Source organism: Garra rufa, chromosome 1 (genome assembly GCF_049309525.1).
Source record: "Garra rufa chromosome 1, GarRuf1.0, whole genome shotgun sequence".
In the NCBI taxonomy this organism is placed as follows: domain Eukaryota; kingdom Metazoa; phylum Chordata; class Actinopteri; order Cypriniformes; family Cyprinidae; genus Garra; species Garra rufa.
Genome location: NC_133361.1, coordinates 51145879 through 51208152, shown reverse-complemented (window position 1 = coordinate 51208152; position 62274 = coordinate 51145879). Strand labels below are relative to the sequence as shown.

The 62274-nt window shown below is 36.0% G+C and overlaps 2 protein-coding genes across 3 annotated transcripts; one reads left to right on the top strand and one right to left on the bottom strand.

Annotated features, from left to right (window-relative positions):
- The first annotated feature begins 7734 nt into the window (after positions 1-7734).
- nfe2l1a (nfe2 like bZIP transcription factor 1a) lies at positions 7735-27555 on the top strand. Its single transcript, XM_073842476.1, has 5 exons — positions 7735-8370; positions 15027-15218; positions 18521-18607; positions 18753-18896; positions 21230-27555. The coding sequence occupies exons 1-5, from the start codon at positions 7849-7851 to the stop codon at positions 22475-22477; spliced, it is 2193 nt and encodes a 730-aa protein (XP_073698577.1). The 5' UTR covers positions 7735-7848; the 3' UTR covers positions 22478-27555.
- A 96-nt stretch (positions 27556-27651) lies between these two features.
- On the bottom strand, positions 27652-42097 carry cbx1a (chromobox homolog 1a (HP1 beta homolog Drosophila)). 2 transcript variants are annotated; one of them, XM_073842458.1, is made up of 6 exons: positions 41908-42097; positions 37976-38084; positions 33223-33382; positions 32853-33021; positions 31074-31168; positions 27652-29332 (listed from the first exon to the last, which is right to left on the bottom strand). In XM_073842458.1, exons 2-6 carry the CDS (start codon positions 38022-38024, stop codon positions 29188-29190), a joined length of 618 nt encoding a protein of 205 aa, XP_073698559.1. In that variant the 5' UTR covers positions 38025-38084; positions 41908-42097; the 3' UTR covers positions 27652-29187. The 2 variants fall into 2 exon arrangements, with proteins under 2 accessions (XP_073698559.1, XP_073698566.1); XM_073842465.1 differs by lacking the exon at positions 37976-38084.
- Between the last annotated feature and the right edge of the window lie 20177 nt (positions 42098-62274).

Below are 62274 nucleotides of genomic sequence, written 5' to 3'. Positions count from 1 at the left end.
AACCATGGCAAAAGTTAAAACAAAAATGCACTAGTGTAAACTAAGCCTGAAATGCAACCTGGAGTTTGCAAATGAAAACAGGGTCTGCAGCGTTTTCAAAAGTCCAGGTGCGAAAGTCTGCCGAAGTGTAAAGGACAGGCGTAACCGTAGCAAATGCATTTTAAAATGAAAACACACTACTGTAAACGTAGCCTGAAGCACAACCTGGAGTTTTTAAACTAAAATGGGATCTGCAGCATTTGCGAAAGTCGAAAACGCTGGAGTAGTGTAAACGACAGGTGTAACCTTAGCAAAGGTTATGCATTTTAAAATGAAAACGCACTATTGTAAACAGCCTGAAATGCAACCCGGAGTTTTAACACTACGGAGTCTGCAGCATTTTTGAAATTCTCAGTTTTCGAGAGTCAAAAATGCTGGAGTAGTGTAAATGACAAGCGTAACCGTAGCAAAAGTTATGCATTTTAAAAATGAAAACGCACTAATAGCTAAAACCAGCCTAGGCTGGTTGGCTGGACTTAGCTGGTTTAAGCTGGAAGTAGCTAGTTTTAGCTGGTTTCCCAGCCTGGCCAGGCTGGTTAGGCTGGTTTTAGCTGGTGGTCTCCCAGCCTGAACAGCTAAGACCAGCTTGACCAGCCTGACCAGGCTGGGAAAGTGGCCCAAACCCCTCTAAAACCAGCCTGCTGACCAGCTAAAACCAGCAACCAGCCTAGGCTGGTTTTAGCTGGTTTTTTTTTAACAGGGTAAACAGCCTGAAAAGCAACCCAGAGTTTTCAAACTAAAATGGGGTCTGCAGCGTTTTTGAAAGTCTCCGTTTTTGATGGTTGAAAACGCTGGAGTAGTGTAAACAATTGGTGTAACCGTAGTAAAAGTTATGCCATTAAAATGAAAACGCACTAGCGTAAACATAGCCCTAACACAACTTGGAGTTTTCAAACAAAAACTGGGTCTACAGCATTTTCCAAAGTCTCTGTTTTTAAGAGTCGAAAACACTACACTGTAAAAAGTTTGCTGTAAATTTTACAGTAACTTACTGGCAGCTGGATGCCAGTAAGTTACTGTAAAAATGTTTACAGTATTATTACTGTAAGTGCATTTACAGTACTAAAAGGTATTTACTGTAATTTCATTTACAGTATTTTACTGTAATTTCATTTACAGTGTTTTTACTGTATCTTAAATTACAGTATTTTTACTGTATTTTCAATTACAGTATCAGTACTATAGAGTTTATTTTCATTTATTTTAAACATTTTTTACCTGTAAAAACAATCCAATTAACCTACAGCACTGTAATTCAAGATTTTTACCACCCCAACCCCATAAAAATCACAATAACTCATAAGCATTAGTTCTGATAATATTCTTTTTAATTGTTGAACATTTTCTTTTTAAAAGTACAGAGACGTTGTATCATGGCAAACATACACATACTGAAAAGCAAAAATAAGTAAGTACACTACCAGTCATAAGTTTTTGAACACTAAGATTTTTTTTAAAGAATTCTCTTCTGCTTACCAAGCCTGCATTAATTTGATCCAAATTTAATTTATTCCTTTGATCAAAGCTGAATTTTCAGCATCATTACTCGTCTTCAGTATCACATGATCCTTCAGAAATCATTCTAGTATGCTGATAAACATTTTATTTAATTTTTAGATTTTTCAGGATTCTTTGATGAATAGAAAGATATTATTTAGCAAGGATGATTTAAATTGATCAAAAGTGATAATAAAGACATTCATAATGTTACAAACTATTTCTGTTTCAGATAAATGCTGTTTATCTGAACTTTCTATTCATCAAAGAAACCTGAAAAAAAATGTACTCCACTGTTTTTAGCATTATAATAATTTCAGCAACATCATAATAATAGTTTTTGAGCAGAAAATCAAATTATTAGAATGATTTCTGAAGGATCATGTGACTGCAGTAATGATGCTAAAAATTAAGCTTTGATCACAGCAATAAATTACATTTTAAAATATATTCAAAAAGAAAACAGTTATTTTAAATAATAAAAATGGTTCAAAAGTGTATTGTTTTTGCTGTACTTTGGATCAAATGAATGCAGGCTTAGTGAGCAGAAGAGACCTTCTTTAAAAACATTTAAAATCTTACTGTTCAAAAGCTTTGTCTGGTAGTATAAATAAAATAAAATCATACAGTAAAAATGTGTTTGTGTTGTGTTAAATTTTAGTAGTTTTGAGTCAAAGTTGACAAGCTCTCTGATGAGAAACGGCAGAATGGGATTCAGGCTGATGCTAGCTGTTTGCACCCTCTTTCCAGAAGTCCATCTGATCTGTGACTGTCAATACATTTGCTGCCACAAAGGTTGACTGTCTGAACGAACCTGCAAGCACAAGAAAAACAGTGTTTAAAGAATTTGCCTCAACTGTCAAACTTGGTGCTGTATGCATTTAAAAAAAAATTATATACTACATACGCACGCAGTAGTAAGAAAAAAAACTGAAGAAACTTTTTCTTGAAATTTTTTATAAAGAATTTTATGAATGGGTCAGTAAGTCACTGATTCTAGGTGTTTAAAAAAGGTAAATTCATTCAGTTATGAAACACTGCTGTGTGCAGAGATGCACAACATGGCTTTGTTAAGAACCGTTTTTACTAAATGGAGCAAAAAGACAATATTTTCTTCTTGATTTAAATCACTGACACTTAGTAAAGTCTGCCACAGACCATGCTAAATGCTAACCAATCTGTTCATATAAACATTCTAAACAGGTGTGTGTTTCCTAGAAAGTCTGTGCATATAATAGGCCTACTATGATTAAAAATCTATATTTGTTGCTTTACAGTAACAATAATCTAAATTGACAGACAGTAAGATTGCTATTATGAATTTAAAGGTTACAGTAAGTTAAAGATACCTGAAGCAGCTGCATTTTGCTGTTTAAATGCTGGTTTAATAGAAATAATTTTAATGCGCATGCAAACTCAATCTTGATGGTAATAAAAAACATTCCCAGGAAATAAATACCTTACAAATGTGTACATTAAATACAATATAACTTGCTTAGGATAAAAGCATCTGAAAAATGCATGAATGTAAATGCAATGTAAAACAAAATATGTTTTAGGTTACCTTATTCTGCATGTCTGTAAAATGGACAGCTGGCTGTATGATGATTCTGCATCTGATGGTCAGCAGCATCCAGTTAGTGCTTGGAGAAATCTCCTGTAACAGACAGTGTCACAACACCCTTTTACTATAGTTTATGATCAGAAAAGACAACTACTGTACAGTAATAAAATTTACATTTTTAATAAAATAAACATTTATAATATTTATTAGCAAAACTTGCTATATTAATATATTGCTAGCTCGTTACTCTCTTTAAAAAGTTAACCTGTTCTGCAAGTCAGTGGAGAACAGCAGCCTGTGGCTAATTTGGCTAATTTAGTAACGTTAACATTAACTTAGTTAAATTGATGAAAGGGGAAGCTCACCTGTTGTTTGCACCGCGACGACGGCAATCACCAGAAAAGACTCTAATACACCTCCGATGCAGACGACATGACCACGAGACCACAAACTTGAAAATAAAACACAAAAGATGCAGTTAACCGCGGTGTTCAGTTTTACCTCAGTGTTTCATGTTAGCGCGCTGTCAGTTACATACGACATTCATACACACATTTCTTACTTAAACATCATTTGAAGAGAATTACCTTGCTAGCTATAAAGAGGCAGCGTTTAAAAGATATTATGCTGCTCTGTGACTAACGTTAAGTTTGTCAACTTCGGCTTACTGACATTATTAGCTTACCAGTTCATGTTATCGTCGATACTATGGCAGTCATTCACAGAAGAAGATCCAAAATACACCTCCGCGCTCCGACGTTACAGACGACATCCAGACCAGAAACTTGAAAATAACAAACAAAAGAAGGGCTTGAAAATACAGTTTAAAATCTCCACAGAAACAGTGGTGTTGCTTAACGCACTTTACCTCAGTATTTCACCTCAGTTTGCTGTTAAGCTTGAGTAAGGGCTCGTCAGACGAACTAACTTGCATTAAAGGGCAGCCGAATATACAAACGGGTTTCTCAGTTTAAATAAAGTTTATTTCGACTAATATAGGTCACCTTAATTTACTCACCAGTCCATGTTTTCACCGTTATGGCGGCGCCCCGGCCGTCAGTCAGAAAAAAAAAGGCTACCGACATGAAAAACACGATGAATATTGTTAGTTTGCTGTTAACAAGTGAAAACAAATTAAAATTGTTCAGTTTTTCATAAAACAGAAATAATATACTAACCTTTTTGTCGAGTTATTGATGCAACATTTCTCTTTTGTCCTTTTTACCGCCACTTCCTCTCAACAGGAGAAAAAAAAATCTCCCTTGCCATTGGTCAATTTTTCGCGGGCAAGTTCACTACTGTAAACGGATTTACAGTAGTGGAGAATTACAGTAGTGATCATATATTTTCCCATAATCCTTTGCAGTTTACAGTAAAATACTGTATATACATTTTACAGTATCTTACTGTAGATATTACAGTAAAATACTGTTCAAATTACAAAAATCGGTTACAGTGTAGCGTAAAACAGCAGATGTAACAGTAGCAAAAAATTTGTGTTTTAAAATGAAAACGCACTATTGTACACAGCCTGAAATGCAACCCAGAGTTGTAATACAAAAACAGAGCTAGAGGGGTTTTGGCCACTTTCCCGGCCTGGCCAGGCTGATCAAGCTGGTCTTAGCTAGTCAGGCTGGGAGACCACTAGCTAAAACCAGCCTGGCCAGACTGGGAAACCAGCTAAAACCAGCTACTTCCACCTTAAACCAGCTAAGAGCAGCCAAACAGCCTAGGCTGGTTTTAGAGGGGTTTTGGTTTCAGGCTGGGAGACCACCAGCTAAAACCAGCTACTTCCACCTTAAACCAGCTAAGAGCAGCCAAACAGCCTAGGCTGGTTTTAGCTGGTAGTGCGTTTTCATTTTAAAACGCATAACTTTCAACCATCGCTTGTCATTTACACTACTCCAGCATTTTTGACCCTCAAAACTGAGACTTTCAAAAATGCTGCAGCCTGCTGACCAGCTAAAACCAGCAACCAGCCTAGGCTGGTTTTAGCTGTTTTTTTTTATTTATTTATTTTTTAACAGAGTAAACATAGCCTAAAAAGAGTTTTCAAACTAAAACGGGGTCTGCAGCATTTTTGAAAGTCTCCATTTTTGATGGTTGAAAACGCTGGAGTAGTGTAAACACCTGGTGTAACCGTAGTGCGTTTTAAAATGAAAACACACTAGCGTAAACATAGTCCGAAATGCAGCTTAGATTTTTCAAACTAAAACTGGGCCTACAGCATTTTCAAAAGTCTCAGTTTTTTAGAGTCGAAAACATTAGAGTAGTGTAAACGACAGACGTAACTGTAGCAAAAGTCATGTGTTTTAAAACGAAAATGCACTGGTGTAAACATAGCCTGAAACATAACGAAATTTTTAAATGAAAATGGGGTCTTCAGTGTTTTCAAAAGTTTTTGCAGGGGTCGAAAATGCTGGAGTAGTGTAAATTACAAACTTAACCGTAACAAAAGTTAGGTGTCTTAAAACAAAAACGCTTTAGTGTAAAGGTAGCCTTATACAGGTTTGGAACAAGCAGAGGCTAAGTACATAATAACAGATTTTATTTTTATTTTTGGGTGAACTATCTCTTTAAATATTACCGCACATTGCACAATTTGTCATCATCCAATATATAGCTTCTTGCGGAGGAAATAAAATAGTTCCTATCATTTTATTCCTGCTCCATTTTATTCCTGCTCCAAAGATTTACACGAAAGCTCTAGAAAACATACTGATGTATTACTGGAGAAATCTGCTATCTCTTCTGAACACTGACAACTAGAGCGAGCACGCGCGCTCCTGCTGAAAGAAAACTGAAAGTCTCTGCTCGTCATGTGGGGGAGGAGACCAATACTTTCCACCGGTTACTTCTGCCATATAAATACACTCGCACACTGTTATAGAGCATGTGAAGTTGCGTGATTCAGTTCATCCAAGAGGAGTGTCCCGCTTTCAAGTCTCTCTAGTGACTGCGAGAACTCTCGCCTGTAAACAAGGTAGGTAGGTAGGTAGGTTTTGTTGACTAACTTATCCATAGCATTTATCTAAACATAAGATATTGTGAGCTGAGATATGCGAACTGTTATGAATCTAATTGCTCTCTATATACTGCTCTCTATAAATCTAAGTGGTAGTCTGTCAGTGTATCGACCTTTCTATTCTAACATCTTGTGCTGAGCGTATACTGTCAATTCGTTTTGCATCGCTATTAATCCTGATTAATCCGTCAGCTGTACGAGATATGAAATGAAAGAGCCATGTTTTGCAATATTTTATTACTTCAAATGTGTAACATTGTTTTTTCCCTGAACAAACCCCAACTCTAGCCGTCCTAAAACACTAGTGTTTATTTCCTGAGAAACGTTTTGATTACATCATGGGGTGACTCAGTCGCCTGTTGCCCAGTTATGAAGAAAGAAATAAGTGGGTCATCGGGAGTGTCAAGCGTTGATGATTGCTGTTTATGATCTTGACTGTTGTGTTCAAGATAACAGAACATTCTAGAAGTTGCGCGTGTCCACTGTAAACATTTTTAATTTATCCTTGAAATTGTGACAGCTGCCTGTGTTTGAACTAAAAAAAGAAAACAAACTGCATTCATAACACAGCACAACGTGTCTCATTGTATTTTATTTCCAAACCGTCGTTAAATTTTAAAGTAAAAGTACGGTTTTAAATTAGCCTACATTTTTATTCTGTAAATTATTTAGAGAATATGTGACATAACAAAACGTTATTTAATGCAGCACTGCACTCCTTCAAAGTAAACAGGTGTTGACTATTGACCAATCAGAAGACAGAGATAATACGTGGTATAATTATATATTCGGCTTTTACACTGTAAAAACCTGGTGTAGAAGGAATTTTCACTCGGATATTGATAGTAAACATCACAATTAATTACAAAATACTGCAGTAACACTGAATTAAACACAAAATTTTGAAGTAGAAAGACTATTTACTTCGAATAATTGGTATCATCTACCTTTTTTTAACGCGGATCGTGGAAGTAAGGCTGTGGGTGAGACTTCTAGTTCATTATCCGCTGTAGGGAAATAAGAAGAATAACAACATGCAGTAAACAGGTAAAACTGTTTGCACTACAAACTAGTGTGTTCATAATTAAGATAATACATTAAAACAACATGGTAAGACAGACCAATTTGCAATACCAAGCAGCAAAAAAAAGCTGTTTTGTACAGCTAAAAATAGCTGGAGACTGATGAGACTACACTCGTAAAAATAAAGGTGCTTCATGATGCTATAGAAGAACCTTTTTTGTTTAAATGGTTCTATAAAGAATCTTTAACATCTGCGGAACCTTTCTGTTTCTCAAAAGGTTCTTTGTGGCGAAAGAAGGTTCTTCAGATTCTAAAAAGGTAAGAGAGAGATGGTTCTTTAAAAGAACCTTTGACTGAATGGTTCTTTGTGGAACCCAAAAAAGTTCTTCTATGGCATCGCTGTGCTTTTACAGCACCTAAGAGTGTAGAAGCCTGACCCATAAAATTTACAAATGGCCATGCGTGGATAGTGTACAGTAAACCAAAGCATACATTAACTAAGAAAGTGCGAAACGTAAATTCTTATGTCTTTTTTTCTTCTGTTTCAGGATTTTGTGTGATTTTTTTTTTTCTGTGTACAAAAACATATCAAAACCCGAAGTTTTCTTAATGAAGAAAGTTTTGAAATTCTAAAGCTGGGTACACAAAGACGCTCATATCGCATATTGCTCGTTCTTTGCTGTTGGCACCAGTTTGGGCCATGCCGGATCTGAAGAAGTACCTCACTGAGGGCCTGATCCAAGTAGCTATTCTTCTCAGTCTTGCTGGGATGCGTGTGGACGTGGATCCCTACCTGCCCACATTCAGCGAAATCATTCTAGGCCAAAATTCAGCTCTAACTCAGACTCAGTTCCACAATCTTCGAAACATCCTGGATGGATATAACCTGCATCCTAAAAGCGCAGATCTAGATGGGTTCTTCACAGCTCGCAGGCTTCTGAATTGGGTTCGCTCCCTAGACCGCCTCCAGGTGCCAGCGGCGGAGTTAGAAGCCTGGTTGGTCCACAGGGAGCCTGACAATGGTGTCTCCATTCCAGCTCAAGTGGGACTCCTTGAGGAAAGTGGAGGTCTTGAAGATGTGGAGGAACCCTCAGAGCTAAGCATGAGGTTGGGGAATGGAGGAGAACTGAGTTATGAGGTAGCAGAGAATCAAACCCTTGGAGCTTTGGGGCACATGTCAAGAAGCCTCACCCATCCAGATGACGAAGAACTCCTTAAAGAGGTAAACAGTGAAGCCAGTGAGAACATCAAAAAAGTTTTCCTATTTCTGTCAATGACCTGTTTTGTGGTTGGTTACATAATAGTTGAAGTAAATATTTGAGGAAGGAATGCTGGTGCAAGCAACACCCTCCATGCAAGGCTGTTTGACTCAAACAGTTACAATACAATAAAACAACCTGATCTCATGACGTAACCATACCTGTCACAAAACACGAAATACATACCGCCATGTACATTTCGTGACATATCTGATGTGAAATGTCCACTAAGTGGCACTAAGAGAGCATTCGTTTTTTTTCCTGGAACAGATGAACGCACATATGGTACGTTTTATGTGATGTTGGTTTTTCACTTGTCACCACAGTTCTGATTTCAAATGTCCGCTGAGTGGCGCTTTAACTCTAATGCTCCGTCACTTTTTAAAATAACATACCATCTGCACTACACCCGATAGTATGAACAAGAGCGAACGTGACATAAAAACACGCAATCATGCTGTTTTAGCTTGTTTTTCCATCTCTCATCTTTCAGCTCTTTTTTTCAGCTTGTGAGTCATATTTTTTTATGGGATTCGTACCCAAGGATTCCACATCCTAAGTCCAGTTCTGTGCCAGCTAAGCTACTGAACAAGCTTGTTACGTCTGAAAAGCGTAACATATGGAGCTGTAATCATAACTGTGTACAAAAACGATTACAAGTTCTCGCTGTTTTACCTCCTCTAGTGGTCATTTTTGTCGGAAACTGCAATGATATGTACTTATTTGTATGTATTTTGCATCTTTCAAAAAAGTTCACAAAGGTACGTTTTCGTCATGAGATCAGGTAGTGTAAAAATTAGCTATGCAATGTATTTTTCATAGTGCACAGAAATGAGCTTGAACAGGTATAACAAGAGGAAAAAACATGCATACATCTGACTTTATTGATCTTTAAACTACAATAATATTCCCTCATGGCACAGGATTTCCAGTTAACCTGTGCCTTACAAAATAAGGAAGTGTTTTCACCTGTGAATTTTATTAGGTTATCAGCTGATATACTCAACAGTGAGATACAAGATTATCCAGAAATAATGACTTACACAAACACTTAACATCATTGTCAATAAATATGCATTTAAATATTGATAATACATAAGTAGCCAAACCATATCAAACAGACTAATTTTATTATTTGCAATTCCATAAACACACACCCAAAGGTCTGGTCCGGAAATGCAAACGGGTCTGTTATTTATTTGGACAAACACATGTGTCCCTGTCTTCACAGCTGAGTGTTAAGCAACTTCAAGCATCTGATCATTTAGCTTGGCTGGGTTTCCTCTCCATGCATTACTTGAGTGTTGCATGTTGTTTTTTTTGTTCTACTGACCGTGAGAGATTCATGAGACCTAGAGCATTCTGGGTAATGGGGCTAACATATGATCGCTGGCATGTGTACTAGCATGTTATATAAGTTTCAGTATTGTAAACACAACTGCAACTAATACTTTACAGACTCAAGAATAAGTAAAAACACTTCAAAATTAAAGTCCAATATATTATAAATCTTAGAAAAACGTAACTGGAAAAATATATAAGCCACTTAAAGGGAAAGTTCACCCATTGTGCTACTTTTGCAAAAGCTTGTCGAAGACTAACACGAAAGAGAAGAAATTAAATAAAGTTGTTGTTTTTGTTTTCTTTGCGCAAAAAATTATTCTTGTAGTTTCATAAAATTCACGTGTACTATTTTAACGATTTTCTTGCAACCTTTTTGGGCCTTGAACGTGGTAGTTGTGTTGCTGTCTATGCAGGGTCAGAAAGCTCTCGGATATCATCAAAAATATCTTAATTTGTGTTCATAAGATTGACAAAGGTCTTATGGGTTTGGAATGACATGAGGGTGAGTAATTTATGACAGAATTTTCATTGTTGGGTGAACTATCCTTTTAAGTGACAAAGTGAATAGTTAAACAAAATTGAAAGAATGAGAGTCCAAACAGCTGATAAAAACACAATAATCCATAACTCACACAACTCCAGTCCAACAACTGTCTTGTGAAGTAAAAAGCTGTGTGAGAGACAAATCCACCATTAGGCGTTTTAACTTTAAATCACTGCTTCAAGCTAAAATACCAGTCTATAATCAAAAATATTGGTTCCTCAAGTGAAAAAGTCATTACTGTATTGACCTCTCACATCAAAATCCACCAATATATGTGACCCTGGACCACAAAACTAGTCATAAGGGTCAATACTTTGAAATTGAGAATACATAATCTAAAAGCTGAATAAATAAGCTTTTCATTGATTTATGATTAGTTAGGATATTTGTTGAGGATATTTGACCGAGATACAACTATTCGAAAATTTGGGGGTGCTAAAAAATCTAAATATTGAGAAAAGTTCTTAGCTATGATTATTACTAATCAAAAATTAAGTTTTTTTTTTATATATTCATTGTAGGAAATGTACAAATTATCTTTATGGAACATGATCTTAATATCCTAATGATTTTTGGCATAAAAGAAAAATTGATAATTTTGACCCATACAATGTATTTTTGGCTCTTGCTACAAATATACACTGTAAACAAAATCTGTAGAAATTACAGTATTACTGGCAGCTGGTTGCCAGTAACTTACTGTAGATTTTAATTTATGCTATTTACTGGCAACAGTTTGTTCAAAGTTAATTGAACATTAAACATTAACAAGTCTTTGTCTTTACAGAATAAAACTAAAATAACAGCCTCATGCAAAGCATTCTGGGAACCAAAATCTGAAGGAAAAAAAACTGAAAAAGGTTGATGAAGGTTTCTGGTTCCCAGAATGCTTTGCAGTAGGTTGTTATTTTATAGTTTTATTCTGTAAAGACAAAGACTTGTTAATGTTTAATGTTCATTTAACTTTGAACAAACTGTTGCCAGTAAATAACATAAATTAAAAATCTACAGTAAGTTACTGGCAACCAGCTGCAGAACTACAGCAAATTTTTTACAGTGTACCCAAGCTACTTATGACTGGTTTCGTTGTCCACATATTTGTTTAGAACAGTTTTGGACTCTTTTCACTTGAAAATGCTGATTCATTTATGCATCTTTCTCTCTTGATTCAGATGATTTTGTCACTGGGGACAGCAATATTAAGATTAAGGACATACATTTTAGCCTAGTTTTGCTGTATTTTTGCTATACAAGATGTTTATGAATGGACTGGAGTGGTGTAGATTACTTGTGGATTATTGTGATGTTTAATCAGCTGTTTGGACTCTCATTCTGATGGCACCCATTCACTACAGAGGATCCATTGGTGAGTGAGTGATGTAATGCTAAATTTCTTCAAATCTGTTCTGATGAAGAAACAAACTCATCTACATTTTGGATGCCCAGTGTTAAACTGGTTTGTCGCATGACCCAAAGCAGCTTATGCACACAGTGTCCAGCAGATGATTTAGTGCAACTGTGAGCGTCTGCCTGGCTGTGCGCCCACACTATTGGCATTTGTGAGAAGCATCAAGCCTTTCTTTTGCTTGCTTTGCACTCAGTGGGACAGCTAGGGTAATTTCAGCTGGATGCTTTTTACTTTCTGTTGCTCTAGTGGGCTTTGTAACAGAGTAAGAGGTTGCACACACAGTATAGCAGTTACTGAACCTGAATTCCCCCTTGAGTAAGGAGCCTGTACTTAGAAACAGTTGCCATGCGTTTGTCAAGTCCCCACATGTGCAGACCAGATCAGATTTGACAGGTTTCCGTGCACATGATCCACAGGGCTATTTCTGAACCAAGAGCCAGTCTGTTTGTGGTATGTAGAAAAGGCTGCAAATTTGGCCCTATGGCACATTTGACCTGTACTGACTGGCGGTCATGGTGTTTCTGGATCAGACTGTTGACTATTTTTTCCTCTAGGGATTATTAGAAACATGTCGTCTTGAGAAAAAAATACTCTTCCTCGCAGAGAGAATTTATTTGTGTCAATCTTATACATCATCTGTTCAATTTAGATTTAGAGCCAGAAGTTAAATTCAGTTTAGCTAATTTTGTGACATGATTCTGTTTACATGGATATGATTATTTAATTTATGAAAAATAGAGATTAATTTTAGGATTTGCAAAAGATTACATGTCTGGTTTTAAACGGATAGTTCACCCAAAAGTGAAAAACTCATAAGGCCTTTGTTCATTTTCGGAACGCAAAATAAGTAATTCTGGATGAAATCCAAGAGCTTTCTGACCCTGCATAGACAGCAATGCAACTGACACGTTTAAGGCCCAGAAAGGGAGTAAGGACATCATTAAAATAGTCCATGTGACATGGTTTAACTGTTATTTTATGAAGCTATGGGAATACTTTTTGTGCACAAAGAAAACAAAAATAACTTTATTCAACAATTTCTTCTCCTCTGTATCAGTCTTCACCAATATATTAACAAATATGACAAATTATTTTCCTAAATTATCTATAGTTGAGGTCAAAAGTTTACATCCCCTTTTTAGAATCTGCAAAATACATGTTTATTTTGTACTGATCTGAATAAAATATTTCACACAAAAGACATTTACATTTAGCCCACAAGACAAAATAATAGTTGAATTTATAAAAAATGATCTTGTTCAAAAGTTTCCATCCCCTCTATTCTTAATACTATGTTCCTACCTGAATGATCCACAGATGTTTTTTTTTTAGTTTAGTGATAGTTGTTCATGAATCCCTTGTTTGTCCTGAACAGTTAAACTGCCCACTGTTCTTCAGAAAAATCCTTCAGGTCACAGAAATTCTTTGGTTTTTCAGCATTTTTGTGTATTTGAACGCTTTCCAACTATGACTATGATTTTGAGATCCATCTTTTCACCCTGAGGACAACTGAGGGACTCATATGCAACTATTACAGAAGGTTCAAACACTCACTGATGCTCCAGAAGGAAACACAATGCATTAAGAGCCAGGGGTGTAAACTTTTGAACAGAATGAAGATGTGTACATTTTTCTTATTTTGTCTAAATATCATAATTTTTCATTTAGTGCTGCCCGTCAAAGGCTACAGAAGATACTTACGTGTTTCCCAGAAGAAAAAAAGTTACATTTACCTGATCTTCAAAGTTTTCTCATAATGCAGTTTTTTCTTCTGGAGCATTAGTGAGTGAAATCTGAAAGGGGGGTGTAAACTTTTGACCTCAACTGTATATAATGTTCTATCAACACAAGTGAAATTAATTAGAAGGTCAAGAATCAGTACCGAAAATCCTCCTGTCTGAATCACCGTAGTTCAAATAAGGGCGCCTGTACTTGACCGGCAGGCTTGTTGTGACCCCATCTTGAAGTTTGACCGCTGCTGGATATGCCTGAGCATGTGCTGGCTTGGCGTCCACAGCACCAGCCCGGCTTGTTTTGTAATCCAAGACGACAGGCACATTTGCTTTCACAACGCCTGTTTACCAGCTACTGATCATTTGTCTGGGCCCATCCCCTCTAAACAAACTTAACGGACAGTACATGAACTACATCTTCCACTGCTCCACATACCTTAGGCTTAAATGTAAACAGGCACTGTGACCTTGTCAAACCCTCTTTAGGACTGAAGTGTGGAAGTTGATGTTTGCTGAACAGGTTACAGGATTAAGTGACACCCTAACCTTACCTATAAGGCAGGGGGGATTTGGGTTGTTATTCCCCTAATACCAAAAAACATATTAGTCAACTTCCATGCTTGTCACAAAAACCACAGGGGTCTCTGGAGGATAAGGGGACTTCCAATAACAACAGCACAGACTCCCAAGAGACCAATCGCTTTCATTAATCCCACTCCAGAACAGGGAAAGGTTAGGTCTATTTATAGCCAAGAGTTGTCTGTTGTCTGTAAATGTATGGGTTCTATATATAAAAGTAAAAGTGACCCACATTTTTCATAACCAAACATCACCTTGATGTTACTAGTGTAAGTGTCTTTACACTGCAGATTTTTATATATAATATCTGGTATGCATTAATATTTGGTAAAAAAAAAAAAAAAAAATGTAGGTAATATAATAGTTCTACTTTTAGATTACTTTTGACCAAACTCGTTTATCACATTTATTTAAATAGGATAATCTTGTACTATACTGACATACAAATCAAATCTTTCCGACAACAAAGCACTTGAATGCAACAAACTTGTAATTAAAACTTAAAAGGGATAGTTCACCCAAAAATGAAAATTTAATGTTTATCTGCTTGCCTCCAGGGCATCCGATATGTAGGTGACTTTGTTTCTTCAGCAGAACACAAACAAAGATTTTTAACTCAAACCATTGCAGTCTGTCAGCCATATAATGGCAGTCAATGGGCACCAGACCATTAAAAGTAAAAATAAACATGCACAGACAAATCCAAATTACACCCTGCGGCTCGTGACGATACATTGATGTCCTAAGACACGAGAAACTGAACAGTATTTATATCATTTTTTACCTTTGATGCACAGCCACGTCCATCTGTCCTTAGCACGAGTTTAGCATCCAGCACGTTACATGTGTATGCGCTCTAGCGTCAAATTTTCATTATTGGGTGAACTATCCCTTAAATGTTCTTCAAGTGGGAAGTTTCCGAAACTATGTGAAGGCAGCAGTAGACCATCCTGACTTACTTGAGACTACTTCCTATGATACTAGATGTGATCCTTACTTTTGCATATGCAGGAGGGAGATGGTCTGTCTTTCTTCTGGGAGGAGGAACCTCAGCAAAATGTCCACCAGGAGCAGCTGGAAAATGCAAGAATCCAATCTCTCAGCTTGCTTAATGAAGAAGAAGAAGAGGAGGATGAGTTTATGGTGGATAGCTGGAGAAATGCAAATCCATTTCACAACCAAATGTTCGGAGAGGACCTACAGGTAAACCTACTGGCAACAAATATTGAATGTTCACGTACAGGGTTTGAACAGATACTGTACAATGAAATTACAGAACTTTCAAGCACTACTTTTTTGATTTTCTAGGACTACAATCGGTGATCTTACTAATCAATGTCTAGTCTTTCAAATTCCAAAAAAAAGATAGATTAATAAAAATATACTAATAAAACAAAACATCAAAATTAATGTGAAGCACATGCAAAGTATTACTACTAAAGTATTACAAAGTATACTGCACTTTTACTATAGTAAAACCACTGTTTTTTAAGGGATTAGTATTTGTGTATACTTTCTTTGTTTTGTTTTAATAACTGTACTGCCTTAATAGTTTTTTTTGTACTGTTTACGTTTTTTTGTTTTAAACGCTCCCAAATCATTGAAATAAATAATTTGCCATGCACGCTCTGAAGTCCCGATCTGAATCAAATGATTTGTGAACCCGCACCGAAGTCCCGAACTGAATCAAATGATTTGTGAACCCGCAACGAAGTCCCGATCTGAATCAAATGATTTGTGAACCCGCACCGAAGTCCCGATCTGAATCAAATGATTTGTGAACCCGCAACGAAGTCCCGATCTGAATCAAATGATTTGTGAACCCGCAACGAAGTCCCGATCTGAATCAAATGATTTGTGAACCCGCAACGAAGTCCCGATCTGAATCAAATGATTTGTGAACCCGCAACGAAGTCCCGATCTGAATCAAATGATTTGTGAACTCGCACCGAAGTCCCGATCTGAATCAAATGATTTGTGAACCCGCAACGAAGTCCCGATCTGAATCAAATGATTTGTGAACCCGCACCGAAGTCCCGATCTGAATCAAATGATTTGTGAACCCGCAACGAAGTCCCGATCTGAATCAAATGATTTGTGAACCCGCAACGAAGTCCCGATCTGAATCAAATGATTTGTGAACCCGCACCGAAGTCCCGAACTGAATCAAATGATTTGTGAACCCGCAACGAAGTCCCGATCTGAATCAAATGATTTGTGAACCCGCAACGAAGTCCCGATCTGAATCAAATGATTTGTGAACCCGCACCGAAGTCCCGATCTGAATCAAATGATTTGTGAACCCGCAACGAAGTCCCGATCTGAATCAAATGATTTGTGAACCCGCAACGAAGTCCCGATCTGAATCAAATGATTTGTGAACCCGCAACGAAGTCCCGATCTGAATCAAATGATTTGTGAACCCGCAACGAAGTCCCGATCTGAATCAAATGATTTGTGAACCCGCAACGAAGTCCCGATCTGAATCAAATGATTTGTGAACCCGCACCGAAGTCCCGATCTGAATCAAATGATTTGTGAACCCGCAACGAAGTCCCGATCTGAATCAAATGATTTGTGAACCCGCACCGAAGTCCCGATCTGAATCAAATGATTTGTGAACCCGCAACGAAGTCCCGATCTGAATCAAATGATTTGTGAACCCGCAACGAAGTCCCGATCTGAATCAAATGATTTGTGAACCCGCAACGAAGTCCCGATCTGAATCAAATGATTTGTGAACCCGCAACGAAGTCCCGATCTGAATCAAATGATTTGTGAACCCGCACCGAAGTCCCGATCTGAATCAAATGATTTGTGAACCCGCACCGAAATCCCGATCTGAATCAAATGATTTGTGAACCCGCACCGAAGTCCCGATCTGAATCAAATGATTTGTGAACCCGCAACGAAGTCCCGATCTGAATCAAATGATTTGTGAACCCGCAACGAAGTCCCGATCTGAATCAAATGATTTGTGAACCCGCAACGAAGTCCCGATCTGAATCAAATGATTTGTGAACCCGCAACGAAGTCCCAATCTGAATCAAATGATTTGTGAACCCGCACCGAAGTCCCGATCTGAATCAAATGATTTGTGAACCCGCACCGAAGTCCCGAACTGAATCAAATGATTTGTGAACCCGCACCGAAGTCCCGATCTGAATCAAATGATTTGTGAACCCGCAACGAAGTCCCGATCTGAATCAAATGATTTGTGAACCCGCACCGAAGTCCCGAACTGAATCAAATGATTTGTGAACCCGCACCGAAGTCCCGAACTGAATCAAATGATTTGTGAACCCGCACCGAAGTCCCGATCTGAATCAAATGATTTGTGAACCCGCACCGAAGTCCCGATCTGAATCAAATGATTTGTGAACCCGCACCGAAGTCCCGATCTGAATCAAATGATTTGTGAACCCGCACCGAAATCCCGAACTGAATCAAATGATTTGTGAACCCGCACCGAAATCCCGAACTGAATCAAATGATTTGTGAACCCGCACCGAAGTCCCGATCTGAATCAAATGATTTGTGAACCCGCACCGAAATCCCGATCTGAATCAAATGATTTGTGAACCCGCACCGAAGTCCCGAACTGAATCAAATGATTTGTGAACCCGCACCGAAATCCCGATCTGAATCAAATGATTTGCGATACACTACATACTTATTGGAGTGCTTTGAAACAGTGAATCATTTTGTGAGGCATTGGCTTAATTGATTTAGAGGTTCAAGATCATCACTATCATCATTACAAGTGATGTTTAAATTCGAAAATCAACTGCTCTTTTATTTTGATTTGGCTTGAAATTAATAATCAAAGTTACAAGTTTTAATCAATCGGAGCGGTTCAACTCAATTGATTCAGTTCATCTGTTCCACTTTTCGCATCTTCAGCCATGTTTACGTGACATTTTCAGTACTACTACTGACTTAGCTCGCTAGTTTTATGACATTAACTGAAATAATTGAATTGCGGGAATTTTGCGTAAAAAGGTATGTACTTATTTAAAAAATTTGCTACTTTGGCCTATTTCATAGATACATTGTCTTTTCAAGAACCTCTTCAAGGATACTGCTATTTTCAAGAGGTTTCCAGAACAAAAAAAAATCAAAGTCAAGTACTTCAAGCACTTTAAGCACCTCGTACAAACCTTATATATATATATATTTCTACAATAAGCTGCAATATATACGTTCTATTTCCTAAATAGTTTAACATTATATTCTATAAAACAAGTCTTTTTTTTGTATTTGTCATTTCAGTTAGAGATGTACATTGAGCTAAAGTACTGAAATATTGTGAACAAGAAGCAAAATAAACTCAAAACTCAAACATATTGTGCAAAATTCCTTGCTATATTGACCTTGTTTCTGCTGACCGTGATAAAGACGTTCCACATTCCAAAGCATTGCCGTCATATTTTGACCTTGACAGATAAAAGAGTGATATGAATTTTATTAAACAATTTCCTCATGGTCACTTGCTCCTCTTTCAGTTGTCGGGTGTAAGGGATACTTCTCTTTCCATTGAAGAGTGCTTGCATCTCATCGATGCCAGCTTCCCCTCAGAAGGGGATCCAGAGGTAAAAACTTGATCTAGAATGCAACGTTTTAACTTTTTTCAACAATTTGTATAGCAGAAATTGTTTAAGTACTAGACACAAAAAAAAATCCCTCAAAAGGAAATGTAGGCTTTTCAAACTACTTTAAAAATCTTAATTTTCTCAGTTGACAGGCCCTGTTGTACAGAATGAAGGAGAACATGGACTTTCAGAGTTTCAGAGGCCACTAATGTCACCCTTGCTTCCTGAACAAGAATCAGCAACATTGGAGCAACAATGGCAAGATGTTTTGGCCATTATGGAATCACAGGTACAAAATGACAAACATCTTACCGTGAAGCCCTAAAGTTAATCAGTGCTTCGAATAGTGAATGAACGAATGTGACGTGCTCTATCATTCTGAGTCCTAGTCACATGTGACGAAACGCGTTAATAAGGGGGAAATATTTTGAACTGTGTAACGTTAGTTTTTATTACAAAATGACGGTTTCAAGTTTAATTTTAGAACAAAATTCAAGAATTAAATGCAATTTTGACGCTCTTTAATGTGATGTAAAAGATCTCTGTAGCTGCTTCAGTTCAAACAGCAACACGGAGCGTGCAAAACAATCGTCTTTTACCGTTTACTACCCTATGAACAGAGGATATTCTGAAATATAGACGTTTTACCTGAACACGGAAGTAAGTCCGACTCTTAACTGAAAGAATGCTTTGCATTTCCGCTCTGCATTGTTTCTAGTCAAATTAGGGTATATTCCGAGCTAATAAACTAATGCTAAACCTATTAAAATGTTTTTTAAAAGCACATGGCTCCATAGCGCCATCACTTGGCAATGTCGCAATGACCGTCATTTGTCAGTGCCTCACTTTAATGAGTGTGTAGATGACACGAAGCAGCGGACGTTAGCTACATTAAAAACAGATGGACGCTATGTGAATGGGTTCCTGTGGAAACCGGAACAGAAAAGCATTCAATCTGACGTTAGAATTCGTAATGGCGGCGCTCATCGTTTACTCGGGAAAAAGGTCTATACACAACTTACTGGAATGTGTGGTCTCTCATGTAACCGACCAGTCAATGTTTCCGCTGCGTTAAAGACCTCAACAAAACTGCTGCTGAAGATGTCACGTGACGTTACTGTAAATTTACCTTAGAAAAGTCGTCAAGCGTTCACAGCCTGTTAGTTGGCTAGAAAAGTAACTTTAAAGAAGAACAGTCGTAAATATATAATTACATTTATGCAATATTCAGTTGAGGTCAAAAGTTTACATACACCTTGCAGAATCTGCAAAATGTTAATTATTTTACCAAAATAGGAGAGATCATACAAAATCCATGTTAATTTTTATTTAGTAATGACCTGAATAAGATATTTCACATAAAATACAGTCCAGAAGAAAAAGTAATAGTAATAGTAAAAATGACCCTGTTCAAAAGTTTACATACACTTGATTCTTAATACTTCGTTGTTACCTGAATTATGCACAGCTGTGTTATTTGGTTAATGATAGTTGTTCATGAGTCCCTTGTTTGTCCTGAACAGTTAAACTGCCTGCTGTTCTTCAGAAAAAAATCTTCAGGTCCCACAAATTCTGTTTTTTTGTTTTGTTTTGTTTTTCAGCATTTTTGTGTATTTGAACCCTTTCCAACAATGACTATGATTTTGAGATCCATCTTTTCACACTGAGGACAACTGAGGGACTCATATGCAACTATTACAGAAGGCTCAAACACTCACTGATGCTTCACAAGGAAAAACCGAGGGGAGAGCTGAGGGATGAAAACTTTTTGAAAATCAGGGTAAATTTAATTTATTTTGTCTTCTGGAAAACATGTATCTTCTGTAGCTTCTGAAGGGCAGTATTAAATGAAAAAAATAATTATATTTTGGCAAAATAACAAAAATGTACATCATTCTGTTCAAAAGTTTTCACCCTCGGCTCTAAATGCAACGTTTTTCCTTTTGAAACATCAGTGAGCATTTAAACCTTCTGTAATAGTTGCATATAAGTTCCATAGTTGTCCTCAGTGTGAAAAGATGGATCTCAAAATCAAACAGTCATTGTTAAGGGTTCAAATACACACAAATGCTGAAAAACCAAACAATTCATGGGACCTGAAGGAATTTTTTCTGAAGAATAGCGGGCAGTTTAACTGTTCAGGACAAACAAGGGACTCATGAACAACTATCACTAAACAAAAAAACAGCTGTGAATCATTCGGGTAAGAAGTGTATGTAAACTTATGAACGGGGCCATTTTTATAAATTCAACTATTATTTTCTCTTGTGGACTATATGTAAACACCTTTTATGTGAAATATCTTATTCAGGTCAGTACTAAATAAAAATAGCATGCATTTTATACAATCCTTCTTATTTTAGTAAAATAATTAACATATTGCAGATTCTGCAAGGTGTGTGTAAACTTTAGACCTAAACTATATGAATAAATTAGTCAGCCACAATTTAAATGATTACTCTTAACAATGGGTTGGAATAAAACATATTAAATATATTATTAAAGACAGAAACTTTTACATTGACTACTGAAAATATGTTTCTAGGTCAAAGAAAAAATGGAGCAGGTCACGTTTTATTGACACAGTCGGAGAACATTATTTGACTTCTCATACCTTTACAGGACATGGATGCAGCTGAAACAATAGGCGATTCTCCCTTCAGTGATTCAGACAGAAATACTGGATCCCTGGAAAACTTTATTCATCAGGATGTTAGCCTTCACCAAGCCGCTCTGGAAAGATCCACCGAAACACAAAACAGCGTCACCATGGAAGAACCCTGTTGCATTAACAACCGCTCCGTGCCAGACATCAGTTTGGACACATCTATTAATGCCGAAGCTTTTGAAGACTCCGATATCATAGACCTCCTTCTGACTACTGGGACTAGCCTGCCAAGCCCTATAGATCCTCTGCTTGAAGAAGCCATGCTTGATGAGATTGATCTAATGGACCTGGCCCTGGAAGAACTTAGCCAGGCACAGTCTGAAGAGCAAAACCCAGCAGATTCTGACTCTGGTTTATCTCTGGACTACAGTCAAAGCCCTGCCTCTCCTAGTGGATCTGAATCTTCCAGTTCCTCTTCATCTTCATCACACTCTAGTTTGATGCCTGAGGAAGGTGCTGTGGGCTACATCCATATCAAGGAAGAGGATGAAGATCAGGGCTACACCAATATCAAAGAAGAGGATGGAGCTGTAGGCGGGTACATGCCAGAACAAACCAAAATGTGTCATTCAAGCTTCTTGGAAGCCAGGCAGTTCCATCGCCTTCCTTGGCTCGAGCACATCGGACACGATCATACCTACAACCAACCTCAAAGCCAGAAGAAATCTCCAAAAGATCTTTCCGACGAGTCGGTAAAAAACAAAATGCTGGAGCACCTGTCCAGTCGTGATGAGAAACGTGCTCGTTTGATGGATATCCCTTTCTCCAATGAACACATTGTAAACTTACCAGTCGAAGAGTTCAATCGCTTACTAGCAAAATATCGGCTCAACGAGGCTCAGCTTACACTTATCAGAGACATTCGCCGTAGAGGTAAAAACAAAATGGCTGCTCAGAACTGTCGTCGAAAGAAGCTAGATGTCCTGCTGGAGTTGGAGTGCAGCGTGGATGGCCTGCGACGCCTCCGGGCCAAACTGCTCAGGGAAAAATCTGAGATCTTGCGCTCCATCAGAGAGATGAAGCAGCATCTTAACAGCTTGTATCAAGAGGTTTATGAGAGGCTAAGAGAGGAACAGGGACTGCTGTATTCTGATAACAACTTTACTTTGCAGGAAGACAGCACCAGCCGTGTAACATCACAACGCAGATCAGATTCACACTCCAGACGCAAACTTAACAAAAGACAAAAATCTAAGAAGTGAGATGGAGGACTCTGTGCTATGACAAGGCTCAGGAAAATTGCTCTCTGCTGTTAAGTCCAACTGCTGGCTTTCCACAGTTCAATGGGAATTTGCACCAAGTAGGGTATATTTTACCCAAGTGATCATCCTTGATGATGTATTACACTATGTTGGCACATTTGACAGAACATTAGGTTCCACAAAGTTTTGATGTTAAAGAGCCATATCATGACTTAAGGTAAAGGCGTTGATGTACTCCATAAAACCTAGCCGGAGAATACAGTCAGCGCTGTTGTCCATTTCACATGCAAACAACGAACTGTTTATTTCACAAAGAGGGTGAAGAATTCTCATTCAAGAAGCCGTTCACTCAGATATTTGTCAGAATAGGAAAGAAACGACTATTACTTTTGTTTCATGTTTATTTCAAGAATCAAACTGGGCTATAAGAATGTAAGGAGCATCTGAAGTAGTTCCCAATGTCAGAAAGCCAAAATAATCCCATGTTAGAGCAGAAATGGTCAATTATGCTTGGAATCCAAGCATTGAAGCAAGTTTTAATTGATTTTAACTACTGCTTAAAAGGATAGTTCAGCCAAAAATGAACACTCAGTCATTCATTTCTCAACAGCATGTCATTCCAAACCTGAAAGACCTTTGTTCATCTTCAGAACACAAATTAGCATATTTTTGATGAAACCCGAGAGCTTTCTGACTCTTCGTAGACAGTAACGCAACTGACATGTTCCAGGGTATATACAGGATTCCTAAAGGTAATTTCAATACCTTTTTAAGACTTTTTAAAGACCTTCTCAGAATATTTTAAGACCTCATCGCCACTTCAAGTTCTAATCAGTATCAAACCGTTAACTTAATAAACAGTTGTTAATAAACAGTTGTAGTTAAATCAATGGAGCACAACCATGCAACAGAACTCGTATAAGTTCGGAAGCTTCGCGGTTGTTTCCAGCGACAGGCCTCAGCCACTGTTTAAACTCGTCTTTCTCCAACCAGGAGTACGCAAACTTACATTTTCCCATTTTGTTGTCTGTTTCGCTCTATGGTTTCGCTACATGTGGAGAGCATCACATCACCTTCCCGCGTTTGTCGCAAATTACGTAACATCACCCGGACGCGCCCCGGCCCGAACCAGTCGCGTGGATCGAGCACGCCGTTGTTAATATTAGGAGGAAAATAAATGTATTTATGCTTATTTTGTAGTCAAACACTTTGGACAACACTTGAACAAAATTTAAGACCTCGTAAAAACGCGATTAAGACTTTTTAATACCTTTTAAGGGCCTTAATTTTCTAATAATTGATTTATCAACTTTCAATACTTTTTAAGACCCGGCGGACACCCTGTGTTCAAGGTCCAGAAAGGTTGTAGAGAACATCGTAAAAATAGTCCATGTGACATCTGTGGTTCAACCTTAATTTTATGAAGCTATGAGAATTATTTTAGTGAAGGTAGAAAACTAAAAATGACTTTATTCAACAATTTCTTCTTTTCCGTGTAAGTCTTTGAAACATGTTCATGATAGTACCCAGTGTACACAGACGTACACTCTTTGTGTGGCGGCACTTCTTGTGGGATATATATATATATATATATATATATATATATATATATATATACTGCGTAAAAACAAATTAAAACAGCAGACAGGCTGTTCATTTTCTGCCAGCAGGAGGCACTTTTGGAACAGCAGAAATAGTGGTTTTCTTGGTAACGGCTCAAAGATCATAACTTTTCTGAAGACAGTCGGTTCCCTTTAGAAATACATTTACATCACACCCATGCCGCGTTTCGATTTATGAAACGAGCAGTGCTCATACTTTTTCAACAAAGTCAAAGACTTTTGAAAAATCTATTTGTGGCAGTCAGTTTTGATATTGTGGGAAGCCGCCACATAAATCAGGGATGTGATTTTTCCGGATTAATCCGGAATTCCGGATTTTTCGACCTGAAAATGTGACCGTTCGCAAATGGCGGATGGCGAAGTATGATTCCGGACCGCAAGATGCGTCCATGCGGACCGTGAAAGCTTTTGACATAATAATAATAAAAAAAATGCCAAACGCTATTTCTAATAAATACATTTATATCAAGCACACTAGGGTCAGCGTTTGGGTGCAATCTTCCGTGCAGTGAGGAGAGCAGAGGTCGGCAGACAGATGTAGCTTTCAGTGAGTGAAAAACGTTGATGGAAAATGCATTATTTTGGGGTTACGTCGCAAAATATTGTAAATATATCTTTTTATACTGTATTTTTATACATATTTATATTTTAAACCACGACGGTGAGCCAATGGATATCACACAAGCAACGTGAAAACTGCATATATTAAAGTGAAAGTAAAAACAGCGCTTTCAGCATCTAATGTGCACATTCTCTAAGAGACAATGATAGACGAATATACTTCATATGCTGATATTAATTTACTTCCCTAATATTTCTCTTCTGCAAAATAAAAAGAAACGTATTTTGTGTAGGCTAAGGGTTTTTGAAAGTCAGTTCTTGAAATAAAGCTCTTCATATTTATTGATGACTGTAGTGTTATTAGGGGTTAAGAAAGACTAATTATTTCAGGTGGTCTTAAATGTGGGGACTAAAAGGCAAGAATTGCGATGGAACTTTATAAGGTTATCCATTGAATAAATATGAGCGCTGCGCGTTTCAAAGTCAGCTGCGGCGCTGCTTTGTGTATCATTCTGATAGCGCCTCCTGCTGGAAGAGAATGATCTGACATTTTTTTATCAGCTCGAACGTCTACTGTTGTCAAAAAGACCAATGTAAACAAATCAGTCAATGGTTTTAAGCACCAAACACGTAGAGTTGTAAATGTTATCTGATGGATCGACAAGATCATGTGTTATACAAATTTAAACAATTAAGGCAATAAAATATATGTTAATTAATATAATACTTGATTGACAATAATTGTTTAAATTAATATAAGAATTGATACTTTTGACTCTTGAAGGCTGGAATGTGAATTTTATAATTTAAGAAATCTTTTTTTCTTAAATTAAGGAAAAATTAAGGTCTTAGTATATTTTCCTGCTTTTTTGTCCTTAGCCAATCACATGCCTGATAAATAAATGTATAGAAAACACTGGTACCACATGGTAGTGCCTTTGCTGTCAATGCAGGGTCAGAAAGCTCTCGGATTTCATCAAAAATATCTTAATTTGGGTTCCGAAGATGAACGAAGGTCTTATGGGTTTGGAATTACATGCGGATGAAAAATTAATTTTCATTTTTGGGTCAACTAAGTCTTTGAGGCCAAAGTATACTTTTGTTTTTAATGCGTATGCAAGGGTCCGCTTACAGTGCATGTGATGCAAATTGTTGTGCGCACACCATCAAATTTTTGTAACTACATGCGCATGGACTTGATTTTGCGCTAATCAGTTGTTCCACAAGGTGGCAGTACTGGCCTGGGCTGTTGTTTCACAGTAGAAAATAGAACAAACAGGATGGAACAACAAAATAGTGGAGACTGCGAAAACAACAGACGCCCGCATTGATGCACATAGCTGCAACTTTAGATTAAAAGAGTATAAAGACATTTTTATCGGTTAAAACTTATGGAGAAAAATACAGCAGCTATGCTAGATAAGGATGAAGCTTTCTAGAGCACATGTGTGCTGCTTTCACGAGCACTATCCAATTGAGTATACTTTCAAAAAAGTCTGTTCACAGCCATATTTGCAGTGCCTCCAGGCACCTCATCCAAGACCAAGTCTTATCTAAATGAATGGGGGAATCCTGAAATCTAAATAAAAAAACTGCCTGCTGAACTCACAAATGAATTGCACATTTCAAATCAGCAACAAAATCTGAAATGAACTGCCCCATGAATGTTGTTCCTAATGCTCAAAAGATGTAAAAGCAGCATATTTTTTTTTTAGCTTAGACCAGCATGTGCATGTGCGGTCATAAGCGCAAGTCTCAGGTTTCTGTGGACCTTTTTCACAAGATTGTGATGACGCGTTTCAACAATGAACAGCATTGTAAATTCTTGAAAGTTTTTTATATTTTGAGTTTTAAAAAAATGTATGTACATTTATAACACTATACTTTGTATTATATCACCTTTGCATCAAATTACAAAAAAAAAAAAAAATAACACTAATGTAAGGGACTTCCTAATGCAGCAACTACGAAAGGGACAGTAAATTTGACGTAGTTCTCTAGTTTGACAGCCGTTATCAATCTCTCAATTTTTTTCGAAAGTCATACGTAACAGGAGTCTTTGTACTGTATATCTATAGTATTTGAGTATATTTTGAAAGGTTATGTTTTCGGACTCTACGGATACGCTAGCATACGCGCATGAAAACCAAGTATACTTTGGGCTTTACTGGTATAACAAAAGTGTTAGTTTGCTATCTCATTATAGGAAACACCTTCATACTATGAGAGCTTAATTGTGACCCTGGACCAGTTTTAAGTTGCACAGATATATTTGTAGCAATAGCCAAAAATACATTGTATGGGTCAAAATTATTGATTTTCCTTTAATGCCAAAAATCATTAGGATATAAAGTAAAGCTTATGTTCCATGAATATATTTTGTACATTTCCTACTGTAAATATATAAAAACATATTTTGATTAGTAATACGCATTGCTAAGAACTTTACAATTTTCTCAATATTTAGATTTTTTTGTACTCTTAGATTCCAGATTTTCAAATCTTGTCCCATCCTTACAAACCATATACATCAATGGAAAGCATATTTATTTAGCTTTCAGATGGTGTATAAATCTCTTACGACTTCGTTTGTCATCCAGGGTCACAATTTTGATTAGGATTTATATTCAAGAAACAACAAAACAAGGATTCAAGGATTTTTGACCCAGGATGTTTTGAAAGGCCTGGAGTTCAGTCTTTGAGTATCCATGGTTTATTAGAGACCATGTTAGTCTAAATCACTTATGAAATGTTTAAATACCAGTTCTGTATATGATTTAATATCTTTGTAAATAATTTGAACTTTTTATATTCAATTGTTTATGTACCTTGTGTTAAATATTTTGCAGTGAATTTATGTTCTTGGTGACAAGCTGGGATTGTTCTCGTTTCAATTAAAATGTATTTATTGTACTGAATTCTCTGGGGGGTTTTTTACTTTAAAAATGAAACCCAATATCTTATAAAACAACCTTAGATCATTAAACAGAATTAATAAAAAAGGTTTATTTTAATGAACAAATAAACATTTCCCCTTGAAAACGTGAAAATGAAAGAAAGTAACATGCTTTGAACAATACACCTAAGAGAAAAAGACAGTCAGACAGGAATATAATGCAGACACATTACTGATTGTATTCAACTAAAAGTTCTTTAGGCTCCTTCGGTATGCAGCAGTGTAAGCCACTATCAATATCATACTTTGCAAACAAGCATCCAGTGATCCAAGCACTATTTCACCCAGTTTAAAAATGTTTTTGAAGATACTGATAGCATTTTAAAACTCCAACATATTGTCAGTACTAACATGTTTATGCTGGTGCAAAGGTGGTACTAAAAGACCTGATCTGTAGCATGATGTTAACAAGATTTTTCACCTTCACTACACATTTACATATGTTTATGATAAAAAGATGCCTCGAAGCTGTGTAGTACATTCTACGCCTTGAGCACCGCCGAAGAAGAGGGCAAAACAGCAAAGTGTCAGACCTTTCATCAATGTTTTCTAAAATATTTACCAGGTATGGCACACCGTGATAAGCCTATAAAACGTGAAAAAGCTAGAATCTAAAGAGCACTTTCTCTTCACACAGTAATGCAATTGATGAAACACACTGACATCTAGTAGTTAAAAATAAAAAGGTTTATATGAGATTATGGGAAATGCAGTTGACTAAGCTGACTAGAAATAATTATTCAAAAAAAAAAACTCCTTGGGAATATATTTATAGATATATCCATACGCAACATATATCAAATGGTGAAAAATAAAAAGATGAGAATACTGTATACATGGTGAACACAAATACTGCTAAAACAGCAAGACTGCAACACACAGCAATTTGCTCACTAATAAGGTGACAACAGTTTAGACAGATTTACATAACAAATGACTTAAGTGAGATGAAAAAGAAAAAGGATTGAGAAATTAGGCCATACTGCCTTACAGACAAAACACAGCAAGTACACACTCAAAACTGAGTTTTGAACAATGCATTAAAATGTGAATTTGTTTGTCTTTCCAATTAAGTGTTGTGTACTTACTGTGTTTTAATGTAGGGCAGTGTATTACACAGTGACACGCTCCGATTTGGACTGAAATGTCCTTCAAATCTCAATATCAGAAAAATATAGAATGATCCAACGCACTTAGTATATGCCTCATCAGACGTTGGCCACCTTTTTATTCAGCCGGGAATGACTACTGAGCAACTTGTGCAGCATATATATACACCCCATTTCCCATAATCCAACAGAAAGAGAAGTGAAGAGGAAATACAGTAATCCTGTGTTTTTTTACGGCGGTCAGCATTTCTGACTAACATTCACTTTTGCCCACTAATGATGACTCCACGTCTGCATATCTTGCTCTGAATATATCTTGAGTCCAAGTTTTATGGCATTGAGAGTAAAAGAGTTTTTTGGGTGTCTGTTTCTCCATATCCCAAAGACCCCCCCAACCCACCCCAAACTAGTCTAACAGCGCCCCTGACTTGCCACCTCTCTCTCTTGTTCTTCCTCACGGGCCTAGTTCTTATCATCCTTCTTCTCTTCCTCCTCAGAAGGGTAAGAGTGCCATGTTAGTCGCTCTTCGTAGAATGAGATGACCACCTGTGGGCACTTCACATTGGCCTCTTTGGCTGGAACGAGATCTGCCTCATCAGAGTTTTTCCTGTAGAGAAGAGACAGGGAGAAAATGATTAAATAAACAGTTAACTCAAAAACAAACATTTAAAAAAAAATGAAAGACTCCAGTCCTTCAACTAATGCCTTGTTTAGTGAAAATTTAAGTATTTGTAAGAAACAAATCCGTCAAGTTATCTTGACCTCAAACCATTGCTTCTGGCTAAAATACTGGCTTGAAGCATAATTACGGAGTCCAAAATCCATCTCTGCTTCACAAAATGTTAATTGTGATGTTTTATTCGAACATTATGATGGCACCCATTCACTGAAGAGGATCCATTGGTGAATAAATTATGTAATTAGGGCTGTCACCTTGATTCCTCAATTCAAGAATTTGATTTTAAAAAATCCTGACCGGCAAAAAAACCCTTAACTGGCACATTTTATGGATAATCCATGAAACGCATTATTAAACAGTTTTCTAGGCCTGTATGATATATTAAACACTTAAAAATCATAATAAAGCATAATGTCATTGTGAATTCACAAATGCTAAGACTTAAATAAACATGCGATGCAGGTTCAATAAATGTGTCTATTTTATGTGCATCTCAGAGTGGCTCTGTTCACAGTAAATGCTGCTCCGCACAAACGGTTATCATTTCTGTGTGTGAAGGGTCTCAAACTCCGTCTCTGCATATTGTTGTGAGTTTAGGTTTATTATAAATGTTCACATGGTAATGTAACATGCATCAATTCATTATATTTGTAAGGTTTATAAACCTCTGCAAACACAGGAGAATGCAGTTATATCTTTTTCAATATGCTAACTGTTCATCGTAATTAAAAAAAGTAAAAAGCCTCACTCTGAGTTACACGTTTTGATGTCCACATATTCAAGAAATTACAGTGGCTGTAGCATTTCTATTGTAAAGAAATATTAAAGGTTAAGTGGATATCTGAATTAATTGTTTGATTAATATTAAACAAGCATTAGATCGTGCAGTAAAGTATAAAAACAATCGTCAGGGTCAGGCATTTTACATTATGCATTTTAACAGTTTTGTTCAATAAAACCATGTGATTAGTTAATTTAAACTTATTATTGCCTCATTGCCATTGTATATGCAAGTGATTTTAATGGCCATCTTTCACTTCACAGGTCGATTTTTATTATCACTAAACAATTACAATGATCTGATTACTCAACATTGTTTAAATGTAATTCGACATTTCTCCAAATATGTTCCAATAAAGAAACAGACTCATCTAGAGCTTGGATGGCCTAAGGGTGAGTAAACTTTCAGCAAATTTAAAAAATTTTGTGAACCATTTCTTTAAAATTCAAGCACTTAAAATAATGTAATTTAGCCCAAAATACACAACAGGGTTAAAACAGGGGTATCTGGCTGCAGGCTCAACATGCCAAATAGAAACATCTTTCAAGTTTCGTAATCTGGACTGAGGATGAAAACTAAACTGGTTGCCAGATGTGAGGGAGTCTTGAGTGTGAATGTGCACACAAGAACTCAAAATACAAAAACAACACATTTTAAAGGTGTAGTGTGCTCAGTTCATAACCGTAGGTTCTTTGTTTGTGTGAACATCCAGTCTAGACTAAAACAGCAACACTGGCTTCTAAATGGCACGGGTTTGTTACCTGACGTGTTTGTTTGACCAAAAGTGGCAAGTGTTAATTATCTGTGCGTATTATCACAATTCTATTTTGTGGTGCAGAAATTACACACTTCATTTTTCTACTCTTACAAATCCTACTCTTTACATACCATTTCATTAGAAACATGAGCTCGCCGCTGGAATCTGTGGCTCCAATGATGCGTTCTGGTTCTAATCCTCGTGCAAAGCCCCTCGGCTTGTCTTGCTGCAAACATAAAGAAACCATGTCAGTATTTTATTACTCACATGCAGTAAAAGAATTTCTTCTTAGTAATCTAAGAAAACACCAATGTTTTTCTTCTGATAAGCACGTCTTAAAGGGGTCATGAACTGAGAAATCTAATTTTCCTTTATCTTTTAACAGAGGTCACTGTACTAGAAAAACATCCTCTAATTTTCAGAACTCAAAACATTCTTAGTCTAAAAACAGCATACAGCCAGTCTGCCAAATGACAGGTTTTGCAATGTGCCACAAGTGTGAGTAACTGTTTTTATTACGTGCTCAGTATTGCTTTGCCTGTTATTACAGATCATTTGGTGTGTATGGAGTATTTATGTGCTTTTAAAACTAAATCGCAGCAGCATCCATCTATGAAGGATGTAGGCTGTTAAACATACACAAGTGTTAGCCAATCACAGCAGTGGATGTTTATTTCAGAGTTTACAATCTGCCATGCCTATTCAAACAGAGTAGGGATGCACCGAATATTTGGCCACTGAAAATTTTCGGCCGAAAATGGCCCAAAAGGGCATTTTCGGTTTTCGGCCGAAAGACTTTTATCACCGAAACAACACGGCCGAAACAGTATGTTGACGCAAACAGAAACCGCAGCCTGCACGTGCTTGTCTGAAGCAACATTTCTGCGGTGTGGACGTATTTCAGCATATCTGAGAAAGACCCATGGATAGCGATTTGCAAAACTTGTAATGCCGAAATTTCAAGAGGGGGTGTATCTGCAGTCGTGAGTGCAGTGATGAGAGCAGAGATCGGCGCATTGCGCAGACAGATGTGGCTTTCAGTGAGTGAAAAACAATGGCTTTACGTTGGTGTTACGTCACAACATTTTAAAGATATGTCTTTTCTATATACTGTATTTTTATAAATATTTATGTTTTAAACCGTGGAGGTGAGCCAATGGATATCACACAAGCAACGTGAAAACTGCGCAATATGTTAAAGCGAAAGTAAAAACTGACAGTGCTTTCAGCTTCTGACATGCATTCTCTCAGAGACAATGAATGAGAGACAAGGGCACTGCAAAATTACAAGTGCAATAAATAATATATAATGTTATAAGATGGATGTTTTAAATACATTTATGAATTTACAAACAAGAAATGTTTGGGGAAATCTTCGTTCTGTCCAATGACTGTAAATAGTCATTAGGCCCATCAGACTAAAGATTTTTTAGTGGTAATGTGGCCAAAAATACTTAAGACCCATTGAATCTGAATTTAAGACATTAAGACTTTAAGACCTTTCATTCGGAAAACATTCTTTAAGATATGACTTTTGAAGGACCCGCAGATTTTAATAAAAATCAACACCTGGGACATAAACCCCTGGTTTCACAGACAAGACTTAAGCTTAGTCCTAGAAAATGCAAGTCTGAGCTGTTTCAACTGAAAAAGAAAATAGCTTAAAATAGCTAGTGCCTTTGTTTTGTCTAAAGATGCACAGCACTATTGTTTTTTTCTAAGCACACTTTAATTACTTAAATGTCCTAATTGAACTATGGCCTAATCCTGGTTTAGTCTAAGCCCTGTCTGTGAAACCGGGCCAACAAGCCTGAAACTAAAAGCGCCTGGCAAATGCATAAATATAGTTAATATGTAGTAAATACATCTTGAGTTATGCAAGATACAGAAAGGAAATCTCAAAATCTAACCTCATCTTTCCTCTTTTTGGGGCGGCTTTCTTCCCCACCATCTGTGTCAGACTCTCCTTTCCTCTTTCCAGTAGAATCTTTCTTGTCAACTGGTTTGTGTTTTTGCATGTACTCTGCAATGAGATCAGGACAGTCCAGGTTGTCTTCTGGTTCCCATGTGTTGTCTTCTCTAAGGGAAAGAGAATATATTCTCAATCATGTGAATACCAGCTTTCTCATTGGAGAAGGGCTGGACCACCAACCAAAACTAGGCTGTATACTTATTAGCAAACCATTTATTCTCCTAGAGTTCTTTATATAACGATAAAACAACAGGTTTGTTAGGAATCAAGCTTTTTGCCTTTTACGAATGCAAATATTAGTTACTTACTCTGAGAAGCCCTTCCACTTGAGAAGGAACTCCACTCTGCCCTTCACCACCCTTCTGTCCAGAACCTTCTCCACCACATATTCCTCCTCTTCCTCTTCTACCATCTCCTCTACCTTCTTCTTGGTTTGCTTCTTCCCAGTGGTGGCCGCCAGCTTGCTGTCTGCGGAGAAAGAAAGCAGTAAAGAGGCAAAGGGTCAGTCTTTTCTATGGGAAAAACATACATCTTTTAGTATTCAAAAATGAAGCAAGTTGAAACGGACACTATGAGGCTGAGCAGAACAAACACAAACAGTGGTCCTTCACTAGCAGGGGTCGTGCGCAAAGAGGAAGAGTGATTATTCAAGGTTTATTTTAAAGAAGGTGTGCCAAGGTAAACAAAGTCTGTCTGCTGACAAATCTTTACTCGTCGTTTTGCTGTATTGAGCAATGGATCAAAATCTGAGAGACATTTTGACTGCTTAGTAGGGATGGTTCGATACGTGTATCGGTACCGTTCGGTTCTCGGACGAATTCCAAATGGAAGTGATCATCCCTATCACCTTTGTAGGGGGACTAAGCGAATCTGCTTAGTGCTGACAGACACGGGTGTGTTCAACTTGAAGTGGCGCTGCCCCGCTTCAAGTCGAACACACCCGCGTCTGTCAGCACTAAGCAGATTCGCTTAGTTATGCTAACAATAAAAAGACAGCGACATCTGCTGACAGAGACCATGCTGTGTTGTCACGTAAACATCCCAGCTGAAGATAATGAGGAAATAACATCGCTCCCTTCGCCAAGTGCATTGCAAACGACTACATTATGACCTGCACGTGCGCTAAGTCCCCCCACAAAGGTGATAGGGATGATCACTTCCATTTGGAATTTGTCCGAGAACCGAACGGTACCGATACACGTATCGAACCATCCCTACTGCTTAGTGATAAATTCTTGCCTTTTGAAAACAAGGTCAACTAAAAACATTCAGAAAAGACATCAAAATGTTTCAGGGTTCCTTAAAGGGAAAGTTCACTCCAAAATGAAGATTTTATCATTATTTACTCTCTCATGTTGTTCCAAACCTGCATGACTAACTTTCTTCACAGAAAATAAAAGATGCTTTAAAGAATATTTCAACTGCCAACTGCTGCACATACAATTTAAGTCAATGGGGCATAACAACACTGCACCCCAATGGCATCTTTTGTGCTCCACAGAACAAAGTCTAATAGGTTTGGAATGACATAAGGGTAAGCAAATGAGGCAGAATTTCTTTTTATGTGAACTATCAACCAATCTACAAGTGCAAGCATCTGAATTACATAACATGTAACATCTTAAAGGATAACTGTTGCCAAAATGCAACCTGGGCTGTTTTTTGTTTTTGTTTTTGTTTACTGTAAACAAGACAAACTTATATCTAAAAGCATAATTACGACAAACGAGCCGTTTTTGAGATTGACTGTGATTTCGCTTTGTGGTCAGTGGCCGATGAATGGGAATACTAGGGGCATACATTTGAGCGCATCAAAATCAATATTTTTACAACACTAAGAAGTAGGGCTGCAACGATTAATCGAACGATGTTGTGTGGCGCGTTTAGTCAATGAAGCCGGTACTTTGATTAGTAGTAAATCCCCATCACGTGCGTTCAGCTGGAGCGGCAATTCAAACACCCCACCGTAAATCACTGACAAGCCACGCCAAATCGCGCTGAAAATCGAATTGTTTGAATTGCCGCTCCAGCTGAACGCACGTGATGGGGATTTACTACTAATCAAAGTACCGGCTTCATTGACTAAACGCGCCTCACAACATCGTTCGATTAATCGTTGCAGCCCTACTAAGAAGCTCGACACACCATGAAACTTTGCTCGAAGTATCGCCTGGGTCTCTACACATGAACTCCAGCATTGAGAACACTGTTTGTGTACACAGAGTTTACTAAAAAGGTTTTGAACAACTCACTTTCACTGTTTGGGTTTCCGCTCGCGGCCGTCTTGCCAGTCAAGAGGTGTCCATCTCCGAATGCGAGGATGGATAGCTCCTAAAGCATATTTCCATATAAATGCACGGCTAATTTGTTGTTTTGTCACAAGTGAAAAACAATATTAACCTTCTAGTTGTAAAAAGAGCCTCATATAAGCCTAATATTTCATCCTATGGAGTCCATTCATTCGCATTCGGAGATCGACACCTCTTGACTGGCAAGACGGCTGCGAGCGGAAACCCAAACAGTGAAAGTGAGTTGTTCAAAACCTTTCTTTTTAGTAAACTGTGTACACAAACAGTGTTCTCAATGCTGGAGTTCATGTGTAGAGAAAATGTAAATATTAGTAAACAGTGTGTTATTAAGCAGAATTTATGTTAAAAGTTTTATTGTGATGGATGGTTTCTGGTCTTGATCAGAAGATCCCAAATATTGTCTCTGTTCTAGAGCGATACTCTCTGAGCCCTTTCTGTCTGAGAGCGCCACCTTTCAACTACCTTCTGGCCATTGAAATGGTCCAACTCAGGCCCTTCAATGCTGATGAATAAGAGTTTGTGGAGTGAATCCACTGAGAGGTTGCTTCTCCAGTCATTTTTAATTTGCTTCCTTGAACTAAAACTCCTTTCACAAGAAAGAGGTAGTGCTAGTAATAGTTTAATGATAAGCAAGGTTTCTGTCTTCATTTTTACAGTGTCGTCCATGAAAATGAGGCTCTGGTGCCATGAGTGCAATCAAATTCATAAATTCATGTTGAGATTAATGTTTTAAATATACAATTTTCAATACAGAAGTATTTAAGATTTCAATAACTGAAAGGATCTGCCAGCAGGTGGCGGCAAGAAACTGAAATTACTGAATCATATCATTCATTTGATTCGTTCGAACGCATGGTTCATTCAGGAATAAAGCAGGTGACTCTTTATGAATGGGGAATTGAATAATTTCACTAGATTCGTTTGAAAACCTACGTTCGCTTATAAATGAAACACCGCTGTGTTAGAATGTAGATGCGCAGAGCCGTTGCGCCTCTACATTCAAACACAGCGGTGTGACTTTTGACGACGAAACAAAATCAGGCATAGTGTTATTGTCAGACAATGTAAGTCACTTAATAATAACTTCTTGTTTATTTAACTGCTGTATTAAATCAATATCTCATTTACAAACTCCCATAAAAAATATTAAAAGCTGTCACTCATCTTAGTTTGCGATATCACAAAGCTCTATTATAATCAACGACACTCTCTGCACGATCAATCTCTTATTTACACTCTCTCTACACTTTGTTTACAGAAGAATTCTTGAGATATATCTGTGATACATTACTGTGCTGTGAACCCAGACACGTTGGCGTTTGGCTTTCCGGTGTATTTAGGACTTACACAACAAGTACAAAGCAGCGATCGTATTTATCTCCGCCATGGTCGATCGTGCCTTGTTATTTGCGCGAGTGACGGGAAAAACATCCCGCCAATAAACTAGAGCGAGTGACGCGATGCGCATATTCGCTTGGCGTTCGATGTGAACGCACCATTAGACTGTATTTGCGCATGCAATTAACAAACAGTCACAGGCAAATTAAACTGTAGTGACAAGGCAGCACTGTCTACTGTCCCGAGCGTCTCGCATGCTGGCCCCGGGCCATCGGGCAGTCCTTATGGTCGAGACCTGGTAGTGTATACTTTGTTTAAAAAAAACACACAAAAAAGGTTCAGTAATTTTATGCAAATGTAATGTCATCATTAAACCTTTTCAGCATTAATTTATGCATTATAGTGGTATGTGGCAATTCAACTCCCTAAATATTAACATCCATTTCATGATTGAAAATACCACACCTAATGTGTAGAACAAATGTTTAACTACTAATCGACCACAAAAGAGCCTACACATCAGTTCAAGAAAAAAAAAATAGTCTCAGTTGTGAACATTAGCTAATGCATTAACTACGAATGAACAAAAAGCAATACTTTAACCGCATTCATTAAGCTTTGTTAATGTTTGTTCATTTAGTTAGTTCAGTGCCTTAAGTTCCATTAAATGAAATTTCTATCATTTATTACTCACCCTCATATCGGTCCAAACCTATAAGACCTTTATTCATCTTCTGAACACAAATTAAGGTATTTTTGATGAACTCCAAGATCTTTCTGACCCAGCATAGACAGCAACACAACTACCATGTTTAAGACCCAGAAAGGTTATCAAATTGTTGAATAAATTGTTATTTTGGTTTTCTTTGCACACAAAAGGATTCTCGTAGACATTACGGTTGAACCACTGAAGTCACATGGACTATTTGCTGTCTATACAAGGTCAGAAATCTCTCAGATTTAATCAAAATATCTTGATTTGTGTTCTGAAGATGAACGAAGATCTTACAGGTTTGGAACGGCATGAGGGTGAGTAATTAATGACAGAATTTTTATTTTTGGGTGAACTATCCCTTTAACTGACACAACTTTCAAGTTGGAATACTGCTGTAAAAAAAGCTGTAAAAATATTACAAACAACTGAGAATTTCATCACTTTGAAACCCTCATTCCTTTTTGTACACCAGACCAGAACCAAACCTTTGACCTTATAAATCACCACAAGCAGCACCTCTATTAGTCACTGACAGATAATGGATCACATGGCAGATGAAACAGCGGTCATGAAAACAGACAACAACCCGTGATTCAACAGAACTGCAAGGCTTGAAGTTAAAGTGATCTGAACATCTAGAAGAAACCCTCCCCCATACACATTTGAAAGAATGCATTGAAGGAGAAAGTTGTGAGACACCTGCGGTGACGCTGGGAGCATCACTAGCTGTGTCTGCAGGTTCGCTCATGCTCGTCGATGGGGTGGAGGCTCTGCGGAACCTTCCGGTTCCTTGTCAACGTCAACAGTGCTGAACAGAGTGAAAGTGTGGATTAGAGGGGATTTGGGGAGGGGGGGGGGGGGGGGGGCAGGTGACATCAGGAAAAGAACACCACAAGGCAGGAAATAAATTTACGGATAACAGTTTGGCGGCTCTAACAAATACAGCATTTCATGGTGCGATGAAATCCATTTTTATTTTTATAAAATTCATTTATCAAAAAATTATTTAACTGTCCACGCATGTTTATAAAATACTAACATATTCATCATACTTTAACTGTACACACTTTTTTTCCATCTCAAATTGACCTCCTTGTATAAAAGTTTTTCACAGATATGTCTGGGGCATTTAGCACATGGCTATCTCTGTCAGCCATCTTGGATTAATGATGTCATAAGCCAATGAATATTTGGAATGCAAGATAGTAGCCACTGTTACAATATTGTTGTCCATCTACTGAAAATGAACCCTAAATTGAGTTAAATTAACTGTCCACATATGTGGACACCATGCATGAAAGGGTTAATGGTGAATTGTGATGCTATTTTCATGAATATTTAAAGATATTTTCCCAATAATTTCCATATTCCATTATTCCAATTTCCATTTTTTTTGGGGGGGGGGGGGGGGGGTGACTAGTGATGTTATTTTCCTGAGTATTTAAAGTCATTTTCCCCATTGATTCTCACTTACTTAGATTTTGTAGTTTTTTTGGTGAATTGTGATGTTACTATCATGAATATTTCAACATTTTCCCATTCATTCTCATTAATAACATTGTAGGGTTTCATTTATTTTTGGTGAATCGTGACGTTATTTTCATTCATATTTAAAGACATTTTCCCCATTGATTTTCATTTACTATTTTCTACTTTTTAATGGTGAATTGTGATGTTACTTTTATAAATATTTTCCATTTATTCCATTAATGTTGTTTTGTGAACTGTGATGTTATTTTCATGAATATTTAAAGACATTTCTCCCATCGATTCCCATTAATTGTTTTGTAGCTTTTTTGGTGAATTGTGATGTTATTTTCATGAATATTTTAACATTTCCACTTTGATTCTCAATAATAATATTTGTAGGGTTTTTACTTGTTTTTATTTTTATTTTCATGGATATTTAAAAAAAAAAAAAAAAAATCCCACTGAGGGGAAAATGGGGGTTTTCCAGCATGAAAACAAAAGTTTAACACAGCTGTAATTTTTTTTTTTCGGTCACTATAATGCGTCTTAAATTACTTTTTTTGTGTGTGATTTCTTTTATTTATTTATTTTTGCAAACATACATTTTTACCCTAATTTACTAAAATGTCATTCAGTGTACCAATAGTTTATATGCTAAAAATCTCATCAGGTATATTTAGAACAAAAATCATTAGATTACTTTAAGGGACACTATTAGAGTATCACGATGCAGCCCGCAAAATACCAATTACCTGTAATTTTAATTATTTACCAAGCTTTGCCACTATTCTTCAAACCACTAGGTTTTACCAATTTGTCAGCAAGAAGTTTTTAATCACTTAAAAAAAAAAAAAGTATAATCAGAATAAGTATGCTGTTTATTTTTACATAAATATATGTTAAGTTAAATGATGGTGGAACAATATTTCACCCGTATTTAGACATTTTATTTTCACAAAAACACTAAAGCAGACTTTATTTGCATTTAATATGCTTTCCATGTATGTTTTGTTTTACAGTAATGAGTAAGATGATTATTTGCATATAAAGTTTGGGGAAAACGTATTTGAAAAATGCTATAAAAAACAGGATGTTAATGAACAGGTTGTTTTGTAAATCGAAAATAAAAAAGTGACACAAATCCCTGACCTGAAGCTCTTACGCTTGGACAATTTCTTGTGTCAAACACCAAAAAACTTTAAACACTAATGTTTTATTTTTATTATTTTAAGTTTTTCCCTTAAAATTTGTTTTGTTTAGTAGATGACTTAAAAGAAAAATAATAAGCATGCATGTTTTGCTCTTATGTGGCTATTAGCAAACATTTACCAGGATGAAGCACTGAGATGTCAACTAAAAAAGCCAAAAAAAAAAAACAAAAAAAAAAAAAAACCTAACAAATGAAGCTCCAAGCCAAATCTCTAGGCATTTTTTAATTTGAATTAAATAAATTACCTTTACATAATTCTTCTTTACACTTGAGTTCATTTCACTGCTTAAAAGGATAACTATTGCCAAAATGCAACCTGGGCTGTTTTTTTTACTGTAAATGAGACAAACTTATATCTAAAAGCATAATTACGACAAACGAGCCGTTTTTGAGATTGACCGTGATTTCGTTTTGTGGTCAATGGCTGGTGAATGGGAGAACTAGGGGCATAAATTTGAGCGCATCAAAATCGATATTTTTACAACACTAAGAAGGCTCGACACACCATGAAACTTTGCTCAAAGTATCGCCTGGGTCTCTACACATGAACTCGAGCATTGAGAACATTGTTTGTGTACACAGAGTTTACTAAAAAGAAAGGTTTTGAACAACTCACTTACACTGTTTGAGTTTCCGCTCGCAGCCATCTTGCCAGTCAAGAGGTGTCGATCTCCGAATGCGAATGAATGGACTCCATAGGACAAAATATTAGGCTTATATGAGGCTCTTTTTAGTAGTAGAAGTAGAAGGTTAATATTGTTTTTCACTTGCGACAAAACAACGAATTAGCCGTGCATTTATATGGAAATATGCTTTAGGAGCTATCCATCCTCGCATTCGGAGATCGACACTTCTTGACTGGCAAGACGGCCGCGAGCGGAAACCCAAACAGTGAAAGTGAGTTGTTCAAAACCTTTCTTTTTAGTAAACTCTGTGTACACAAACAGTGTTCTCAATGATGGAGTTCATGTGTAGAGACCCAGGCGATACTTCGAGCAAAGTTTCATGGTGTGTCGAGCCTTCTTAGTGTTGTAAAAATATCGATTTTGATGCGGTCAAAGTTATGCCCCTAGTACTCCCATTCACCGGCCATTGACCACAAAACGAAATCACGGTCAATCTCAAAAACGGCTCGTTTGTCGTAATTATGCTTTTAGATATATGTTTGTCTCATTTACAGTAAAAAAAAAACAGCCCAGGTTGCATTTTGGCAATAGTTATCCTTTAAGGAAAGCGGATTCTGCACAGAACGGTTTCATTTTAGTGATCAACTGTGTGCAAAGAGCATCACAGCGCGCAGAGAAGTATTCGATTTAACCTCTTCCGGCGTCGTGCACGCGCAGAGGCTTTGCCAGAATGTTCGACGTATTTCCCCGCTGCAGCAGTAGATACAAGCCAATGAGGCGAAGTGTTACAGTTTAAAGTGACAATGCAACTGTAAAAACAGTGTAAATCGCTTAAATGAGCCGTTTTCCCGAGTCCCTTACTCAACGCCTCACGTGCACGAGGAAGGCGTTTCTGCCTCGCGTGGAGATGGAGGGCTGGTCTGCCCCGTTTGCGCGCACAATTGTGGGTCCAAACGGTACCATGACATCAATAACATTTATGTTGTACGATAAATACATGCATTAAAACGCCCGTACGCACGATAATTGTAACTTTACAAACCTAAAATGGCCGTTATATACGAGACACCGACTAGCCTGCTGGCTAATGTTGCAGAAGCATGGTCGCCACTTCTCCATGTTGACCTGGATCCGATTAGAAAACTACCAACAATTTCTCAAACATAACTGTAATGTTATTAAAGAGATGTGTGTTGATTAAAGTACTCAACACTTCTGCCTGTTAAGAATACATAAATATTTATGCATAAACATAAAAAAATCACATTCCCTGATAACAGTCAGTCCTACAGTTGTTTTTGCAGTCTGCATGCAGCGCCACTTACCTGAGAATTTCTGAATTAAAGGCGAAATAACACCGAGTTATGTGGTTGAGTGCAGCTAGATCGGCTTTAGGTGTCGACAAATGTTTGGAATCTGTCGTCTGGAGAAAGAGTTTGCTATTGTTTTGCCGAGGCTCTTTGGATGGTCAGACAAAAGGTAACGCTACGCGAAGCAACCCGCCAATTCCGACTGAACGTGCCTCTGTACGTACGCGAGTGGTGCATCCTGGGAATTGTATTTTTACGCGCGCATTGCAAAATTGAAAGATTCTCTGAACATTTGGAAATGCCTCATATATACTAATGTTTACTCAGAACCTTCAATATATCGTCGCCTTGGGATTATAAGGTTCTATCTGCATTCTGAGCAGTTTTAAGATATTGAGGTAAAAAGTTTTTGGTTTCATGTACTTCTATAGGTAGATAAACTTTGATATCAAGCATCCCACCAATTGCAACTGAACATACCTGTGTATGTTTGTGGGTGCTGCTGCATCCTGGGAGTTGTAGTTTTACATGCACATGAAAAAAAAAGATGCTTGAGGCACAATGTTGTCTTTCAGGACCCTTGGAAACGCCTCATATAGGGCGGGCCTACACTATAAGGTTTATTCAAAAAGTCAATATACACTAGTCAAAAGATTTTTAAATGTTTTTTAAAGAATTATCTTCTGCTCACCAAGCCTGCATTTATTTGATCTAACATACAGCAAAAGCAGTAGGCTACTACTATGAAATATTTTTGCCATTTAAAATATTGAATATATTCAATATTTTATTGAATATATTAAATTGAATATTTTAAAATGTAATTTATTCCTGTGATCAAAGATACATTTTCAGCATCATTACTTCAGTCTTCATTATCACATGATCCTTCGGAAATCATATGCTGATTTGCTTTTTCAAAAACATTTATAATTATTATTATTAATATTTAAAATTAATACTTTTATTTAGCAAAGATGCTTTAAATTGATCAAAAGTGATGATCTGAACAGTCATCTGAACTTTCTATTCATCAAAGAAACCTGAAAGAATTCTACTCAGCTATTTTCAACATAATAATGCTTTTCTGAGCAGTAAATCAGCATATTATAATGATTTCTGAAGGATTGTGGGACTGGAGTAATGATGCTAAAAAAAATTCAGCTTTGAAATCACAGGAATAAATCACATTTTAAAATACTGTATATTCAAAATAGAAAACTGATATTTTAAATAGTAAAAATGTTTCAATATTTGCACTTGTACTTGTTTCAAGCTGTACTTTGGATCAAATAAATGCAGGCTTGGTGAGCAGAAGAGACTTCTTTAAACATTTAAACATTAAATATCTTACTGTTCAAAAACTTTTGACTGGTAGTGTATAATGATTTTACTGTGGGGGAGGGATTTTGACAGCGTTTGGAGCTCTAGCTTTTCATAGGATTGAACAGTCTGGATATAATGTTAGATTAAGTGCATTTGCGTATACATAAATATAACTATAAATTATATTTTATCTTTTAAAAAAGTGTGTGGCAGTGTAAACTTAATTTAAACACCTTCTATTTGCTATTTTCTTGTAGAAAAAAATAGAAGAACACCTTATTGTTGTGACTGGTGTTAAAAGAAAATAACAGGGAAAAGGGAATCATTAGTTGTTGGCGGTTGGAACTGTAGGTAAGTTAACTATTTGTGCATTTGTGCGAGAGGTTTTGAAGGTACTTTCCGTCAAAAATGTAGAAAACACATACAGTTCATGGTAACTTCAGTACAGTTGGCAGACAGTTCAAACTGTTATTGATGATGTGTAAATTGGGTTTTTCCATGCCTCCGGTCACACTTGTCATAATATATACATTTCTCATAACTGATTGTCTGAAGAAATTGTCTTTGCAGAGCATCTTGAATATTTGGCAGCATTTGTGTCACATCCATGACAGATATATGTATGTGTCATTCTATGTCCATAGATTTTTGTATAAAAATCAAGGACAAATTGTTAAAAACCCGCTGAGACTGCCATTTTCCTCTTGAATCATCTCCTAGCTACAGTGAAAAACAGCTGCCGTGGTGCAGTTCAGTGGCACACTCTCTGAAAAAAGGTACGAAAACTGTTACTGCAGTGGTACCCTTTCCAAAGGTACCAAACAGTGGCTTGTGAAAGTATTCATACCCCTTCATTTTTGTTTTACTTTTTGTTGTTGCGTAATGTTAAACTGCTTCAAATAGCTTTTTCCACATCAGTCTACACTCCATACACCAGGGGTGCCCAACCCTACTATCCTACAAAGTTCAGCTCCAACCCTGAAGAATCACACCTGAACCAGCTAATTAATCTCTTAAGTAGCACTTGATAATTAAAGACAGCTGTATTGGAGCAGGGCTGGAACAAAAATCTGCAGGTAGGTAGATCTCCAGAAGCAGGGTTGAGAAGCCCTGCCATACACCATACAAAGCGGTGAAAAAAATGATTTGTGAAATTTATTGAAAATAAAAAACTGGAATAATTATTTTGCATAAGTGTTCACACCCTTTCTACGACACTTGAAATTTAGCTCAGGAGCATTCCAATATGGCTTGTAGATGTTACAACACATCGAGTGGAGTTAACCTGTGGCATATTCAACTGAATGAGTATGATTTGGAAAGACACACACCTCTCAATAAAAAAGTCCTAACAGCTGAAAATGCAAATCAGAACAAAAAACAAGTCCTGAGGTCAAAAGAACTGCCTAGAGCTCAAAGACAGGATTGTGTCAAGATCTGGGGAAGAGTTCAGAAAACATCTGCTGCATTGAATGCTCACAAAAGCATGTCGCCTGAGCAACTGATGGAGAAGGGCATGATCATTTATGGAAATGGGAGAAACTTACAGAAGGACAAACATCACTGCAACACTCCACCAATCTGATCTTAATGGTAGTGTGGCCAGATTCAATCCTTTCCTCAGTGAAGACACATGAAAACACTTGGAATTTGCAAGGACCCTTAGACTGTGAGAAACAAGATTCTCTGGTCTGATGAATCTCAATTCCTAGCATCATGTATGGAGGGAATCAGGCACTGCTCATTACCTGCAGAGTACAATCACAAAAGTAAAGTGTGCTGGTTGCAGCCTCATGCTGTAGGCTGTTTTTCAGCGACAGTGACTGAGGAACTCATCAGAGTAGAAAGAAAGCTCAGCACAGCAAAATATAATGCTAGCCTTAATGAAATCCCAGTCCAGAGCATCCAGAGCCTCAGACTGGACAGAAGGTTCACCTTCCAACAGCACACACCTAAGGCAATGCAAGAGTGGCTTATGGACAACTCTGTGAATGTCCTTGAGTGGCCCAGCTAGAGCCTGGGCTTGAAACCAGTCGGATATTTCTGGAGAAACCTGAAAATGTCTGTTGACCCTCATCCAACCTGAATAAGATTGAGAGGTGAAGAGGTGCAAAGCTTGTTGCATCATACCCAAAAAGACTTCAGTCTGTACAAAGGTGCTCCAACTAAATACTGAGTAAAGGGTGTGAATACTTATGCAGTGTTCTTAGTTTTTCCTTTTTCAGTTAATGTGAAAAGTTATTACATATCTGTTTTTTGCTTTGTCATTATGGTTTATGGAGTGTAGATAGATTGGTGTGGAAAAAGTAATTTAAAGCAGTTAAAGATAAGGCAGCAGCAACATAATAATTTTGAAAAAAATTAAGGGGTATAAATTTCGCGAAGCATACTTACTATGTATACTTATTTTTAAGGTACTAATATGTACCCTTTAGGGGTAAATATGGTACAAAGGTGTATTTCGAAAGGGTACTCCCTTTGTAACAGCTTTTGGACCTTTTTTCCTGTGAGTGAACAGGCCTAATGTGGTTTAGACCCAAACGTGCAATGTGAAAAGTTACCTGCTGAAGGATGGGAGTGAAACTGAGTTCTAGTTCAGACCAAGCAAAGTGTGAAAATAGCCTGACAGACTGTCATTATCTCAGTGTTTGAGGTAAATATAGTTCCGGATTGTTGCACAATTGTGCACTTTGCCCCACTGAACAAGAGCATTGACCTTGTAAACACTGAGAATATGAAACAGCCTCTGTTGTACCTGGTTTTGCCCTGCTGCAGTTCCACTATTGTAAGAGGCTCATCTCTCTGGCCCATTTGCATCGCTGCAACCAAAATAAGAAGATGCTGAGAGAGAGAGAGAGAGAGAGAGAAGGAGAGAGAGAGAGAGAGAGTGTGTGTGCATGTCGGGTTAATGTAGAGGAAAAAGACCTGCTCAGAAATGAGTGGAGAACAAAGGAGAAGCATTAACAAAATTCATCATCTGTCCGAGTGTCGTGATTGAGTTAATTACCTCATTACTCAAACAAACCAGCCACACCATCCGCAAACAGAGGGTGATATTTATATTGTCTCATGCAACGTCTGCAAGGGTGGGGATATGAAATTATAACTCCGCTTCTGTCCTTTCTCTCCAAAAACTTTTAGAAACTGATGCAAAGAACGGAGAAATATTAAAAACTTCTGTCAGCACATACAAGGGTTTTGTGGCACATGGCTGCCAATCCAAATTCTGCTAATAAGAAATCAGCGTACAATAAAGGGGTCATCGGATGCAAAACTCACTTTTACATGTTGTTTGAACATTAATGTGTGTTGGCAGTTTGTGTACACAACTGCCCTACAACGATTAAAATCCACTTGGTGTTATTTTTTTAATCTTTAAAAGTAATATCCAGAGGATTAAGGTTACTTTTGTTTTTGAAAGGAAACTGCAGATCCCGATCTACATATGCATCTATTTGCATGCGAATCATTCGTGATGCAGCTTCACCCACAGCAGAAGTGAGTATAAGGGTTTCTTATGCATCTTTGCAAATGGCCTTTGCAAAAGCTAAACGTGGCTAAATGCGGCTAAAGTAAACATTACGGCTGGTCATCCCACTGCAGAGAGGGGCGGGGCGAGCAGAGCTCAGTAGCATTTAAAGGACCATGCAACAGAATAGCTCGCTCTAAAAAGGGCTGATTTTGACAAGTTAAAAGGAGTGTTTTTTACACTACCATTGAGAAATTTTAATTTTATGTTATAGACTTCTCATTAAGACTCTAAAGAATCATATCAGCTTGTGAAATATGGGCATCCGATGACCCCTTTATTGATAAAGAATGTAACTTACTTTTAAAGGAAACATCGGATGCAAAATTCACTTTTACATGGTGTTTGCATATAAATGTGCGTTAGCAGTGTGTTGACACAAACTCCTTACAATGATACAAATCCATTCACTTCTTGTTTAATCCCTCCAAAAATCTAAACAGCCTCAGTTATCAAGCGTTTAGATTTTCTGAGCAGTATGGCGTCATACTGCTCAAGCCCCACCCACAACCGCTGACAGATATTTCCGCCCTCAGCCAGTTATACACTGTCCGCCATTTTCTCCACGTTGCGACAACCTCATAAGCAATGCAGGTGTTTTGTAGTTGGATGTAAAAGTGACTGAAGAGTCTTAATTTTCTCCCAACATCAGAGCCACTGAGGAAGACAGGTGTCTCATTATCATTTAAAGAGACATGCACTGAAATGTGTCACTTTGAACAGAACTGTTTTTGATGAGGTAAAAAGGGTGTAATTTTACACAACCGTTGAGGTATTTTAACCAAAGTATTTTGCACAAATTTCATTCATTTCACCCCAGTTTTACAGTCTCTACACTGGCTACCTATTAGGTTCAGTATCACTTACAAAATATTACTTCTTACCTATAAGGCCCTTAATGGTTTAGCTCTTACATACCTAACTAGTCTCCTACCACGCTACAATCCCTCACGCTCCCTAAGGTCGCAAAACTCTGGACTTTTGGTATTACCTAGCATAGCAAAGTCCACTAAAGGAGGGAGAGCCTTTTCACATTTGGCTCCCAAACTCTGGAATAGCCTTCCTGATAATGTTCAGGGTTCAGACACACTCTCTATGTTTAAATCTAGATTAAAGACTCATCTCTTTAGCCAAGCATTCACATAATGTATCTCATAACCTTGCACTTCAGTTACATCTGATCAAATGCACATCAACATTCTTCAGCTTGGGCTAAACACATAATTTTTGTTTGGTTGGAACAGCAGCTACGCTTAATTATTTCTCTATTTGATTCTCTGTTTCTGCCACAGGATTTCCATCCCGTGGTAACTAGGAATTACACAAGATTCAGTCTAGATTCAGAAGAAGAGATGATGCCAACTTCTCACGGGACCCTGAAACAACATACAGCACTACGAAATTTTGCTACAAGTTTGATTGCAACATATAATCATTACTGTTAATAGTGTTCATCGTCTGTTTGATTACATCATTAATGATTTTACCATACATTTATGCCGTATGTACATCAACTTGACATACAGTAGTCACCACTTAAGCTACTAAATATATTTTAGAAACCTACATTTTTGTACAGCTGCTTTGCAACGATTTGTATCGTGAAAAGCACTATACAAATAAACTTGAATTGAATTGAATTCATGAAGACCCTAAATAATCATACCAACTTGTGGAAAATAAGCATCCAATGTCCCCTTTAATGTATAAGAAAAGTATGATGTATGATTTCCTCAAAATGAATAAAGATTTAATTCAGTTTAGAATTTTATAAAAATCTTATGCTGCTAATGATCCCCTTTTATTCCTTGGCAACTTACAGTATCTCAGTGACATCCCTTTTTTGGCATATTTTCTGGTGAGGTATAGACTGCATCAATGGCCTTAAAATATTTATACGCTAAGACAATGCTTAAAATGACTGCATAGATAACAAAATATCAAAGAAATGATGCTAGACCTTTTTTTGTATTTGATGTTATAATGTTATAATTTGTAACATTATAATATTGTAATATATTTACACTTTACTGTTACTTTTAATCAATTATATGCATCCTTGATTTATTAAAAGTATGAATTTCTTTTCAAATAAATAAATAAACATTTCCTAATAAAGTAATAATTTGTAATCAAGTAGCAATGAAGTTTTTCAGCACTCTAGTTAAACTGGAATAAAAAATAAATTCATGGTAAAAAATCAGGTAATTCTTTATGTATTTCATGTTATTGTACGTATGTGATCCAGGACCACAATACCAGTCATAAGGGTCATTTTTTTTATTTGTAAATTGAGATTCATACCTTTTATACATCATCTAAAAGCTGAATAAATAAGCCGTTTATGTATGGTTTGTTAGAATAGGGCAATATTTGGCCGAAATACAACTATTTGAAAATCTGGAATCTGAGGGTGCAAAAAAAAAAATATTGAGAAAATCACCTTTAAAATTGTCCAAATGATATTCTTAGCAATGCATACTAATAAAAAATAAAGTTTTTATACATTTATGATGGGAAATTTACAAAATATCTTGATGGAACATGATCTTTATAACTTTAGACCATGCCTGAAATATCCGAATGATTTTTGGCATAAAAGAAAAATCAATAATTTTGACCCACAGTGTATTGTTGGATATTGCTACAAATATACCCATGCAACTTAGGACTGTTTTTGTGGTCCACTGTAACATATTGCATTGCTTTATCAAATCATTATATCTTGTCTAATTTATCAATATTAAAATAAGTGAATTTTGGTAGCTTCTCTTATTTTATGGTCACAATTAATACAAATATGGAATTTGTACAACATTGTAAAACAATCTTTCTCATTTCCCAAAGGCACACTTACTGTGATAAACAACAGAGATCAAACTCTAGCAGTAATACTGTGGTAATCAATGCTAAACATTCATAACCTATTCGTCAGGCCACGGAGTAAAGAGAATAGTTTTAATTCTATCAGTGTTCCCTGAAATGTTCATGCATTTCTTGTTTATAATGTCCAGCTGTCTGCATTATTGCAGCAGTTGACACTCGTAACCATGGACACAACCTACAATTTTATCGAATCCATCACACTTATTGATCCGTAGGGACTCATAGAGTGAGAGGTGAGGAGAGAAGCAGAAATCTGCAGGTTCCTGTAATGATAAAACCACAGCCTGCCTCACAAGTCATGATTTGCACAAAGAATTGGCTGTACAATTTGTGTTTTTCAGCTATTCAAGTCTTGTGGCTCCTCCAGCCTTAAGACCTGAAAAATCTATACCTGGGAGAGTCAAGTAGATTGATAAAATCTTAAAGCGCAATGGACATTTTAATAACTATTTTTATAATATTGTAATTTTAATAATATTTTAATAATATAATATTAATAATATTAATGTTAATAATATTGTGAGGGAAAATTATTCAAAAATTCTTATAAAAAAATAAGTTCAAGTTTATTCAAGTTTTTTTTTTTTTACAAAGCACCATTAAAACAGTGATATCTGACTAATGTGCAAACAAGATAAAAATAAGATTTTTAAGAAGAATATTTAAGAATTAAAATAGAAAAGAAACCAACAGAAATCAAGTACAATTTAAACATCAGGGGAACTTAAAAGTCAGAAAGTTTCTTAAACTTTTAGACAAAATATTCATATACTGTATATGCAGATGAAGTCAAAAGTTTACATACACGTTGCAGAATCTGCAAAATGTTAATTATTTAACCGAAAGAGGATCATACAAAATGCATGTTAGTTTTTATTTAGTACTGACCTGAATAAGATATTTCACATAAAAGACATTTACAAATAGTCCACAAAAGAAAATAATAGTTGAATTAAATTACCCCGTTCAAAAGTTTACATATACTTGATTCTTAATACTGTATTGTTAGCTGAATGATCCACAGCTGCTTTTCTTTTTTTTTGTTTAGTGATAGTTGTTCACGAGTCCCTTGTTTGTTGTGAACAGTTAAACTGCCTGCTGTTCTTCAGAAAAATCCTTCAGGTCCCACAAATTCTTGGTTTTTCAGCATTTTTGTGTATTTTAACGCTTTCCAGCAATGACTGTATGATTTTGAGATCCATCTGTTCACACTGAGGACAACTGAGGGACTCAACTATTACAAAAGGTTCAAACACTCACTGATGCTCCAGAAAGAAAAAACAATGCCTTAAGAGCCGGGGAGGGTGAAAACATTTTGAATTTGAAGATCAGGGTAAATGTAACTTATCTTGTCTTCTGGGGAACATGCAAGTATCTTCTGTAGCTTCTGAAGGGCAGTACTAAATGAAAAAAAAAGAAGATATTTAGGCAAAATAAGAAAAATGTACACATTCGTTATGTTCAAAAGTTTTCACCCCCGGCTCTTAATGCATTGTTTTTTCTTCTGGAGCATCAGTGAGTGTTTGAACCTTCTGTAATAGTTGCATATGAGTCCCTCAGTTGTCCTCAGGGTGAAAAGATTATAAAAAGTGTATGTAAACTTTTGACTTCAACTGTATATATGTATATATATATTTAAATCATATTTGATACATCAAGCTTTTATGGCACATGCAGTTTGATACAGTGAGAATATGGAAAGGGGAAAAACATTTTTTATTTAGAAACCCAAACTAAAATATGTAATTTGGTGTGGATGTTGTTATTCATATGGCCAAAAAATTAAGATGAAATTCTGACAGCTTGTAATGCAATTCGATATGTTAGTTATAAAGCAGACTACTTACATAAAGTGCATATAAATATCAGTCATCACTCTATATCTACTAGCAATATGACATTTATGCTTAGTTGTATTATAAACGTGATTTTATGTCTGAAAAATCAAGTAAAGACAAGTTGCTTTAGTAAATGTCCGGTAAACATTGTTGTTATTGTTGACAATGGGGAGTGAAAAGGCAGTTTTTTAATTTAGTATTATTTTTGAAATCTCTTTATATTGCACTTAGTATATCTACTATCCGAACACATGTATTTGAGGGCATGTTGCCCCCTTGTGTCGAGAGTAATGTCACCAAACTGCTGAAAAGCTGTGTTATTCCGCCATCTATTGGTAGGAAACGTAACAGCCATTTCCTGAACCCATGAGTCTGAAAGCACATGTACACTGTCTGCTGCTAAGAATCACAAGGTAATGCAAAACTAACACAAAATATGGTTTGACAACTCACATTAAGTTCAAATAATGCTACATGAACAACTTTATAGCATTATTTTAATGATATTCATACACTTCGCGTCAAGTTTCGCTCGAAACCAGACGCCTTCGTGTAACATAAGTGTGGCGTCGTTGTAAACTAAATGGCGTTTTGTTGTAGTCTAATGAGATGATTTCGAATATTGGACAGGGAGAAAAGGAAATATTTCAGTGGTAGATTTCTTCAGAAACTCTTGGAATGAATTATTTCCTGATGCAGATGAATCCTAGGTCGGCTAACGTTGAGTTATCTACACGGCCTGTTGGGGAAATAAAAATCGATACACCATCATCGAGGCAGAGGAATGTAATCCCGCCTAGAGCATCTGCTTGTCAGATGTGTCCATACAGCCGTCCATACCGTGAAATAGAAAATCCCGCCTGTCCACTGCGGCCTGTTTTATTTACCGCTGAGGCGGACAGTGACAGAGCGGCGCGCTCGCCTGCAGGACCTCCCCTTACTGCCAGATGGCGCTTGGGAGTAACGTGAGATCAAACTTCGGGCCTCTCGGTGAAATGTAGCCTTTTCTATTAACGAATGGGTTTGTTGAACAGGAGCGAACCGAGTATAAAAAGAGCTATTCATGCATCTATTTTTGAAGTGCGGGAAATTTAAAACGTTTTTAACATTTTTTTTAAACACCTGTATGTGTTATTTTACACAACGTTTTCCTAAATCATTTGTAAGTATTATTATACACAAAACCAGTCATAAGGGGTCAATTTTTCTTTGTTAATTCGAGCTTTATACATGTACATTTGGCCGAGATACAACTATTTGAAAATCTGGAATCTGAGGGTGCAAAAAAAAATCTAAATACTGAGAAAATCGTTTTAAAGTTGTCCAAATGAAGTTCTTAGCAATGCATATTACTAATCAAAAATTACGTTTTTATATATTTACGGTAGGAAATTTACAAAATATCTTCATGGAACATGATTTTTACTTGTATTCCTAATGATTTTTGGCATAAAAGAAAAAAAAATATCATTTTAACCCATATACAATGTATGTTTGGCTATTGCTACAAATATATAATGCTACTAAGAACTAGTTTTGAAGTCAAGGGTCACATATTATGTTTTTATAAACTCATAATAGTTTGTAAATTGTGTACAGTATTTCTAAATATTTGTCACGCTACATGATCATTTAAAATGAATTAGCCAAAGCAAAAAGATGATTAAAACTACTGCAAGAACTAAAATATACATTTGTGCTTACATATGTTCATTTTTTTAAAATATTAGGTTAATTTAATGTTAAAGTAAATGTAACAAAATACACATATAAAGGTCAGTCAGTTTTTTCTTCCAAAAATGCGTTTGCGATATAAATGATGATAAATGACTTAAATACACATCTACAATTTGAATAAACAAATGTTCAGTTTCTAAATTAAATGATTAAAAAAATTGGTACATTTTTGGAGCTTAAAGTAAAAAAACAGTCTAGGTTGTTAAACTGTCTGAAGATTTTATTTTTTTTTTAAAGAAGAGAGAGAAGTCTCATTAAGAAAAATATTTACACATTTTTGTACTATATGATCCTTTATGTTGTCAGATATATATATTGTGTGTGTGTGTGTGTGTGTGTGTGTGTATATATATATATATATATATATATGTGTGTGTATATATATATATATATATATATATATATATATATGGAGTCAAAGCCAAAGAAAATGCGTTTATTCATAATAAAAAAAGATATTTGGAAAATAGAAAAATAAATAAATAACGTGTGGGGTTTTTTTTTAATCAATAAAAACACAAGGAAAGCATTTTCTAGTTGGTAAATGAAATACGCTCCAAAATTAGTATTCATTCAGATTTCCAACATAGATTACATTTTTAAGAAGTGTTTTGAACTAGATCATATATCACATATTTGTCATCAACCCTGTAAAGTAAAACCTAAAATCTTGAATGAGGTTATAGATATTTGCAGAATACTGAAGTAATTCTAGTAAAATCTAATTACATGTATTACATGTAAATTCATTTAAATAAATAAGATTTTATTTATTTATTTTAACATATGTAGAATCATACCATAATCATGAAAGCACTTGTTTTTCAACAAGATGTTATTGTATAAGATGAAAGGAAACATGTGCTTTTGTCTGTGCACAGCAGAGGGCGCCCTATCTGGGATTCCTAAATGTCACCTCCTATGAAGACGGTAGAAGTTTATTAGGCTCGGCCTGTCCGTTCCCAGACACTGTAACAGATACGTGACCCGAGAGACCTGCGTGTGGAATGGCCGAGTGAAGGGCCGTGATAAGTGCGGCACAGAGGGAAGCTGCGTTCTTCTGTTCCACCGAGCCTTTCATCTCAATTTAAACCATCCTCTTCATAACGTTCCACTCTGTTCTCTGCTCCATCTCGTCCTCTTGACAATATCTTCTTCTCTTTTGCTTTATTTCTGCCCCCTCACCTCTCGCTCTGTCCGTCTCGCTCTTCCTCCCGTTCTCCCGCTGTGAGCCGAGGTGTAATATATCCGCGGCCCATGTGTGCTGAAGTCTTTAACATTCTTTCTTCTGCAGAAAGCCAAAGCTGGCACTGTACTGAATGTACACATCAAACACAGCTTCTTTATCTGTCGCTTCCTTGCTGCGATTCAGAGGTCAGAAGGTGGCGTTCCACATCCTAGCACCATCTTCCATCTCGAATACCTGCTTCTGTGTCTTTATTCTTGCATGTTTTTCATACCTAATCTAATATACGGCATGTTTTACTTATTTTAGATGCAGCGGCAGATCGATCAGCTTGGCCCCATGCGGTTTTGACACTGCGTCGGTGTGACAATCTGAGGTTAGAGCCTTCTGTATTCCTTCAGATTTGTTTATGATTCATTAGTTGGGTTTAGAGGAACATCTACACTCTTAAAAAATTAAGTTTCCAAAGGGGTGTTTTTAGAAGAAACGTTTTTGGTTGCCCAAAGAACCTTTGAGTGAACAGTTGCCTGAAGAACCATTTTGAAGAACATTTAAAAAATCTAAAGAACCTTTTCTGCATTTGAAAGGTTCCATGGATGTTCAAGGTTCTTCATGGAACCATCGATGCCAATAAAGAACCTGTAGACAGTAAAAATAATTCATGATTTCTGAGATCATAATGCCTGCCCCAGCCAAAGTGTCTTTAAGGTTTATGTTTTAAAGCATGTTCTTGTTGATCTACTGTAGTTGGATTCTACAATTATCAGGGATGCAAACTGCTTAGGTTTGGGGATGATGGAGAAAACACAGAGAAAATAATAAATATTGTAAAAATATAATAATAATAATAAAAAAAATAAAATAAAATTGATTTAAAACAACCTTTCACTGAAAGATTACATTTTTAGTCAGTATTTTCCATGTAAATTTTTAGTGGAAAACATATTTAAAACATGATACATTTACTTTGAGCAAAATAATTTACTTTGAGAATATATTTTGAATGAACGTTATTTTTTTTAAATTTGTTTCAATTTTTTAATTTGTAGTGTAAACAAAAGGTAACACTTTACAATAAGGTGTCATTAGTTAACATTAACGTGTTAACTAACAATTAAACTATTTATGAATCTTTGTTAATGTTAGTTATTAAAAATACAGTTCATTGTTCATGTTAGTTCACAGTGCATTTTCTAATGTTAACAAACACAACTTGTGACTTAATAATTCTGCATTAGTAAATGCTGAAATGAATAAATGCTGTAGAAATATTGTTTATTCATAGTTCATGTTAACTAATGTAGTTTAGTAATGTTAACTGATTATTGCCAAATAAAATATAGTGGGTAGTTGTATCTTGTTTTTAGGATATTTAGATAATTATCCGGGAAAATAATACAAGAAAATAAAAAATAAAAGTCCTAAAGAAATTGTCCAAATTATAAAAGTGTTCAGAATAAATAAACTTACTTAAAGCAGTTTTTTTTTTAAAGATTTAAGGTTGGTTTCTAGAAAATATACCTTGAGTTATTAAATTCTTTTTTAATTATTATTTTTATGTTTCATTGATGTTTTTATTCCTTTGAATTTTATAAAATGTACAGATCAAAAATTCTATATAAATATGTTTGTGGGATATTTATATACGTTTTCCTGGAAACAATAGAAAAATACTGATTATTTGCTGTTTACTGTTCACAAATATACTTGAAGCAATGGTTTATTTAAGATATATTTGTCTTGCCCCATTGGCAGATTGTTTTTTAGTCTTAAAACAAGTCTAGAAATACAGTAATTTTTCTTGAATGTACTGGAATATTGAAGTTGTCAATTTAGATTTAGAAATGTTGGAAACCGAATGCACATTTGTGCAAAATTGAGATTTATACATCACCTGAAAGCTGAATAAATAAGCTTTCCATTGATGTATGGTTTGACAATATGACAATATTTAGCAGAGAAACAGCTATTTGAAAATCTGGAATCTAAGGGTGCAAAAATCTAAGTGTTGAGAGAATCACCTTTAAAGTTGTTCAAATGAAGTTCTTAGCAATGCATATTACAAATCAAGAGTTTGTTTTGATATATTTATGGTAGAAAATGTACAAATTATCTTCATGGAACATGATCTTTACTTAATATCCTAATGATTTTTGGCATATAAGAAAAATGGATAATTTTGACCCATACTATGTATTTTTATACCCGTGGTTTTGTGGTCCAGGGTCACATATTGCTCCAATATCTTCACATATGTCTCCATATCTTAAAATCGAACATTAAATCCATGTTGAGAATAATAGCATTTGTGTATTTTTCTGCAGTGCAAAATATAACAATATTAAATAACTTGAATTACTACAGCAATCTTACTGAAATATTAAGTAACATTAGTAAACATAGATTATATTAACTGAAATGCACATTAAACTTGATATTTATGACTTAATTTACTCTTGAGTTAGCTGTTTTACTTTGAGCTCTTTTGTCTTTGTTTGCTTTGCAAAAGCTGTTTCCAAACATTTTTAATTAAAAAGAACTTGCAGGAATTTACAGCGAACACAAAAACACTGCTTATGAATACAGTTATCCGCAGTGTTTGGGACGCGTTCATGGTCAGGTCAGGCCAAGCGTTCCTCCGAAACACACGCCGAAGTCAGAGGTCGCTCGAAATGAGGGCGCAGAGGAGAAAAAGGAGGGCCGGAGGATGATAAAATGGAGAAAGGAAGAGCTCAGATAGTGACCTCTGGCCCCACGTCTTCCTTTTCTCTTTCACTCTCTTATTCGCTCCCTATGTTTCTTTTCTCATTCTTCTCACTGACTCTTTGTGTCCAGCGTTGATCTGACCACAGGCTGTGATCTCTGCGACCTTTCCGGGGGTCAGCTGGCGGCCATGGCGGCAGAGGGGTCGGTCTGCGGCCTCGGTTCATCTCTCGGTCAACATCAGGTCACATTTTGGTCAACATCAGTGGTGTGTTCAAGACCCTGAAGCCACGAAGATAGCTCAGTTGCTCTGTGGGTTTGATCAAAGGGAAGGTCTTGTGTTTCAGCTTGTTAGATTATACTAGGTGCCTCATGTTTCTGATTGGATTTGAGGTTATTTCGGTGTTTTTTGTCAATTCAAAAATAAAGGTGCTTCACGATGCCATAAAAGAACCTTTTTTAGTCTGAATGGTTCCATTAAGAACCTTTAACATCTGAAGAACCTTTCTGTTTCACAAAAAGAAGGTTCTTCAGATTATAAAAAGGTAAGAAAGAGATGGTGCTTTAAAGAACCTTTGACTGAATGGATCTTTGTGGAACCAAAAATGATTCTTCTGTGGCATCGCTTGAAGACCCTTTAGAAGCACCTTTATTTTTAAGAGTGTACCTAACCTAAAATTAACCCCTCATTACCGATCGACACGGAGGTCGTCTACCGGTCAATTACAGGGTTTTTCCCCCCCAAAGCAGGAGTAGCAAATCGACGATGTTGCCTAGTTTCCACTATTCTAATACATATCTGCCCTCACCATGACCTGAAACCTGGGGTCATCTAGCAGTCATCTGAGTGCGTTCAGAAAAAGCTCCAAATGATTCAGTGAGCTTTCAAACACGCTGGGAGTTTGGTCTGTCATCATAGGTCACTCCGTCGTCAGCATCGAGCTCCAAAACCCAAACGTTTGGTAACATTCATATGGTGTAATGGCTTGACCCAAATTATTACTGCTGACCTCCGTGTGATGCACAGAAGCGCTCATGTGAATGTTTCACCTCCAGCTCCACGGCGCTACAATCATGCCATCTTTTAAGTATACACTTCTTAAATGTGCACCAAGCTCTCCTTACAATTAAATGACAGAGACGGTAACTGTCATCATGGTTGTCGTGTGATGTAGAGTTCGGTTAGTCGAAAAATAATATGTCTGAGATTCAGTGTTGAGCTTCGAGCTGTAATCTTTGTAAACCTTAGGGCTCTAGTCGTCAAGAAACTGCTCATCCTTTATGTTGATAGTCTGTTATTTAGGTTTTGTTTGGAGATGCCGGCTATTTTTGTTCTCGGATGAGGATTTTTCTATCGTCGTTAGTCTGTATTGAATAAATACAGACTGAAATATTGGAATTTCTTTTTGAATGCAGCCATTATAGATGACTTATAGATGTGTTGGTCAATATTGGTTGTTTAATTTTGAATACACCTGTTTTTCTATTGAAATCGAAAAATTTCACTAATAAATATTTATATGACCTTGAAAAAAGTATCAATAATTGATTAAAAAAATAATAATTACTTAATTATACACTTAGAATTGTAATCTCTAGCAAATCTTAAAATGAATATCATATTTTTGATTTTTAAATATTAGTGTTGGTCAATATTTGTTATTTGTCAATACTAAATGCACCAATTTTTTCATTTAGATGGAAGATTTATATGACAATTTTAAATAACAAATATTTTTTTCTTATTTAGATGGACTTAAATGACAAAATTGTAATATAATAATAGTTTATTAAAGAAAATAGATAATTGTACACTGATAACTGTAATCTTCAGCAAATCTTAAAATGATTATCATATTTTTGTTTCTTAAATATTAGTGTTGGTCAGTATTTGTTGTTTAATACTAAATGCATCTATTTTTTCATTTAGATGGAAAACTTTATGACAATTTTAAATAAAAAATGTTTTATTTAAATTGACTTAAATTACAAATTTTAATGTTAATAATACTAATAATTTATTTAAAAATATTAGTTAACTGTATACTGATAATTGTAATCTCAAGCAAATCTTAAAATGAAAATAATATTTTTGATTCTTAAATATTAGTGTTGGTCAATATTTGTTGTTTAATACTTAATGCACCTATTTTTTCATTTAGATATGACAATTTTAAATAAAAAATGTTTTATTTAGATGGACTTAAATTACAAAATTTTAATGTAAAACAATTATAATTTATTTAAAAAATAAATAATTAGTTAATTGCACACCGATAACTGTAATATTTAGCAAATCTTAAAATGAAAATATTATTTTTGATTCTTAAATATTAGTGTTGGGTAATATTTGTTGTTTAATATTAAATGCACCCCTTTTTCATTTAGATGGAAAACTTTATATGACAAAATATTTTTTTCTTATTTAGATGGACTTAAATTACAAAATTTTAATGTTAATAATAATAAAAATGTATTTAAAAAATAAATTATTAGTTAACTGTACACTGATAACTGTAATCCCAAGCAAATCTTAAAGATTTAAGATCATATTTTTGGTTCTTAAATATCAGTGTTGGTCAGATTTGTTTAATATTAACTTTAATTTAATAATGAAAAAAAAAAATTACTTAAATGGCCTTAAAATGCCAAAATGTTAATATAAAAAAGTATAATATTTTATAAAAAAAAATAATAAAGAATTAGTTAACTATACACTGATAACTGTAATCTTTAATAAATTATAATTTTGATTCTTAAATATCAGTGTTGGTCAGTACTGGCTGTTTAATATTTAATGCACCTATTTTTAGATCTAGATGGAAAACATTTAAATGACAAAATATTTTTTTTCTTATATGACCTTAAAAATGCCAAAATGTTAATATAAAAAACTAATAATAATAATTGTAATTGTAAACTCAAGCAAATCTTAAAAAGAAAATCTTATTTTTGATTCTTAAATATTAGTGTTGATCAGTATTGGTTGTTTAATATTAATTTTAATTTAATAATTTTACATTTTTTCTTATTTAAATGGCCTTAAAAAGACAAAATATTCATATAAAAAAGTTATAGTAATTTATTAAAAAAAATGATTAGTTAACTATACACTAATAACTGTAATTTTTGATTTTTAAATATCAGTGTTGGTCAGTATTGGTTGTTTAATAATGAATGGACCTATTTTCTATTTAGATGGAAAAATGTATATGATTTTTAAATATTTATTTTTTAAATAAAATATTTTTTTCTTATTTCAGTGGCCTTAAAAATGACAATGTTAATATAAAAAAGTTATAATAATTTATAAAAAAACAAAAATGTATAAACTATACCCTGATGAGTGTAATCTTCAGCAAATCTTAATGTTTAAGAAAAAAATGATAAAACTCATATTTTTGGTTCTTAAATGGTAACTCATTACAATAAGTCATTTGTTTGCATTAATGCATTAACTAACATAAAATAACAATGAACAATACATTACACTATTTATTAATCTTTAATTTTAGTTATTAAAAATAATCATTCATTGTTAGTCCACATTAATTTACAGGCATTAACTAAAGTTAACAAACACAACTTGTGATTTCAATAATGCATTAATAAATGCTGAAATTAACAATAAGTAAGATTAATCAGTGCTGTAAATCTTAAAAAAAGAAAAAACTTTAATCCTTAGCAAATCTTAAGCATTTAACCTGTAGCATTTAAAATGATTGATTTTTAGTGTTTTATTTTGAATTTTAGAAAATTAAATAAAAGGGATTTTAATTAGACTTATTCGTTTATTAATTATTTTATGAATTATTGGTAATAACAATAATTATTGGCCTATGGGTGTTGGCCACAGTTTTAATATTATGCGTCCATAGATTTGTTGCCTTCCCGGAATGCTAGCCATACATTTCCAGTGTGAGTTGATTTTGGATGTCATTCTATGCATACTTTTAAAAATAGCATTACGCCCCGTAGCTCCCACGGCGTACTTCAGAATTTTCACACACTTCGATTAATATTCATGTGACCTCAAATTCACCCGGAACGCGGCGCAGGTCGTCTGGCGGTCAGTGGCGTAGGGGTGCTTCTTTCCCCTAAAAGCGCTACAATGTCCCTAAAAAAAAAAAGGAAAAACACATAAGCGGCGATCAGTTAGTCTGATCATTCAAATTAGTAGGCTGCTTGTATTTGGCCTCCGTCTGACCTGCATGTAACCGGGGTCACCCGGCGGTCAGATTCAGGGGTCATCTGACGGTCGAAGTCCTAGTGTCCCTTTCGAGCCGCCGTAGGGTGTTGGTTGTGACCGTGGGGTCTGATTGGTTCGGTGGCAGGGCCCGAGGGCTCATCAATCCTTGCTCTAATCATTACAGATGGAAGACAGCGGCGTAAACAGGCATCATTAGGCCACAGCCGCTCGTGTCCACTTTAAACCGCCGTTATGACTTCACAGAAGCATCTGTAACTTGCTCCCCTGGGGAGCGACGTCGAAGGATGAAGCTCTTTTGAGATGGTCTTCTATCAGTTAAGTGTGCCAGGTTGACAGGACCGAGCTAATTTTGTCATCCACACCACTGTGATGGTCGGCCTACTGACATGAGGGACGCCGTGCTAGGGTTGCACAATAGGGGGAAACATCGGATTGCAATATTTCTGATATAAAAAGTATGATCTGAAAAATACAGGCTGAAATATTGGATATTACATTTTGAATGCATCTATTTTAGATGACAATTTATTATAATACCATTTATTATAATAAATTAGTGACGTTTAGGTGGTACTAAGGTGTTGGTCAATATTGGTTGTTTAATTTTGGATGTACCTATTTTTTCCATGTAGATGGAAAAAATTAGATGACAATTTCAAATAATACTAATGACTTAAACATTTAACATTAACATTTAACATTTAGACGTCCCTTAAAATGGCAAAATGTTAATATAAAAAATTATAATTTACAAAATAATAATATTATGGTGAGCTGCACAACAGGTAAAAAAAAAAAAATTCTGAAAAATATATTTCTGATGAAATCTATTTCTAATAAAGTCCAATTGAAAGTATGATTTTACCAAAAAAAAAAATAATAATAATGAGGATGATACTACTACTAATATTATTATTTTTATTTTTTTGTATTATTATTCTTATTATTTGGTAGTTTATTTATGTAG

Bases quoted from the DNA above. Each gene is read 5' to 3' on its own strand.
- cbx1a (XM_073842458.1), bottom strand. From the start codon at position 38,024: ATGAGCGAACCTGCAGACACAGCTAGTGATGCTCCCAGCGTCACCGCA. The intron at 33,022-33,222 runs GTAAGTAACTAA...TCTTTCCCTTAG, and splicing joins AAGTGGAAGGGCTTCTCAGA to AGAAGACAACACATGGGAAC. The intron at 31,169-32,852 runs GTTAGATTTTGA...TTATGTTTGCAG, and splicing joins CCAAAAAGAGGAAAGATGAG to CAAGACAAGCCGAGGGGCTT.
- nfe2l1a (XM_073842476.1), top strand. From the start codon at position 7,849: ATGCCGGATCTGAAGAAGTACCTCACTGAGGGCCTGATCCAAGTAGCT. The intron at 8,371-15,026 runs GTAAACAGTGAA...TTGCATATGCAG, and splicing joins ACGAAGAACTCCTTAAAGAG to GAGGGAGATGGTCTGTCTTT. The intron at 15,219-18,520 runs GTAAACCTACTG...CTCCTCTTTCAG, and splicing joins TGTTCGGAGAGGACCTACAG to TTGTCGGGTGTAAGGGATAC.